Source organism: Nicotiana tabacum, chromosome 2 (genome assembly GCF_000715075.1).
Source record: "Nicotiana tabacum cultivar K326 chromosome 2, ASM71507v2, whole genome shotgun sequence".
NCBI classification, from domain to species: Eukaryota; Viridiplantae; Streptophyta; class Magnoliopsida; order Solanales; family Solanaceae; genus Nicotiana; species Nicotiana tabacum.
In genome coordinates this window covers 44,109,630-44,181,718 of record NC_134081.1, presented here as the reverse complement: position 1 = coordinate 44,181,718, position 72,089 = coordinate 44,109,630, and the positions used below count along the sequence as shown (strand labels likewise).

The following is a 72,089-nucleotide window of genomic DNA, read 5'->3' as shown; positions in this document are numbered from 1 at the left end:
GTGGCGAGTAAGGCCCCATAAATTTTACCTAAAATCCGGGGTTTCATTGTGATTCGGACTTTTTAGGTTGAACAGTGCGTTGGGGAGTTGAAGATAATTTTTGGAAGTGCAGGGCATTTTTGCGGTCCATTCTACAGTCCAAGAACTGATTTGCGGACCGTAGATTGAAGCAGAAACTTGGGCAAATTTTTGGACCCTCATGGGGTCCATTATGCGGCCGTATGATCATTTTGCGAGCCGCATAACCCATCGCAGACCCAGCACAAAATATTTCCGGAGGGAAGTTCTACGGCGCATTATGCGACCACAAAATTGGTTTGCGAACCGCAGACCGGTCGCAGAGTGAGGCAGAAGTGCCCAGTTCTGGAGGGCCATTATGCGGTTCATTTTGCGGACCGCAGAAGCATTATGCGTTCGCATATGAGACCGCAGATTTGCATTAGGGATTCATTTTTTAAAATTTTTGAACCCGACCCCATTCTTATAAAACAGTCTTAGGGATCATTTTAGAAGGTTCAAACTTATATTTTAGAGAGAGGTAGGAAAATTTTAGAGAGAGAAATAGGAAACCTAGCATTCTAATCATCCAATCTTGCACAAACCTTCAAGAATCAAGGAAGCCAATCACTAGATTATCATCTATCCGGGTAAGTCCTACTCCTAAGCTTTCATGCAAGAGGTTATGAATTCCAGTGTATTGTGAGGTTGGAAATAGGCCATGCATATGACAATAGGTTGTAGTATGTGGGGTTAATGAACCGTTTTGGGTAGTTCTTGTTGAAATTGGTTGAGGGAGGAAGGGATTACCATTGTAGAACTTTGTAGTCTATTTTACATACTAGGTGTTTGACAAAATTCCTAAGAGAGTTACACCATGAGAATCCTTCTATTTATTATCCGATTTTCGCTATCTTCCTATAGATTGTTATTGCTAGAAGTGTTGGGACGTTGTATTAACTTAAGAAAAGCTGAAACAAGGTATGTTGGCTAAACTTCTCTTTCAAAATCGGATTCCATAATGTCCCCGTAAGTTTCAAGTGTGGTTGGACCAAGCTCTTAGTTCCCATGTTTCGAGTTATTCCTTATATATTTTACTATTCCGAGTAAGCTTGTATTGAAAGATATGTACTAGAAATGTGTACCGAATGCTCCTATCATATTGTTCTCTCCTTCGGGAATGTATTCAAATATGACCAATGTGTCGGAATATTATGATTTCAATCATGTTTTATTGCAAGTTATTATGCCAAGTTGTGGAAGAAAACTCAATGTGCTAAGACTCTTATTGTTCATATACATATCAAATCTCGATTTCCAGTATCCTTATTGTTGATAAACTATGACTAAGTTCGGAAGTGAAAGAAGTAAGAGTGAGGTATAAAATGTGGCCATGGTTCTTGTAACTAGAGCACTTGAATTGAATTCGTGTTTCAATCGTAAATTACCATACTCTCTTTTATAAGCAATTCCAATGTGACTCGAGTTCTTACCTACTCACAAGCTGAAATTGTGTATTGCCCTTTTGGGAAAAGGTATTTCAAAAATAAATGGTGTATTGCTCGTTTATGATTTTAATATGTGTTTCTATTGCTGGTCAGTTTGCCCCATTCTTTGGGAAGAAACCTATTGGGTCTAAAGTTTCCATTACTAATGAACCTAAAGCTGTGATTTCCGAAATATTCTATTTGTTGATATTTATGATGTTGATCCATGAAAGTAAAGAAATGAAAATGTGGAATATGAAATACGGCCAACGTGCCATGAATGAAGAATCATAAGTATGGCCAAGAGAGCCAAGGAAATAACGATGTTGTGAATGGTTGAAAGTACTAATGAAGATATTTATAGTATGAAAGATAATGAGGTGAATATAACATATGTTTGTACTATTAATTCCCTTGTGTGCAAAACAAAATATTTTTGGGAGTATCTTTAGCAAATAGAGGAAGGGTGGGTCGTAAGGCCCACAATCAAAACTACACGTGCCAGTGTAGGAGTGGATTGCAATTATTCCACTTATTTGGGATGATATTGAAATATTGATGTGATTGTGATTATTCCCCTTAATTGGGATGAGATTGTTGATAGCCCTGGATTTAATGTCGACTCTCATGGAATATGTGGGGAGACGACCTAGCCGGTCGGGTGGTGATCGAATGCCATGTTGCGCACATGGTGGTACTACTCTTGGTAACAACATTTTTTTGCATCACAATGTCAAACCACATTGTTCGTGGGGAGAAGGCCTAGCCGATCGAACGTGATTGGACTCCGTGCTAAAAACATGGTGGTATATCGATGATAATGATCTCCCAACCAAAAATATATATTATTTTCGTATTTTGAAAATTGTTATGTTTAACTGGGCATTTGGATATTGTTGATTATGACTTGTTGCTTCTATGGTTTTCCCTTTCTTATATTGGCATTCTATTTTGAAAGAGGATATTTAGCTATACATACTAGCACCATTCCATATGTACTAACGTCCCTTTTGCTGAGGGCGCTGCATCTTCAATGGATGCAAGTGGTTTGTCAGCGGGCAATTTTGATCCTCATTAGCAGTTATTCTCTATTCAGCAGATTTTGGTGAGCCCTACTATGTTCCGGGCTTCATGTCATTTGACGTTGTACTTTATGTTTTGAGATATAGCTGGGGCCTTGTCGCTGGCACTTCCATACTACTCTTATGTTGTACTTAGAGGCTCCGTAGACAAGTTGTGGGTGGTGTATGATGTTGGGAATTAAACTAGTAAGTGTTGGTATTTGGTAAAACATGTTTTTAATCATATCTATAAACTTGTAATATTTTAGAAATCATAAATGAATATCCTTTAGTAATGGAAAAGATTGTGGAACACTTGACTATTCTCATGTCTATCACTTGTACAGGTTCTTATATTGTTAATGGGCAAGGTTGGGTAGAAGGCATCTAGAAGGCTTGCTTAACCGGGGTATCTCGGTTGAGTGCCAGTCGTGCTCCCTGAGGTTGGGACATGACACTGCGGTACGGACTTTTTGGGTTGAACAGTGAGTTGGAGAGTTGAAGAAATTTTTTGGCAGTGCAGGGCATTTTTGCAGTCCATTCTGTGATCGCATAATTGATTTGTGTATCACAGATATGCTGCAGAACGAAGCAGAAACTTGAGCTAATTTTGAGTACCATTATGTGGACCATTATGCGGCCGCAGAACCGTTTTGCGGGTCGCAGATCCCATCGCAGAACCAGCATGAGAAATTTCAAAAGGAGGTTCTACGGTCCACTATGCGACCGCAGAATTGGTCTGCGGACCGCAGACCTATCGCAGAATGAAATAGGAAAGCCTAGTTCTGGAAGGCCATTATGCGTTCCATTTTGCGAACCACGGAAGTGTTATGCGGTCGCATATGCGACCGCAGATCTGTATCGTGGCTTCATTTTTCCAATTTTATAACCCGACCCCTATTTTGTTTATCTAGCCTAAGGGTTCATTTTTGGGAGATTACTGACATTTTAGAGAGAAGATAGAGCTATTCTAGAGAGAGGAAAGGAAGGACAAAGGATTTCACTACTCTACTTTGATCAAACCTAGGAATTCCATCAAAATGAACTTGCTAGGGCTTCAAAAAAAGGTAAGAATTTCTTCCCCCAATTCTTCAATTTCGGGTTTCGGTTGACTATGGGTGATGAGGGTAGATTTATCACATACATGAGCTAACAAAGACTATGGGGAAGTTGTTGAACCATCTTGGGTGGTTTTGTTCTTGAGTTAATTGAGGGAAGGTTGGGTCATTAGTGTAGCATCTCTTGCCAATCATGCTCGTAATTCTCCCCTCTTTTATAGATTAACATCGTTAGAAGTGTCAGGACGTTATTGTTACACAAAGGAAAGCTCTTTCGAGATATGAAGGCTAAACTCTTCTTCTAGTATCGGAATTCCCGAATCCTTGTAAAACTCCATCATGTGTAGTCGAACTTGAAACACTGTTGAGGTGGGATGTTCAAGCTAGTAAATTTATTCTCAATTTGCATAACATGTTCGAACCCTCATGTGTTAAAGATCTCTATTGTGACCTAATTATGTTATACCCCTTTTGGGAAGAAAACCTTGTATGAAATCAATGTGATCAAATACTTATTTCTTATACGATGAAATCTTATGAACTCATATCTTTGTTAAGGCCAAACGTGCCAAAGAGATTGATTTGAAAGGAAATCTGTTGTACAAATTGTTATCGTTTTGAGAATCCAAGTTATGGTTACACCTCCACCCGCATACATTGGGTGAGGCGGCAGGGCCGCTTTGTGTAGAGTTGTAGTATTGTGGTTACACCTCCACCCGCATACATTGGGGTGAGGCAGTAGGGCCGTTTTGTGTAGAGTTGTGGTATTGTAGTTATACCTCCACCCGCATACATTGGGTGAGGCGGCAGGGCTGCTTTGTGTCAAGATGTGGTATTGTGATTACACCCCCACCCGCATACATTGGGGTGAGGCGGCATGGCCGCTTTGTGTAAAGGTGGTTGCAGAGGATACCCGACTTGAAATTTATAAATGTTATTAGAAGTTCTTAATAAATATGTTTTGACTTTAACGACTATCTAAGCCATATTATTGTTACCATGATTCATCATATTCATGTTTTATTTCCAAGTCCTTGAATAGATGTTTTGGTTTTCATACTAGTACTATGCGACATGTACTAACGTCCTTTTTTCCGGGGGCGCTGCATCTTTAATGGATGCAGGTGGTTCCACAGCGGGAGGCATTGACCAGTGATAGCGTTACACTCTTTTCCTAGCTGACTTGGTGAGCCCCACTTCATTTCGGGGTCATGCATCTTTTGTTCCGTGTGTATTATGTTTTGAGGTATAGCCGGAGCCTTGTTGCCGGCACTATCATTGTACTCTTTTGTATCTATTAGAGGCTCCGTAAACATAGAGTGGGTTGTGTATTTGTGTTGGGAAAGTCAAGCTAGTAATGTCGTATGTGTATTACATGTTGCGCTTCGAACTATGAAAGTGTTTATATTTTGAGACTTAAAAATAGAGTAACTAATAGTAATGTAGTTAGGTTTGATTATGAAGTCCTCTCAGTGTTTAATTAATGGAATATATAACATCTTTATTCACGAGTGAGTTTGGTTAGAAAGAAATCTAACAGGCTTGCTCGGTCGGGTTATCTCGGTTGAGCGCCGGTCGTGCTCCCCGAGGTCGGGGCATGGCAGAATAGCCCTATCATGTCTCAAATAGATAAGCACATAGCCTAGACATGATTCCTAGCATAAATAATAGGTCATGTAGTCATACAAGTAGGGAACAACATAGAAATGATGGGTCATAATAGCAAAACAAGGCACATAATAGACTAAGGTCTATCTAGATTATGAATAAATCTGGTGTACGCACATACGCCCATCACCTAGCACGTGCGTCACCCCCAAATATCATAGCCAATGGGGAAATTGCCCTCAAACCAAGTTTAGACAACTTACTTACCTCAAAGTGCATGAATCAATACTCCAAAAAGCCCTTCAAACGCGAATCGACCTCCAAACGACTCGGAAATAGTAAAAAAACAGCTCAATAAGGTCAAACACAGTTATAGAAATAGGTTCCAAGTAATAAAGCTCAAATTTAATCAAATTGCAAAACGGCAACCCATGATCGCCTCCCAAATTCTGATAAGAGTCACAAATCTTAATTACCCATTCGAACACGAGTCCAAATATACAAGTTTCATCCAAATTCGACTCCGAATCAGGGTTAAAATCTCCATTTTTCACTCTTCAAAACCATAGTCAAAATCGTCAAATTTCACCTTAAAACCCCAAAATCTATGTGTAGTAATCCATGGATAAAAAAGTTATAATGTTAAAATCAAGTAGAAATCACTTACCTTCTTTCTTTGTCTAAAAATCCCCTTCAAAAATCGTCTCTCTCCAAGTCTAGGGCTCAAAATATAAAATAATGGGTCTAAGTCCCGAAATATAACTCTTTAAAAATCTGCCTAGTGATAGCCTTCGCGAATGTGGCATATGCCTCGCGTTTGTGTAGCACAAACCAGCTCTAGCCTAAATTAACCCTTCGCGAACGCGGTGCCGTGCCCATGAATGCGACGAATAAATCTCCACTGGCCTACACGAACGTGGTATCCCCTCGAGAACGCGAAGTCCATGTACCTGACCAACCCAATCTGCCTTCCTTCAATGCGAACATGATGCCCTGGTCGCGAAGGCCAATCTAGCTTACCCATCGCAAGCTTGACCCCTGTGTTGCGAATGTGAAGAACAAAAATGCACCAACCCTAAACAAGCCTCCACGATCGCGAGACCAGCTCCGCGATCGCGAAGCGCACTAGACATCAGCAATCTTCAGCTATCCAACTAAGCTCAAATGATCTTAAACGCTCCCGAGGCCCCCAGGATACCGTCCAAACATACCAGCCAGTCCCAAAACATAACACAAATCTACTTGAGGTCTCAAATCACACATAGTAACATCCAAATTGCGAATCACACCTCAATTCAAGCTTAATGAACTAATCAATTTTCAACTTTCAAAACTCATGTCGAACCACGTCTATCTAACTCGGAATAACCCCAAATTTTTCAAACAAGTTCCAAATTACATAACAAACCTATTCCAACCCCCGGAACAACAATTCGACCCCGATAGCCTCAAAGTCAATTCCCGATCAAACCTATGAACTTTCCAAACCTTCAAATTTCCAACCTTTGTCAATTATAGCCAAATCAACCTAAGAACATCTAAATCCAATTCTTAACAAATGGCTAAGTCCAAAAATACCATACGAACCTATTGAAACCATCAAATCATCAATCCGAGGTCGTTAACATAAAAGTCAAACCTTGGTCAACTCTTATAAGTTAAACTTCCAACCATGGAACTAAGTGTTCCAATTCACTCCAAAACCTTTCTGAAACCAAACCAACTATCCCTGCAAGTCACATAATGATAAATACACATGCGCGGAGTATCAAATAGCGGGACGAGACTCAAATTCATAAAATGATCGGCCGGATCGTTACACTAGTAGCTCCTGTGATGACAACAAATTCTCAAATTCTTCCAGGGATGGTTATTGTACCCATCCTTAAAACGATGTAACACAGGGAATATATTCTGGTTTCAATAATTCTTCTTATTATTGCTTTAGAAATAGCCTCCTTCGGGTTTAATATAGAAATTTTAGAGCATTGATCTTTAATCTTCAAAACATACTCGGTGATAGAGAGATTACCTTGAGTGGTATTAGCCAATTCATTCTCCAATATCTGTGGCCGAGCTTCATCCTTCTTGTTGAACAACGGATCGAAGATCCTCTACATTCCATGAATTGATTTACATCTTATAATATAATCAAATAAACTGGGGGAGATAGACTTTTTTAATATGTACTCCTCCTTGGCATTAATCTGCTTCCACTTCTTACGCGTGTGCATCACCAAGAGGACTTGTGTTACTCTCATTAACAACTTTTCACAAATCCTCACTAATAAGGTATAACTCTATACAAGTCTTCCATACCCTATAGTTGGAATGGTTTAATAATTCCTGTTAAATTCAAGCCATAGGTTCTCTATTAGTGAGCTTACTGACGATGAGAAAGAGGAGATGCAATTCAAGAGAGAAGGCAGAGAAGAATTGTAGAGAAATGAAATCAAATCATCGATTAACTGCCTTGCTTACAAAAATGAGTTGTTCACTGTGTATTTATCCTAACACTTATGAAATCTACTAACAGGCTAGTTGAAAAAAATGAATAACTAACTTTCTAACTAACTATATTCTAGAAGAGTACAAGTTAAATACAGAAATATACAACTATCTGTAGCTCTTAATTTCAACTCCCCCCCCCCAAGTTGAGCATGAAAAAATGTCTTTCATTCCCAACCTAAAGATTAATGTTGTATGTTGCTGATGTCCAAGAACCTTTTGTCATCATATCTGCTGGTTGTTCTTCACTACAATGTGGAAAGTCTTTATCAATCATTCTTAAATTTTTTTCTCTAATAAAATGATAATCTATCTCTGTGTTTTGTCCTCTCATGATACATAGGATTAGCAACAATTTATAGTGCACCCTTATTATCACAGAATAATTTCATGGGTAATTTCAAGTCTACATTTAACTCTTTCAGTAAACCACTCAACCAGACAAGTTCAACCACTGTGAGTGTCATGCTTCTATACTCAGCCCCAGTTGAACTTCTTGAGATTGTGTTCTGTTTCTTTACTTTCCAAGATATAGTTGAAGATCCAAGCCTAATGAAGTATCCAGTAATAGATCTCCTTGACATAGGACATGAGGCCCAATCTGAAACACTAAATGCTTCTATCTCTTCACTGTTGTTACTGGACATTAACAACCCCAGTCCCGGTTACCTTTTAATATACTTCACTAAGTGTAGTGATGCTTCATAGTGATATTTCTTAAGGGAATGCATAAATTATCTTAGATATTGCACTGCATATGAGATGTCGGGTCTTGTTATTGTAAGGTACAAAAGCTTTCCAATAAGCCTCTGGTAACTCCCCCTCTCCTCAAGTAAATCATCTCCAATGTTTGTACTGGTGCATATATCAAACTCTATGCTTGTTAACTTCACGTTCTGCTCCATTAGTGTCTCTTTAGGTTTAGAACATGCTAACCCTTCCTGAGATATCATTTCCAATGCATATTTTCTTTGAGACATTAAAATCCCTTCTTTTGACCTGGCAAACTCTATTCCCAAAAACTACCATATTTCTCCAAGCTCCTTCATCTTGAAGTGCTTGTGCAAAGCTTTCTGAGCAAGCTGTATTTCCTACAAATCATTTCATGTAACAAGAAGATCATCTACATAGACAAGTATTAGCACAAACTTGCCTACCACAGACTTGGTAAACAGTGAATAGTCATGTTTACTTTGGTGAAAACCAGATACGGACTAGGCTTGAGACAGTTTTACTATATGCTTGTTTTAGACCATAAAGGGATTTGAGTGGCCTACATGCTTTATGATCCCCCTGGCTACTAAATCCCTGGGCAAAGTCATGTAGACTTGCTCATCAAGATCACCATTTAAAAAGCATTTTGGACATCCATTTGAAAAATAGGCCAGTGTTTGAGAGCTGCAGTGGCTAAGACAGCCCTCACAGTGGTTAGCTTAGCCACAAAGAAGATGGTATCATGTAAATCTAACCCTTCCTACTATGTGAAGCCTTTAGCAACTAGCCTGACATTAAACCTCTCTATAATACCATATGCATTGTACTTTATTTTGTACAACCATTTTCACCCAATGGGTGTCTTACCAACAGGTAAATCAACCACAGTCCAAGTGTTATTCTATTCTAGAGACTCAATCTCAAGCTTCATGGCCTAAACCCATCTCTCATCTTGGTTAGCTTGAGAGAAATAAGAGGGTTCAGTGTCTCCAAAAAAGAGGTAAGAAAGGATTGGAAAGTAACAGAAAGGTGAGAGTAAGACACAAACTGTTGAATTGGATAAAGAGAATAAGTGGTGGAAGGCAAGGGAGGATGGACATAATCAGTCAACCAAATATGAGGTTTACTTGTTCTACCTGACTTTCTATGGTGAGGTATGTAAGGTGGTGCCGGTAAATCAAGATTAGAAGGAGAAGTATGATTAGTAGAGGAACCATATAGTGATATGCCCGGTGAACTACGCTCTTCAGGAGGAAATGAACTGGCAGTGGATGAGGGAATGGCATGCTCTGTGGATGGAGAAGGTGTTGGATATAAAGAAGAAGAAGAAGAAGAAGTTGGCATGTAAGCTGGCATATCAGTGCTAGGGAGGTCAGAGAGTGGAAGAGATGTATCAAGAGAAGATGAAGGAATGCAAGTGAGTGAATCAGGGTGAGATAGTAAGAACTGTCCTTTTGGAAACTTAAAAGTGAAGATATTTTCCTTGAAAACAACATCTCTACTGATAAAGAAATTTCTAGACTCAAGATCATAGAGTTTATATCCTTTCTGAGTGGAAGAGTATCCTAAGAGGACAACAGGTACAGATTTTGGTGAAAATTTATCATGAAGATCAGGTTTTTTGGCACAACAGAGACAACCTATTATCCTCATATGATCAAGTTTGGGAGAAGAACCATGAAATAGTTCATAGGGAGATTTCATATGTAAAACATTACTAGGCGATCTATTAATGATATAGGTAGTTGGTAAAATATAGTCACCCCAGAGTTTCAATGGGAGTGCAGCCTGAAATCTCATGACTCTACCTACTTCAAGGAGGTGTCTATGCTTCCTTTCTACAATCCCATTTTGTTGAGGGGTGTAGAAACAACTGCTTTGATGGATAATTCATTTGGCTTTAAGCAGAGTAGAATAAAGAGAATTAAAAAATTCATAGCCATTGCGGGATCTAAAAGTCTTGATAGTTGAAGAAAACTTATTTTCTACTAAGTGAAGGAAATTGGACATAACTACATACACATCACTTTTCAGTCTCAAGAGAAAAGTCCAAGTCATCCTTGAAAAATTATCAACAAGAGTAAGAAAGTATCTATAGCCGTTGTAGGTACATACTCTATAAGAACCCCATACATCCATGTGAACAAGTTCAAATGTACAACTTGATTTTGAAGTACTAGTAGGAAAAGGTAATGTAGTTTGCTTTGCTAGTGGACAAACATAACAGTTACAAGTATCTGAACAAGATAACAATGTCTTTATTGTAGGGATTTTCATAGAACTGAATGAGGAGAATGGTCAAGTCTTTGATACCACAAAAGACTTGAGGAAGGCTAGGTAGAAGTAGTCATACATGTGGAGACAAGAAGAGCAACAGGCTTTGAAGGATTGGGGATATAGAGTCCATCCTTAAGGTTATCAATCCCCCTCACCTTTCCACTAAAGAGGTCCTGAAAGAGACAAAAATATAATAAAAAGAGACTATACACTTTAATTCTCTTGTATATCTGGACACAAATAATAAATTATACTGGAATTTAGGCACATAAAGCACATCATGTAGTGTTTGAGTACTGGATAAAGCATAAGACCCTCTGTTTGTAATAATAGTACTATCTCTATTTGGTAAATATACTAAAGTAGACTTGAAGGGAGGTATAGGCTTAGGACAGGACAACAGATCTAAGGAGGAAGCAATATGATTGGAGGCTCCAGTATCAATAATCCACTTAACTTGGTCAGTAATTGAATTACCTGCCATGTTAGCTACTTCTGTTGGTCCTTTCTCCTTTCTCATTCTGAGAATCTGTTGATATTGCTAAGGTGTGAATATTGGAGCTGTTTCATTAACCATACCATTTGTCATCACATTTCCAGCATTTCCTGTGTACTAAATTTCTTCCATAACACTCACATTATGTGCCACTGATGTGTGATTGTCATAACCACCTATCCTTTTGTTGTTGAATTTAAATCCTGGTGGATAGCCCACCAATTTATATCATGTGTCCCTTTGGTGTCCTTTCAATTTGCAGTAATCACATTGCAGATTTGCATTCTTCCTGTACTTTACACTCGAGCTATTTGCTTAAACAAAAGAGCTACTCTCAGTGTTCATAGGTCCACTTCCCAAAACTCCAGTTTATGCACCATAACCATTATTTAACATCTTGATTTCCTCTTGAATTATCATCGAGTAGGCTTGGTCCAGAGAAGGCGTTGGTTGCATCATCAATATTTGGCTTTTTTGTGGTGCATAGGTATCATTTAGACCTATTAAGAACTTCATAAGTTTCTGTTGACGGAGAAACTCAACAAAACGTTTGAACTTTTCACATTCACAAGGTTGAGGAATTATCGACTCAAATTCATCCCAAAGGTCATTCAAATTAGAAAAGTATACTGATACACTTGAAATCCCTTGCATCAAACAACTGATTTCCCTGTTCATATAAGTCACATTTACCTTATCAAAAGTGTAACACCCCGAAAAATTTTGAAGTACTTAAGTGGTAAGCCCGATAAATTTTGCAAAGAAAATAATGTTTCATGGTGTCGGACTAGGCTTACGTGTTTGAGGATTTTAGAAAGCTCAGACTTTTTGGGTTGAGCAATGCACCGGAAAGTAAAAAAAAATTGGCGGAAAAGTGTATTTCTGCGATCCATTATGCGACCGCAGAATCACTCTACGGACCGCATAATGGCCGCAGAGTGAGGCAGCTAATTGGGCTAATTGGAAGCAATTATGCGGTCGACTATGCGACCGCATAACTGTTATACGGTGCATTATACGACCGCATAACGGTTATGCGAACCGCATAGTGACCACATACACAGTTGTTCTTTTGGCTATTTTGTAACCAATTATGCAATCGATATGTGGTCCGCATATCGGTTATGCGATCGCATACCTTGTTCCGGAGCTCCATTTTTGGGTTTTTAAAACCCGACCCTATTTCGTTAAATACACTCTTTGGGCCATTTTTGAGACATAATCTGATATTTTAGAGTGAGAGAGAGTGCCCTAGAGTGAGAAGGTGTTCTTCAATATTTTTTCTTCAACTCTTGCTCAAGTTTTGGAAGATTAAGAAGGGAAACTTTGTATGTCTTCATCCTAGAGGTAAGATTCTACACCCTAAACCCTAATTTCGAAATTTTCTGAAAATGGGTAACTAGCAAGATAAATTTCTGGGCATGAGAGTTATTTATTTTACATGCATGTGTTATCAAAGGGTGTAGGAAGATTGCTGAGCTAAAAATGGTAAAGATTGGGTTGTGGGATGATGAAATCCTTCATAAAAAGGACATTGAAACCTTTTGCACACCTAGTGTTTGATAAAATGCTCAAGTGAGCTAGAACCATGATCATCTTCCTAATTTTAATTCAATTTATTATATTTCTAAAATAGATTGAAGTTGCTAAGAATTCCGGAATATTTTTGAGTGTAAGGAAGCTCAAGTGAGGTATGTTGGCTAAACTATTCTCTTATAATTGAATCCCATGATATTCATGTAAATTATGTAAGTCCCGAGTGATTCATTATGAAACTGGCTCTTCCGAGTAAGATTGGGTTGAAAGAAATATGTTCAACAAGCATCCCAGATGCTTTATTCATGTTATGTTACCAATTGAGGATGTGTTAAAATATGGGCTGTGCATTAATAATGTTTCGACTTTAAGTCAAGTTCAAATGAAGGTTATTATGCCAAGTTTTGTGAAATATCTCTATGTGCCTTAGACTCTAAATTGCTCACATGTGTACTACGTATCTTGATTTGAATTGTAATTGTTGTTGATGATGATAATGATATTTGAGATTGATAAGGTTAGCATGAAATACTGAATATGGCTAACGTGCCAAGAATGATCTTATAATTATGGCCACTAGTGCCAATAAAATGAAAAGATGTGAAAGTATTATGAAATGCGATGATTGATATAAAAAGGTTGATGTCTCAAATAAGACGGCCTAGCCGATCGGGTCGTGATCGGATACCATACCGTACACATGGTGGTGATTGTGCTGGAAATTATAATTGAAATGGTAATTGTGGTTGATGTCCCTAATGGATAGCCTAGCCGATCGGGTCGTGATCGGACTCCGTATTAAAGACAGTGGTATTGATATTGAGAGAAATTGCGGTTGATGCCTCTAATGAGATGGCCTAGCCGATCGGGCGTAATCAGACTCCGTGCTGAGAGTACGGTGGTACTGGTTTTGTGAATAATGGTATTGTGGACAATGGTATATCGATACTAAAAATCTCCCAATGTGAGATATGAAAATTAATTTGAACATTGTCTTGATCCTAAATTGAGGTTTGATGTTGATTAAGTCTTTCATTGATATTATGATAATCTTATTTGTATTATTTGTCATTCTATTGAGAGGGTATTTAGTTATACATACTAGTGCTATTCGACAGTACTAACGTCCCTTTTGCTGGGGGCGCTGCATCTTTCAATGAATGCAGGTGGTTCCACTGCAGGAGATATTAGTCAGTGATAGCAGTGCACCTTCTTCCCAGCTGACTTGGTGAGCCCCACTTCATTTCGGGGTCATGAATCTTTTGTACTTTGTGTATTCTATTTGAGGTATAGTCAGGGCCTTGTTGCCGGCATCATCATTGTACTCTTCTTTATTTATAGAGGCTCCGTAGACATAGTGTGAGTTGTGTATTGGTGCTGGGGAAAGACAAACTATGTTATGTTGTGGATGTATTACTTATACATTTGAGACTTTAAAAATAATGAAACTATTGGAAATGAATTGGTATTGTAGACATGAACACATTTTCGTCTAATTAATGATAATATGTATTATCTTTATTCATGGATGAGTTTGGGTAGAATGAAATCTAACATGCTTGCTCAGTCGGGTTCACTCGGTTGAGCGCCAGTCGCGTTCCTCGGTTTTGGGGCGTGACAAAAAGAATCCTTAAGTGCCTTCTAAACTTTCTATGCATTTGAGGAATAGACAATTCCGTTTCTAATCTCCTTTGCCACTGAGCTCTGGATCCAAGACTGGACTATTGAATTACAATGATCCCATTGGCGCAATTGAAAGACATTTTTTTCATATTACTCTCTCGCACAAGTTCCATCAACAAATTCTACTTTATTCTTCACTAGGACATATATTTCCATAGATCATCTATAGTTTAAGTAGTTCTCAGCTCCAATCAACAATTGAGGAATGAGTGGCAATCCTAGTTCATCCGAGGGATGAACATACAACAGATCATTGCAATTTATCTGTTGAGTGTTTGCATGCGAAATTCCAGCTGTGATTTGAGGTGAATCGATCGTCATTTGTGCAGAAAACTAACGATTTTGATGAATTAGGAAAATTCAACCAGAAAGAAATCGAAGACCCAAAATTAGGTAGAAGAGGGAAGAAATGAAAGTACTCAATCAATCTAGAAGCTCGCTACTTGAATCGCAAAGAACCATGGCTCTGATACCATGTTAAATTCCAGCCCTAGGTTCCGTCATTAGTGAGCTTACTGAAGATAAGAAAGAGGAGAAGCAATTATAGAGAGAAGGCAGAGAAGAATTGTAGAGAGATGAAATCAAATCATCGATTAATTGTCTTGCTTGCAAAATGAAGTTGTACACTGTGTATTTATCCTAACACTTAACAGATCTACTAACCGACTAACAGAAAAAATGAATAACTAACTTTCTAACTAACTACCTTCTAGAAGAGTACAAGTTAAATACAGAAATGTACAACTATTTGTAGCTCTTAATTTCAACAATTCCATCCCCAGTCCATTAGCATAACCACCCAAATCCATTCAAACAAATCAATTGAGTTAACTAATAATCCGCCCTTGTAAATATATCCAGAAGTCAACCTATGGCTCTAATATCATGTAGAAAATAAAAAAAATATTATTTGAAGACCTTTTGCTAGCCCAAGATCAATAACAAAAATTGAAGATTCATCTAAAGAAGAGGAAGTTACGATAGGAGAAGAAAGATTTTGGAAAGGAGAACTTTGTTATTGAAGAAGACTTCTTGAATTGGCTTGGTTACAAATGGTCAAGACTTTCCCTATTTATACTTGTCAAAGAATGGTTTTATACATTATTCTAGAACCATATACAAAAAATATCTAGTAACTTTATCTACCAACAAAGCTCTAGAATATCTAGATAGGTATTTTAAGATAAGAATTTAAAATATTACGCTAGGTAATTTTATTTTTTACTTCATTCTCACCACTATGACATAATCTCATTCATCGCTACAATAATTCCTTCAGAAACAACACGCGACACCTAGACGCAAAATAACTACCTTATTTTGAATAGAGCAAAGACATGCTAGTTTACTACAGTGTTTCAAAAGGCTTTTTTAGGACTCGTCCCGAGGGGGGCACTTGAAAAATGTCCTGAGACTTATGTGTGGAGCTTGGTTTTGTAAGGCTTACACTCTAACCACCCAACTATGCCCCCTGGACACGCCTAACGCTTAATGGTAAGCTCGCTCAACAGTTCTTTGCAAATCATGTGTCAAATTCCTTAATTCAGTTAACAATAGTGTTGCATATCTAATTAACAATTGAGAATATTGTGAGGGTGAATATCATTTGAATATTTCTTCTAAAAATAAATAGTCGAAATCTATATCTTCACTTGCTACTAGTCTTCATGCCTTAGTTCTATGTCTCTCAAAATTATCTAAATTTTATTATTTTGCTGAATTATTTGAAAGTATTTTTTATTTATTCATGAAAGAGAGACCTTTAAATTGTAACTATGTGGTAATTGTTGAGTACTATGTAAAGGATATATATATATATATATATATATATATATATATATATATAAATTATTTGACAATTGTGTATACTTCAAAAGTTTTTCTCATAATAACTTTATTATATTAAAATACATGCTAGATACTTTATTTTCTATAAGTTTCTTTGATCCTTTTAAATTTTCTTAAGCTTTTAATATATTTTTTTACTTTTTTGAGTTATTTATCTTATCAATTAATAAATTAAAAAATTTAAAGACATGTGAGGCTTACGCCCCATATCTCAGGGCTTACGCCTCGCCTCATATTAAGTAAAACGCTCCAACTCATGCACCACCCTTTTAAAACACTAGTTCACCGTGATGGTTTTATAAGCAAAAAGATGGAGTTGACGCAACAACAAACGTCAGCCCAAATTGGTTGACATGAATTACATCTACGCGAAGGAACCCCAAAAAAGGCCATTTCCAATTCCAATGAATCACATTTGCAGTACCACTTACAGACACTAGATCAGCAATCACACACTCTAAACTAATCAAAAACATTAGCTGTTTCGAGCAGCATAGATGGGAATTATACAAACCAAAAGGGGACCCAAGATACTGCGTCGTACTCCAACACTATAGCACAGTTAAGACACATTTCTCCCAAGTATGAAGTGGAGTTTCTTGACAAAAATGCACTTAATCATTGGCAGAGGTGTCGTTCGGTTCCAAAAGTTAACGGCTTTTCCGGGAACTATAAGAAGACGATTTTAAGGGAAGTTTCTTCTGCTTGGGGCCCTTATCCTTGCCTCTAAATATATCATTGTCAGAATCATCATCACTGTTATGATCATGCTTCTTGGTATGTTTCTTACTGGCCTCCCCACATAATAAAATTCTCTTTTCTTCTCTAGGTTGTGCAATGTTAGACAGCTTCTTAGGCCTCCAAATGAAAAGAGATCTGAAATACAAAGATAATCAATAGTACATATTAAAATGCTTACTAGAATGAGAAACCAACAGAGGTATATATCACAAGGCAGGCCAAACACACAATCCCTCATATTCCCTTACAAATAGCTAGTGAAATCTTAATCCAAATCAAAGTAAACTACGAAAACCGCAGTTAGATTGTTGAAGGGGCTCCTTTTCAAATAACTGACAATGGGATGTTGTCTATTGACAATAGAGCATGCAACACTGGAAGGATCAATGTGATTGATGGGAAAAGTAAGTGTTAGAAACCTTAAACTACGATGTTGGGTGCAAAGTATAATAACAAGATGTGAGAATCTGAAAAGATATTCGGCAACAAATCAACCTTGAATCATGTTCTGCATTAACATGCTTCAAACAGTAGGAAGATTTCAATCAGAGAAAGGGTCAATTTATTGTTGTTTAACAGAGAACAGTCATAATATAATTCTATATAAGCAAAGTGGCATCCATATGCCACAAACAACCAAAATAGTACGTTCACCACTTGTCGGTTATCACCGCATAAGACACATAAATATGATCATTGTTCAAACCTTGAACTACCAGATGCCAGAATATCTTCACGTGGATGTAGCTTGTTCACCGGACTAATAGTTGTTATGTTTGGGTCCATGACCTCGGCAACCAACTGCCCAGTACTGATGTTGATGAAGTCAATGGGATGCAAAGCAGCTCCATCATAATTTTCACTAATGTAACGCCCGATGACAACAAGAGACTCTGATGAGTCCTGCACAAAGTAATATTCATTGATATAGACCTGCTCCACTTTTTCTACTTTGAAATCAATCACGAGTTAAATGGTGAATTCTTCAATTAACAAATTAGTTCTGCACATGCTTGCCTTTGGATCCCATTCTGCTCGGAATGCTGTAAGATATCGGTTAAAATCGTGACTGTGAACAATTTCTCGGCTTGGATAATCAAGGTTGCCAAAAATTGAATCCCACACACGGATCCGATTATCCAGCGAAGTAGTAAGTATTTTGCTGCCACTTTGTGGAGAAAAATATGCAGAACTAACAACACGTTTATGTTCAAGATTATAAAGAGAAGACCCAGCTTCCAAGCGGCGCATATCCCATATTCGAGCCTGTGGCAACAAAATATTTCACTTGATAAAAATTACCACCACTGATTTAACGCATATAAAGAAGGAATAGAGGTATTTTCTGCAACGAGCTCTTATGCTATTTACATGAATCAAAGTGAAATCAAGAGCCAGATCATATAGACTGATCAAGTAAATGGAACTTACAAAGTGATCATTCCCACAGCTCAGAAGTAGATCTGGTTGAAGAGGATTGCAGTTTAGACCAACAACTTTAGTTCCTTTCTTGTGAATCAAAGTAGGTTTGCTTATTATGTTATTGCTCCGCATATCAGCCCTGTACATGTGCACCAAATAAAAACAAATGCAACCAAATACAAAACCATAGGGGGATCAAACACATAAAAAGATGGTGTGGGTAGTGGAATACAGTCAACAGCAAAGTCTATTCTTGCTTTGACAAGCAATGTTGTAGGAAATGGAACAGAAGTTCCATCAATTAGAATCTTTCTTCCAAACTACCAACTCTCCTCAAACATTTCTACTTTTGATACTCTAGGCTGAAATTTTACTTAGTCTTCCAGTAAAAGTTTTCAAAGTTCAATTGCAAACAGTATGCAACTGAAAGATAACAAAATTACTTTTGCCAAAGGGCTTGGAATTAAAAGATGAACCACACTGTGCAGATATTCCATGTAGAGGATTCAACACTCAAAAGAATTCTATACATACGAATTCAGCTTAAAACTTGGCGTGTCTTATAGCAATCATTTATCTGTAGTTGTTGGTCATTTTAAATACTACTTAATTATTCTATAATATTCACATGAAGTCATGAACTGAAAGGACATGACTCTTGATAGGATGGTGTGGAGGTCGAGGATTAAGGTAGAAGGTTAATAGGTAGTCGAGTGTCTCCCTTTGTCTTCCTCAGTTCGTAGCATTAGTGTTAGTTTGTTATACATTTATTCTTAGATTGCTATTACTACCGTTTATTTGCTACCTTGGTTTCAGTCGTCTTTTTATCTTATTGTTGTTTATACTTGTTTTCATTGCTTCTTTTTATCTTTTCTTTAGCCGAGGGTCTTCCGGAAACAGTATCTCTGCCTTCCAGGGTAGGAGTAAGGCTGCGTACATCTCATCCGTCCTAGACCCCACTTGTGGGAATTCACTGGGTTTGTTGTTGTTGTCACATGAACTGAAAATAACTCAGTTCAGAAAGCAACATTCAGGAAAAATAAGTGTGGCATTATCATCTTTACCCATAAGAAAACGTAATCTTTTATCCAGTTCCCGTTCATCCCCAGAAACAACCCCCCCCCCCCCCCCAAAAAAAAAAAATCCTTTCCGCCTCAAATATAGTAAAAGAATCAAGATTAGCATAATTTTTAAGGCTACAGCCCAAATGATAATCAGACTGCACAAAAGTCTGCTTGAATTACTGTGACAGCTAACCTAATGAAAATTATTTTTTCAAAGGACGAGTAAACAATCCTTAATAATTTCCAGCTGCCCAGAAAATTAGGTTAAAATTTTCTGTTAGTGATATATGAGACGTCCATTAACCTAATGCACATGACAAAGTATCATCAAACCAGTCATTTTAACAGATAAGAAGAGAGAATTTCATATCTACAGAACTTTTTAGAGAAAGAAATTCGTATCTTCAATACTGCATAAACATTGACCTCCCCAAAAAGTTCAAAAGACACTTACATGTACAGATATCCAAAATTATCAGCAACAAGGACAACACTTTTATCTGAGTTAACATCCAACCCATAAAGCATCCTCCAACGGCTTGGTCCCTACAGAAAAATCATCTGTAACTTAAACTCCAATAGAACCATATAACCACTTCATGATAACCTACTTGTTGGCGTCATGTATTTCACTCTCCTTTTCTTTGCTATCCCCAACTGAAAGCAATAGATTCAGTGATGTAATTAGTGAGAACCTAGAACATCATCGATATCATTTTTAGAAACAATCGGTGCATCAAGATGTCGTTTACTTTGACCCACAGTCAGGGAACACACTTAATCTCATGTATTCACGGATTCAAACAAAGTATTCAACTAAACTACAGGTGAAAACTCAAGCTGATTTAAACAACAAACCTAACTGGAAACCAAAGAGGAAGACCGAACTTGAGAGTAAAAATGAATCAAATATGTAAATGTGATAGGTTTCTGTATATCAGCAAGGCTGAAATTTCCTGAAATGATCGGTGTCCTTGTAGCTGAAAAGTATCTACACGCCCTAAAAGGGGACAAGGTAGTTCAAAATGTGCCATAGGCTCGTCCAAGCACAATATCAGAAATAAAAGATAATCAATTCACACAACAGCTTCTATTCGGAAAATCACCTCCCACCCATTTGGATTAAGGTTCATTAGTGACAAGGAAATCCCAGTCTCCAGGTCAGTGCAACTTATTGTCCCATCTGATGAAGCAGCATATATTGAACCGCCATTTGTCGGGTTGAACCTACACGAGTTAAACATAACTCATTTATTGATTGAGGACATAGTAATGCAGGTGAAATCTATAAGTAGCTGCAAACATTAAAGACTATCAAAAGATGCAACAACAAGAGAGATAAATACTCACTTCATGTTGTTAAGTATACAATTGTGTATGTTCCCATATATTGTCTTTTCATGTACTTTACCAAAATCCCAGATACCAAGTTGGCCTTTCTGTAAAATAAAGTAATATTGCATTAACCTCCAGAAATTTATGTGACCCTTGCAACAGTGACCTCAATTCATAGTCACACTTTACAGCTATATCGCAGAAAGAACCCGCACCTTATCACCAGATAAAAGAATATTGTTGTTTGTAGGATGAAACTCCAAGCATGCGACTCGCCTACTGTGGTACCTGATAACTGCACAGTGGACTTGATCTGGGATCACATAAGCTGGCTTGATCTATTAAAGAAACCAAATAAGCAAAATATGAAACAGCTTTACTGAAGATACAGATTGTGGACATCTACTACTTGAAGAGAAAATGTTGCACAATAGTAAACAAGAATGTGATTCTTTAAGCTTACAAGGAGTGACAATGAAAAATTACCCTATAACCATAGACCAAGGTAGAAAATAAATTTCGTGTGTGAAAAATAATAACCATTAACACATTGCAAAATAGGAAGTCTAAAGTTAAAAGTTTGTAAGTGTCTATTTTTTGGAACAGACTAAAAAGGAAAGATTGCAACAAAAAACGGCACAGAAAGAGTATAAACGAATAGAACCATGTGCCAAATGAGACAAAAGTACATCACCGGCAACTAGAATATCAATATATAACCCCAAAACGGAAGCAGAAACCTTCTAGTCAAACTGTAAAGCTTACTCACAAACTACTATTATCCATGATTCTCTGAATAATGCCAATAAAGTATGAACATTCATGTCTAATGACAAACAACAATACCTCTAACGTTAATTAGATACTACAGGAGATTAGTTTTGAGACACAACATCCAAGAAGAAATTATATGTCAGGATAGCATCTCCAATAACTATGGAAATCTTTTGCACAGTAAGAGAAAGCTTACTGGAGGAAGCCGTGGTTGAAGCTGGCGCTGGAAAACAAATTCCAAAGAAGTAGTTGTGTTCTTGCGTGGCGCTGGGACTATTCCATATTCGGTAGCTACTCGGTGAGGGCAAGTCATTGTGGTGTGCCCTTCAACCCCGACCAAAAAAATAATAATAAATAAACAAAACAAAATTTAAGATGTTCGTGTAAAGTATAAAAAGAATCATGAAATAGACAACTATTATATTCAGGAGATACAGGGCATGCAACGGAATAAATAAGAAAAAATATATTAACATAAGACGAGCAGAAACAGTGATAATATTTTACCAGAACTAACTAGAAAAAGTTGCAAAGAGAAAAATACAAGCTACCTAAATACTTGTATACAGAGTCTTAACTAAAAGCTTCAGAAATTACCAGGCATTTTGCAGAGAAAACATGGTTTCATTGGGCAATCAATGTAAGTGGCACCCCTAAACCCTGCTTCATGACCCGTTTTCTTGCAAACCTGGGAAAAAAATGGATGAAAATTCCCACTATTCCGCACCCCGAAGAGCATAAATTTGAAAAAGAAGAAAAGGGGGTCGGCATATACTTTGCAAACTTTCTTGAGAGTAATAGTGATGGGTGTTTTCCCTTTCTTCTTCAACTCCGAAGCCTCTGCTTCTATTGTCTCTTCAGGTACAACCACATTAGCTTCTTCTTGTTCTTCTTCTTCTTCAACAGCCTCATCCTCTGACGAGCTTTCCTCGGACTCGGTGTCTCTTTCGATCACCACTTTCGGAAACGAACTTCTTCTGGTTTGTGGAGGCATTTTGGATACAGTCACACTTAGGAGTAGAGATACTGATTTGAATTTGGGGGTGGCAGAAAATAGGAATTGAAAGCCCGCGGTTAACTGCACCGACTTTACAAAGGGGGAAATTCGAAGAATTCAATTACCTAGGTCAGTCGAGGAGTTTTCCGTCTTTTTTCCGACGTTAGTGTTTCTCTCTATTGGCGGGAGGCTACGTGGTCTGTTCTTAGCCGTTAAGGGATATCCTTGTACCCCGGAAAAAAACAAAAAGATGGATCCGTATTTTGTTTGGTGTCATTAGTGGTAACCGTTTGCAGTGAATGATTATTTCTTTAACGAAATTTTACCATTTATATCAAACGTATACGCTTTATTTATTATAAATTAAAATTATTTTAAAATATTATTTTCTATAACTACCTTTTATATTTTATAGCAAAATAAGTATTTTATGGTATATACTATCGTTGAGGCATGAAATACGTTATTTATGTTTTTCCTCTCTCTTATGACATATCTACTTTTAAGGGATTGACGTTACTGTATTCATAAATACATGACGCGAATACATGTGAATACATGCGCGTATAGCTGTATTCATGAATACAGCAGCGCAAATACATGTGAATACATGCGCGTAAAGCTGGACTGCCCTGATTTTATACACTTTTTGCTGTTGTATTCATGAATACATGGCGCGAATACATGTGAATACATGCGCGTACAGCTGGACAACCCTGATTTTACGCGACATTTAAGAGATTATCGTTACTGTATTCATGAATACATTGCGCCTTTTATACAGCTGAACTGCCTTGATTTTAGGTGCATTTTGCTATTGTATTCATGAATACATGGCGCGAATACATGTGAATACATGCGCGTACAACTGGACTGCCCTGATTTTAGGCGCCTTTTGCTGCTGTATTCATGAATACATGGCGCGAATACATGTGAATACACTACTGTAACAACTAAATATTAGCTATAGGAAGTAATTATACATATGGTAACTATAGGGAGTTAATAGCCACTAAACAATAGTGGTTTCTGAAAATTTCTCTTTCTTTAACAAAACTAGACGCAGTAAGCCCGTGCTGAGGCTGGGCCCAAATTCAAGGCCAAAAAGTAATACATATGATTAAAAAGAAAAAGTTGCATTATGTTTTTAAGTTTTCACCAAATATCTTATTTCTCCTGATAAAAAATAATCGTGTGTATTCAAATTATAGCCAAGATAAATTTCAAATCCACCAACACGTTTTCAGTCTTGTATTCAAAGTGAATCCTGAATTGATGCACCATGTATCATATTTAAGAGATTTGCTTAGAACTCGTATCAACACAACAAAGAACCAAATCTAATTCCCTTATTTTCGAACTCACATGGCTTTAGTTTGTTGATTGCTACTTTTAAAATGCAATGTTCTATTTTTATTTAGAGGTAAGATTAACATGGACATCTAGCGGACATAATCAATATAAATCTGGAGGTTCATATTTTTACTTAAAGATAACAATATCCCATATATTTATGATCAAAATATCTTATTGATGTTGTATAAATCTTCGCTTTTGGACATTTATTCCTTTGATGCATAGTGTAGGATAGACAAATGTGTCAGTTTTAGTTTAAATTCCAAAAATTCAAAATCTAATGATAATGATAATAATTATATATTTTTTTAAAAGAACTTCTCATAATTTCCCCACGACAAGTCATAAAATATATATATATATATATATATATATATATATATATATATATATATATATATATATATCAAATAATATTAATTAAACAATACATTTTTCTTTGAAAAGTTCAATTTTGATATATAAAAATTAAATCGGAATGATTTTTGAAACAGAATAAAAAGAGCACAAAGTTATGTTTTTGAAAAAAGAACCTGACCAAAATATTCTATACAAAACCAAAAAACTATTTAAAAGACCAAAAAACCTAACCAAGAATTTTTTTTCTTTAAAAATATGTTTAAAAGAAACAAAACCAAAATCAAATTGAAATTAGGCAAAGAAGACCAAGGAGACACACGTTTGATGATACCCCTTGGAATAACATTACTTAAGTTCCTACAATCTTCTTAGCCAAAAAATAAAACTATAAATGTCCACACACCAAAATAGAGTTTAAAAATAATAGGCTTAACATGTTTTACTCTTATTAATATTTGAACTTTTTTACTTTTAAAGGATGCGTTTATGCTAATGTAGCGATAAAATTATGAAGACTGATGAATAGGAGTTTGGATGCTTACATGTTTTTCTTGAATTTATAAAGATAAAAGATACATATAAGCTATAGTACTTCAACAATTCTAATTATAGAACTAAATATTTTGGTTAAGATGCAATAAGAAAGCCCAAAAAGTTAGTTTTATTTACGAAATGTCCGAAGACATCTACCGTAATAAAAGGTTAATGTAAGATGAGAAGGGATAGTACAAAAATAAGTGTACTATCTCCTATAAGAAACCCATAAAATTACAAAATAGGACTTAAAAGTAATATCATTAATTCAACACCCATAAAATTAATAAGGTAAAAAATAGCAACTTTAAGGGCAATAGTTTTGAAAACTTGAATGCGAGGACGACAAAATCTTTGGGTAGTCCCTTATTAATAATAGTAATTTGAATATAGCTTAGGGGTATAATTTCTTGACGTGCTCCCTCTTCATTCCGTTAGTAACTACTAATTTGCGAGTCCTAATACAACTCTGACAGTACTTTATATTGTCAGCTCCTCTTCTTTTGAACAAGTCCTTATTATTTAACTGATGACTAGTCTTAGATATATTATGTATTAGTGAAAATAAATTTTTGTTTATATTAACATAAATAATATTTAAAAGATGTATTTATGTTATAAAATAAAAATAAAATTAAAAGTTTATAAAAGCTAATGCTAATCGTGAATCATATTTAGTGTTGGGTCCACTTTAATGTCTTTATCTAGTTTGTTCTAGTAATTGTTTTATTGCAAAAACAAAAATTGTAACTGTAGTATTTAATTGAAATGTGAAAAGATCTTTCAATTGCATTATCTTATCACAACCTCAAAACCACTAACCGTTTGTGATGGCGCCTAACCCAGTAGCTAGGCAAGACAAACATAACGATAACGAAGTATAATTACTGAATTTAACAAAATAGTACAAGTCTAAGACCAATTAACATAAACAACAGTGTCGATACAAAACATCTCTTCCATAACTGGTAAATAAAGAGTCGTGAGCTCTAAAACGAAAATACAAGCCTGAAAAGCTAAATAGCAATGCTGTCTAAAATAAAGACAACAATATAAGAGAAAAGAGACGCCAAGACTACGATCGAAATGCAGCTCTACCTCGTCTCTCAGGTAACTCAGCAAGCAAAACTCTGCTACTGGTGACTGGGTTTAACACCTGGATCTACACAATTAAGTGCAGAGTGTAGTATGAGTACAACCGACCACATGTACTCAACAAGTATTATAACTAACCTCGGCGAGGTAATAGAAGCAAGAATTATAAGTGATACTTGCTAATCACATGTACTGTTTATGAATTCAACAAGTACAGAACAATAATACGAGTAGGTTATAAATCTTCGAAAGAACCATCTTGGTGCACATAATCTCTTAACATCCTCTGCTCAATCAACAATCCGACATATAAAGGAGATATGCAAATAAATCAGGCAAACAACCAAACAAATTGCTAGTAAAGATGAAATGCAATAACAAAATCAAACATTAGCCAACTTTTCCTCTGAATTTTCACAACCATACCAAACCACTGATCAGTTTTCCTCAATAACCGCGTGTACACCATCAAGAAGGAACATGAGAGGGTGACTCTAGGGGATGGATCCATATCCACACGTTGCACAGGCAATTTACGTGCTACACGGACAACTCACGTGCTAATAATATCAACTACACGGACAAATCGCATATTGCACGGACAAATCACGTGCCAATAATATCAATCGCACAGACAACTCATGTGCCAATAATTACAACCCGTCCGGCATGGTCATAGGCTATCAGTCCAGATCATATCACACAGAAAGCAGATATACAAGAATACATGTACATGATCGATGAATATCAAATTTCATACTCCTGAACTAGCATAAATGATATTCTAAGGTGTATGCATATGCAAAGTGTGTTATCATAGCTCAATCCGACAAATACATCACGAACGTAGCATTTTTCAGGTTCAACCAGGAGAGTAACCTCAACGTAACCTCAAATATGGTACAAATAGCTCACAAAAGGGGTACAAATAGAAGGAACATCATAGCATGACGCTTAGCAATCAAATCAAGGCATATCATAGCCTAAGCACTACCCCGAGCATGAATAATACCCCAGTGCACACACATGGGCTCAATCCCCACACATGTGCGCTACCCATAGCACGTAGCTATCACAAATAACTCAGGCAACTAGTGCCTCAACCAACTTTAGGTAAGATACTTACCTCAAGCAAGCTAAATCAGTACTCTAGGAAGCCCTTCGCGCGTGAATCAACCTCCGTACGGCTCAAATCTAGCCAAAATGACTTTATATCATCAATAAAAGTCATAGGAAATAATTTCAAATGATACAGTTACGATCTCTAACCAAAATTAGAAAGTCAACTTAAAATGTAAACGCCGGGCCCGCACCCCAAAATCTAACCAAACTCACAAATTCTGAACACACATTCCGATATGAGTTCAAATATATGTGTTTCATCCAATTCCAACCACAAATCAAATTATCAAATCTCACTCTCCAATAACATAGTCCAAAACCCACCAAATCACACCTTAAATTTCTTATAAATTAGGTGTAATAATCAATAACTAACACCAAAGTTAAATAAAGATCACTTACCCCTTCAATTGTGATGAAAAGCACTATAAAAATTGCCCTAGACCGAGCTTTACAACTCCAAAAATTAGAGAAATAACCAAACCCTTCAAATATAAAGACTATCTAGAAAAATCGCAGCTGCAGTCCATGTAGTCGCACTTGCGACGCTGCATCTATGAAAAAACCATCGCAGATGTAGACACAACTAATCCCCCGACCATCTGCTTCTGCGAATCATTCCTTCACACTTGCGAGAGCGCTTCTGCAAATAACTGGCCGCACCCCCGGCTGCACACCTGCGCCTCATGGTCCGCATCTGCGAACTTCCTCTACCAGCCTCCCCATTCGTATCTACGCTCAAACGACATATCTACGGACAACCCCCCCCCCCCCCCATATGCAAAAATACCAAAAACCTGAACCTTCTACAATATAACCAAGTCCAAAAATGGCCCGAACTTAATCTGAAACACCCCCGGGGTGCCCCGGTCCGCGTCCAATCATACCAACCAATCAAAATATATAATGGACCTACTCGAGGCCTCAAAATATACCAAACAACATCAAAAATACGACTCACACCTCAATTCAAGCCTAAAGAACTAATCCAAATTTTCAAATTCAAAACTAACGCCGAACAAGCCTAAACAACTCTGAATAACCTCAAATTTTGTACGCAAATCAAAAATGATATAGCAGACCTATTCTAACTCCCAGATCCAATACCTGAATCCGATACACATAAAGTCAACTCACTGTCAAACCAATCAACCTTCAACTTTTGCCAAAAAGTACCAAACCAAGTTGCAGACCTCCAAATCCAAATCCGGCATACACCTAAGTCCAAAATCACCATATGAAGCTATTAAAACCATTAAAACTCCATTCCGGAGTCATCTACACAAAATTTAAACTCCGATCAACTCTTACAATTTAAGCTTCCAACCTTTGGACGAAGTGTCCTAATTCACTCCAAATCTTCCCCGGAACCAAACCAACCATCCCGGCAAGTCACGTAACCACAAATACACATATGTAAAATAGAAAATAGGGAAAACAAGTCTAAAATACTCAAAACGACCGGCCGAGTCATTTCCATTCTCCCCTCCTAAATAAATGTTTGTCCTCAAACGAGTCTAGAATCATACATGGAGTCTAAAAAAGGTAAGGATATCCGCTCCGCATCTCCTGCTCGGTCTCCCAGGTAGCCTCCTTGACCGACAAACCTCTCCAATGAACTTTCACCGATGCTATATTCTTCAACCTCAAATTTTACCTGCCGATCCAAAATGGCCACCAGCTCCACATCATGTTACACCATGTGCTTTCGTACGTAAGAGTACGTCGTAAGTCAATTGATGTAAGCTCAGAAATAGGATCATCTTTAAAAATACATAAAGTAAGTTAATCATGTTACCATGAAGGTTACAAATATTTAAGATCATGAACAACAAGTACCAAGAGGGATGGAAGGTTTAGAAGTTAAACGAATTGAAGAAAATAAGTTTCGTCGAAAGTCAATTAGTTGGGAATGTTATAACATGTACTTTTGGGGTGATACTAGGGTGCTTAACAAGATAATAAGTTTATGTTATGATTTATTTTAGTCGTATGATAGTCGTGTGTTTCGTTTTGGAGTCAAGCAAGTCGTGGAACAAAAGTTGGCAAAGGTCATCACAAGTTACATTCATAATATGCTGAACATTAGGTCAAATGTAGCTGAGGTTTTCTCCCAATATACCGCGAATTAAGGGATGATACACATACTAAATTGAATCTCTACAAGTCTAGTTTCTAACTCATTAAACAGTTTGTCGATACAACGTTGGAGTAGAGAGATATTAGCGTTTTGGCGAGACTGCGTAAGCAGCTCCCTTGGGACCCACTTAGGCGGTGGGTGATTCTCCAACCTTTAAAGATCGGGTCAAGGCTCATTTGGGGTCATGTTTCGACCCAACCAGACCCTATACTCTCCCAAAACACTCTCAAAGAAGTTTCCATGATTCTAGAGTGAAAACCAAAGATAAAAATATGAATCCAACACTAGAGATCCTGTGGTGCTTGTTAGATCGTAGCCCTTCATCTTGTGGCTGTTTTGGAGGATTCTTCAAGTGAAGTAACCTCAGGTTTCGTATTGTTCTTGTTGATTAAGTTAATGATCAGTCCCTACTTCATATATATTATATTTTCATGGCGAACTACAAGTGTTTACACACCAACTTGAACACCAAAAGTTGATTCAATAAGAGAATGTAACACCTATAGTGTTGTAGTGTCATTGAGGATAGTTGTGGGCTATGCTTGGCTAATATTTAATGTTTTTTCTACTGGTTAAGGTGAGTATAATATCCTACTACATGTGCTTGAAGTTGTTTGTGTGCTGGTTGCATTATTTGAGCAAAATACTACAAGAGGAGACTTGAAATAGTTTGAGATGCTATTATTTTTAATAGACTGTTTTGGAAAGGTTATTTCCATGAACTATTAATGGTTGGAAACCCTTGAAAATGACTCTCTTATGATTTTGTTATTATATAATATTGTCTACATGTCGAACTTGTTGTTGGTACTGTGAGTATGAAGAGAAAGGGCAACATAAAAATAGAAAGTTGTACTTCTTGTTGTTGTTAGATTGTTGGGCTGATTGGGGGTGAATTAGGAGATGAATAGGATGTTATAAGTCCTCCCATTGTACGTAATATCATTCTGGCTATGTTTTTAAGTTAATAAATGAATGACTTTGGGGTTAAAGGGTTCAAAAGAGATTCAATCCGAGCTTGTCGTTTCTCGTGTTAAATAGTAGTTTCGTTGGTGATGTTTATGCACTTGTTGTTGTGTAGCTTGATTTGTGTTATGGTGCTGAAAGTATATAGGTGAAGGTTGTATGGGTTCGTGTTGGTTGATGGACTTAGTAAAGTAAGGTTACATGGGAGATGCTGCCCGAATTTACATAAACGAGCTACTAGTTTAAGTTGCGGACTTAGCCTTTACTCAACATTGATTTTGAATCTCCTTATGCTATGGTAGATTTGAGTTGAGTTGTTTGAAGAATTTCTTAGAAGGTATTAAGGACTCAACAGAGTTAAAGTATGTTAAGGCTATCTCTTCTTTCCTTTTGGCATGATCCATATGATACAAATGAAACACGCAAACGCGGAACTTTCACAAATGACTCTATTCTTAGAAGTACTAGGGGTGCCTATATTCTTGATTCCCCATGAGTCCTATTATTATATCGTCTGTTCATGGTTCTGAGAAAATACGTAAGTTGATAAAGTTTATTTCATGATATTAACCGAAGGCATATTGATCTTATGACATCCTGAGGTATCTTATTGACTTACTTCTTATGCATTGCATTCATTTATACATGTACATTGACCCATGACTAGATGGCATCATATACGCGTATATTATATGTATATGGGGTATGGTGAAGGGTTATGGCATTATATATGCACAACCACCTGATCAGCTGGTATACGTTGATGATTCCGCCCATAGAGGTCGAGATGATATGATGGGATGCCGTCAGAGGCTTGATGATATTATGTACGCATATACCTATGAATGATATGACATTTATACGCATATGAATGACATTATAAATATTTCATGATTCACAAAGCTATTCAGACTTACAGGTTGAGTCATTTACTCAATGTTTCTTTCATGTCTTTTATATACTGCTTTTCATGCCTTACATACTTGGTACTTTATTTGTACTGACGTCCCTTTTTCCTAGGGACGTTGCGTTTTATGCCTACATGCCCTGATAGATAGATTGATAGTCCTCATAGTAGGCTATCAGTTCAGTGGAAGGTGTTGGTGCACTCCACTTGCTCCGGAGTTACCTATTTGGTCAGTATATTTTGGACATGTATAGATTGGTTCGGAAGAGCCCTGTCCTGACCTTTATGACATTTATGTACTCCTATGGGCTTGTAGATAGATGTCATGTATATGGATACTTGTATGGCCTTGTCGGCCTATGCTTTGAGTTTACAAATGACCATGTCAGCCTTATAGGCCCGTATGTCACATGTATAAGTTTGTATGTCAAGTTGGGTCATCTTATGTCGAGTATTCCCTTAACTTTTATTCTGGTTATCTCATGAGGTTCTTTCCGGCTCATTTATCCATTATAGTATGATAAGAAAGGTACGTTACGCTGGTACTCGGTTAAGTAAGGCATCGGGTGCACGTCGCGGCCCGTCGGTTTGGGTCGTGATACATCATAAGTAAATCCCCGTCAAACTGCACTGTGCTGAAGTTTAATACATGTGACAGATCCCTATAATACTTTCGGAGCATAGAGACATAAAACACTGGGTGAAATCCCGATAGACTAAGTGGCAAGGGAAGTCTGTAGGCCACCTCTCCCACTCTCTCAAGCACCTCAAAAGGTTCAATATACCTAGGGCTCATCTTTCCCTTCTTCCCGAACCTCATCACACCCTTTATAGGCAAAACTGTGAGTAGAACCTTCTCACCCACCATATATACAGTATCACGAGCCTTCCTGTCAACATAACTCTTTTTCCTAGACTGCACTATATGAAGTCACCCTTGAATCAACTTCACCTTCTACAAAGCATCGGGGACCAAATCAATGCCCAACAACCTAGCCTCATACAATGACTCAGTCGGTCATTTCATGTATTGAAGCCCCGTTCCCCTATTTATTGCCTCTTCTATGTTCATTTATAGTTATGTAATTTTTCAGGGTGGTTGGATTAGTTTCGGAAAAGTTTTGGAGTGAATTGGGACACTTAGTCCTAAGGTTGAAGGCTTAAGTTAAAAGAGTTGATCGGAGTTTGATTTTTGTGTAGACGACCCCGGAATGGAGTTCTGATGGTTCCAACAGCTTCGTATTTGTGATTCTGAACTTAGGCGCATGTCAGTATTTTGATTTGGAGGTTCATAGGTTGTTTTAGCTTGAATTGGAGAAAGTTGGAAAAATAAAGGTTTGGAAGGTTGAGAGGTTTGACCAAGAGTTGACTTTGTTGACACCAGGTTTGAATTTTGGTTCTGGGAGTTGGAATAGGTATGTTGTGTTATTTGGGGCTTGCCTGCAAAATTTGAGGTCATTCGGAGTTGATTTGATATGGTTCGGCATTAGTTTTAGAAGTTCGAAGTTCATTAGGCTTGAATTGGAGTGCGATTTATGATTTTGATGTTGTTTGATGATGTACCGACCCGGCCTGTCATTTTGAGAGTATTAGCCCCGAACCCCTAATTATTTCTCCCTCTATTTCATTCTTGGGTTACGTGACTTGTCAGGAGGATTTGTTTTTTGGTTTCGGAGTGGAATGGGACACATAGTCCCTAAATTGGGAGTTTAAGTTCTAGGAATTGACCGTAGCTTGAATTGTGTGAAGACGACTCTGGAATGGAGTTTCGACAGTTCCAATAGTTCTATCCTGGTGATTTTGGTCTTAGGAGCGTGTTCAAATGTTGAATTGGAGGAACGTAGATCATTTTAGCATCAATTGGCGAAAGTTGGAGAATTTGGATGACTTTTGGGAAGTTTGACCGGGAGTGGACATTTTGATATCGGGTCAGATTCTGATTTCGGAAGTTGGAGTAGGTCTGTTATGTCAATTATGATTTGCATGCAAAATTTGAGGTCAATCAGACTTGATTTGATAGATTTCGGCATCAGATGTAGAAGTTTGAAGTTTTTAAGTTCATTAGGCTTGAATCGATATGCAATTCATATTTTTAGCGTTGTTTGATGTGATTTAAAGGCTTGACTAAGTTTTTATGGTGTTTTACGACTCTTTGGTATGTTTGGTTGAGGTCCCGGGACCTCGGGAGAGTTTCAGATGGTTAACGGATCGAAATCGGACTTAGAACAAAGCTGGGATTTTCTGCCTTCTAGTGCAATCGCACCTGCAGAACTATTTTCGCAGGTGCAGCTGGTAAGGCGCAGAAGCGGATTTGGGCTTGGCCTGGTGCTGCATCGTAGGTGCATGAAGCTTTCCGCATCTGCGAGCCCGCAGGTCCAAGCCAGGCGCCGCAGATGCGGAGTGAAGGGGGCAGCTGGTTCCGCAGAAGCGGTAGTGGCGACCGCAAACGCGAAGCCGCAAAAGCGGACCTCTTGTCCGCAAAAGTGTAAGAAGCAGCAGAAGCGGGGAGGACCTCGCGCAGATGCGGTTAAGTTTCCGCAGAAGCGGAACTGCTGGGCAGAACACTTAAATATAAGGGTACGCGATTTTGCTTCATTTTAAACATTTTGAGCTCGGGTCTTGGCGATGTTTGAGAGAAATTTCGAGGGATTTCTTCAGGTAAGTCTCTTGTACTCATTTTTGATCAATAATCTTGTTTTCCCATTGATTTTCCCACCTAGTTTATGCGTATTTAAGGTGAAATTTGGGACTTTGAGGCTAGGGATTTGGGGAGTTTAGTTTGGAGATTTGAGTGGCAACTTGGTGTCGGATTTTGGTAAAATTGGTATGGTTGGACTCGTGGTCGAGTGGGTGTTCCTATTTTGTAACTTTTACTCGATTCCGAGACGTGGGCTCGGGTCGACTTTTTGGGCCGAGTTTTCATTTCTTTGCTAAAGTTGTAGTTTCATTATTTAAATTAGTTCCTTGTAGTTGTATTTATAGTATGTAATTGCTTTTGGCTAGATTTGGGCCGTTCGGAGTCGGAAAGTCTAGGGAAAGGCATTCTTATCGACTGATTGAGCGAGATTTGAGGTAAGTGACTTGTCTAACCTTGTGTGGGGGAAACTACCCTTAGGATTTGGTATTGTTGTAATAATTTGTGATATGTGAGTGACGTGTACGCGAGGTGACGAGTGCGTACATGGGCTAAATGTGGAAATTCTGGTTCTTGCTAAGTAGTCTTCTTTTAAATTCCGTAACTGAGTTGCCTTAGCATGTGTAGCTGTCATGTTTAGCCTAGTATCGCATGTTTACATGTCTTAACTTTTACTTGAAATTTATGTAACATGCTTAGTTAAATTACTTGCCTCCGTGATCTTGTATTCAGTATTTAGCTGTATGATTCCTTGCTGTAAAGTAGTTGTTCCATAGGTTATGAGTTGTGTGTTTACTTTTGAGACTACGAGGCGGTACCTCGGGAGCTCCCCCTGTCCCGTATTTACTTTTGGGACTACGAGGCGGTACCTCAGGAGATCCTCTGTTGCATATTTACTTTTTTGACTACGAGGCGGTACCTCGGGAGATCCCCATGTTATGTATTTACATTTGGGACTACGAGGCGATACCTCGGGATATTCCCCTGTTGTGTATTTACATTTGGGACTACGAGGGGATACTTCGGGAGCACCCCTGTTGTTTTCCTCTATTTGTTGTGCCGTTACCTTTCTAAAATTTCTCGTTGTTCATTTCTCAGTCACTTCATTGTATTATTATATTTTCTGCCTCATCTCCTTTTATTCCATTAGGGCCCCGACCTGACCTCGTCACTACTCTACCGAGGTTAGGCTTGACACTTACTGGGTACCATTGTGGTGTACTCATACTACACTTCTGCATATCTTTTTGTGCAGATCCAGGTTCTTCCTACCAGGCCAGATACCAGTGAGCTGGATCGTGCGTGGAGACTTCAAACTCGGAGTCCCCCTCTATCCTTACTATATTGTTTTTCTTATTCTCTTCAAACTCTGATGTATAGAGACATTTAGTATTTTCTCTTAAAAGCTTGTGACTTATTTATATCAGGTTTTGGGAGTTGTAAATTAATTGAATCGCAGTTTGTATTTATATTTCATATGTTGAGATTTGAGTTCAGTTTTATATTCGGTTATTTCGCAAATTGTTAATCTTACCTAGTCTTAATGACTAGGTGCCATCATGATACCCTACAGAGGGAAATTGGGTCGTGACAAGTTGGTATCAAAGCTCTAGGTTCGTAGGTGTTATGAGTCACAAGCAGGTTTAGTAGAGTCTTGCGGATCGGTATAGAGACGTCTGTACTTATCTTCGGGAGGCTATAAAACTATTAGGAAAAACTTCACTTCTTTGATTCCTTATCGTGCGATATTTTGACTTCGGATTCTAAATTTATGTATTTCTATTCTCTCACAGATGGTGAGGAAACGTACAGCTGGATCAGATGACCAGACACCCGCGCCCCCTGATAGAGCCGCGAGAGGTCGAGGAGGGGCCGGGGTAGAGGCCGAGGACGTCCACGTGGTGCAGCTAGAGCACCCGCACGAGCTGCTACAGAGGAGCCACTAGTAGCTCCAGTTGAAGGGCAGACACCTGAGATGCCTGTTACTGCACCAGCCCTCCAAGAGACTCTAGCCCAGGTTCTGAGCATGTTCAGTACCTTGGCTCAGGCAGGATTGATACCACTTGCTCCTGCCACATCTCATGCTAGGGGAGGAGCACAGACTCCTGTTGCCAGTACCCCAGAGTAGCGGGTCCAGGTCGACCAGGTTCTAGAGGTCGTACCAATGTAGCCGGTAGCTCCAGTTCAACCCGAGGTTAGGGAAGCAGTTTCTGAGGTGGAGCAGCTCAGGCCCGAGAGGTACAAGAAGTACCACCCTCCTACTTTCAATGGCTTGGTGTCAGAGGATGCCCAAGGCTTTCTTGAGGAGTGCCACTATATTCCTCGTACCATGGGTGTTGCAGAGACTAGTAGGGTTTCTTTCCCTATATTCCAACATAAAGGAGCGGCTTATCAATTGTGGCGAGCTTACGAGTTGGGTAGTCCGGCTGAGGTTGCTTCACCCACTTGGACTCAGTTCTTAGATATGTTCTTGAGGGAGTATGTTCCCCAGAGTCCGAGAGATGCATGGCGCACTGAGTTTGAGTAGTTGCGCTAGGGTTTTATGACCGTGTCAGAGTATGCGGTCCGATTCAGTGATTTGGCCAGGCATGCACCAGCCTTGGTTGCTACTGTTCACGAGCGGCTTCGTCGATTTATTGAGGGGCTTAACCCCAACATCAGATTTAGCATGGCCCGAGAGTTGGAGATGGATATTGCGTACCAGCAGGTAGTGGGGATTGCTAGGAGGTTGGAGGGTATGCTGACCCGAGAGAGAGAGGAGAGATAGGCCAAGAGGTTTCGAGAGTCTGGCACTTATAGTGGTACTCGTGCCCCAGCTATAGCTCGTCAGGGCAGGGGTTATATGGGTCGCCCTGTTCATTCAGCACTTCCAGCCGCCAGCGGTGCTCCGGCCACTCCTAGGCCCCAGGATCCTATTATGCACCACCAGTGTCTAGTGTACCTCCTGTACGGGGTGCTTTCAGCGGTTAGTCCAGCCGATCAGGCCTGAGCCAGTCGCAACAGCCACGTCTTTCGAGAGCTTATTTTGAGTGTGGTGACACTCATCATGTGGTGAGGGATTGCCCTAGACTCAGGAGGGGTGCACCTCCACAGATTTCTCAGGCACCGCGTGCTCTACCGGGTCCTCAGGCTATATTAGAGCACCAACTACCACTCCACCTGCACCGCCAACTAGAGGTGGAGGTCGAGCAAGTAGAGGTCACCCTAGAGGGGGAGGCCAGGCCAGATATTATGCCCTTCCTACTAGTATGGAGGCCGTTGCATCAGATTCTATCATCACAGATATTGTTCCGGTCTGTCATAGAGATGTATCAGGCTTATTTGATCCAGGATCCACTTATTCCTATGTATCATCTTATTTTGCTCCGTATTAGGGTGTATCCCGTGATTATCTAAGTTCACCTGTCTATGTGTCTACACCTGTGGGTGATTATATTGTTGCTGACCATGTGTATCGGTCGTGTTTGATTGTTCTTAGTGGTTTTGAGACCAGAGCTGATTTATTATTTCTCAGTATGGTGGATTTCGATGTTATTTTGGGCAGGGATTGGTTGTCGCCCTATCATGCTATCCTTGATTGTCACACCAAGATGGTGATGTTGGCTATGCCAGGTCTAACACGGCTAGAGTGGAGAGGTACCTTAGATCATGTTCCTAGCAGGGTTGTCTCATTTTTTAAGGCTCAGCGAATGGTTGAGAAGGGGTGTGATGCATATCTGGCCTATGTGAGGGATGTTAGTATTGATACTCCTATCGTTGAGTATGTTCCGATAGTGATGGATAATTCAGATGTATTCCTGGCGGATCTTTCGGGCATGCCACCCGACAGGTATATTGACTTTGGCATTGATTTGTTACCAGGCACTTAGCCCATTTCTATTCTACCTTATCGGATGGCCCCAACAGAGTTAAAAGAGGATTGAGCAGCTGGTAAACTTTGCTCTTCGCGATCGCGAAGGACTTTACGCAATCACGAAAGGTAAACACCTGGGCAGAATGTTTAAATTCCATTTCGAGTGTTAGAGTTATTATATGACATTTTGATTTAGATAGCTCAGTTTTGGGCGATTTTGGAGGGGATTTTTAAGATTCAGATCGGGTTAAGTGTTTTTGACTCGGATTTGTTATTATTTCATGATTCCATCTTCTTTTTTAGCATTTAATTGGTGAATTAAAGTGAAAAAATGGGGGATATTAGTAAAAACTTTCTAAAGTGAAAATTGAGAATTTTAAGGTTGAATCGAAGTCAGAATTGGATGAAATTGATATGGTTGAACTTGTAATTGAATGGGTGTTCGGTTTTGTGAGTTTGATCGGGTTTCGAGGTGCGAGCCATGGGTTGACTTTTTGGTTTGACTTTTTAATTTTGTCAAAGATCGAAACTTTATTGTTTGAAGTTGTTTCCTACGGTATTATTTGATGATATTAAGTTGTTTGTGACTAGATTCGAGTCTTTCAGAGGCTGATTCATGTGAGAAGGGCTTGTTGGAGTATATATTTGCGTATTTTGAGGTAAGTAGCATTTCTAAACTTGGAATTAAGGGTATTTATCCTTGGGAACCATGTTATTTGTGATGTGTGGAGGTGACGCACATTCTAGGTGACGGGCGTGTGGGTTTGCACCGAGGTAATCATTATCCGGGTTGACTTTTGTATTGTGTTGCTATCATGAATTATTTAATCCGTTTTTTTCCTACTTGTTAGATTAATTGAGCCATGATTCATGTTAGAAATAATATTTATGCTATGTGGTTATTCGATTAAGACCTGATGAGGCTATTTCTCTTATTTTGGGTCATATGATTTAACTGTAATTATACAAGTCAGTCATGATTCTTCATTTGCATATCATATCTCAGTCTCTGCTCTTCATTCATTGTTACATCGCATGTTATCATTATTTTTCCCATATGTGGTGTTGTTGGGTTGAGTGAGTATGAGATTATGAGCCTTTGAGACTTAAGAGGTTGATGACTGAGGTGGGCCTTAGAGCCGTGTTGAGAGTGTCATTGTGGTTTTGATTATTCTTAGTGGTTTTGAGAGCATAGCTGATTTATTATTGCTCAGTATGGTGGATTTCGATGTTATTTTTGGCATGGACTGGTTTTCTCCCTATCATGCTATCCTTGATTGTCACGTCAAGATGGTGACATTGTCTATGCCAGGTCTACCACGGCTAGAGTGAAGAGGTACCTTAGATCATGTTCCTAGCAGTGTTGTCTCATTTCTTAAGGCTCATGGAATGGTTGAGAAGGGGTGTGATGCGTATCTGGCCTATGTGAGGGATGTTAGTGTTGATACTTCTACCGTCGAGTCCATTCCGATAGTGAGGGACTATTCAGATATATTCCCGGTGGATCTTCCAAGCATGCCGCCCGACAGGGATATTGACTTTGGCATTGATTTGTTACCGGGCACTCAGCCCATTTCTATTCCACCTTATCGTATGGCCCCAGTAGAGTTGAAAGAATTAAAGGAAGAGTTGCAAGAGTTGTCTGATAAGGGCTTCATTCGGCCCAGTGTGTCGCGTTGGGTTGCTCCTGTCTTGTTTGTAAAGAAGAAGGATGGTTGTATTCAAATGTGTATTGATTATCGCCAGTTGAACAAGGTTACAATGAAGAACATGTATCCATCGCCACGTATTGCTGACCTATTTGATCAGCTTCAGTATGCTAGAGTGTTCTCTAAGACCGACTTGCGTTCAGGCTATCATCAGTTGTAGATTCGGGAGCCAAATATCCCGAAGACTGCTTTCAGGACTCGGTATGGTCATTACAAGTTCCTTGTGATGTCTTTTGGGCTGACCAATGCCCCAGCAATATTCATGCACTTGATGAACATTGTATTTCAGCCCTATCTTGACTCTTTCGTCATTGTATTTATTGACGACATTCTGGTGTACTCCCAGAGTCGGGAGGATCATAAGCAACACCTGAGGACTGTGCTTCAAACCTTGAGAGGAAAGAAGTTGTATGCAAAATTTTTGAAGTGTGAATTCTGGCTAGATTCAGTGGCATTTTTGGGTCATGTGGTATCGAGTGAAGGGATCAAGTTAGATCCGAAGAAGATTGAAGCAGTGCAGAGTCAGCCCAGACCGTCCTCAGCTATAGAGATATGGAGTTTTCTTGGCTTGGCAGGGTATTACCGTCGATTTATAGAGGGTTTCTCATCTGTTACAGCACCTATGGCCAGATTGACCCAGAAGGGTGCTCCGTTCAGGTGGACAAAGGAGTGTGAGGAGAGCTTTCAAAAGCTCAAGACTGCTTTGACTACAACCCTGACGTTAGTGTTGCCTACTGGATCGGGGGTCCTACACGGTGTATTGTGATGCGTCGAGCATTGGTCTCGGCACGGTGTTGATGCAGGACGATAAGGTGATTGCCTACGCGTCTAGACAGCTGAAGGTGCACGAGAAGAACTATCCTATCCATAACTTCGAGTTAGCAGCTATTGTTCATGCCTTAATGATCTGGCGGCACTATTTGTATGGTGTCCCTTGTGAGGTCTTCACCGGTCACCAGAGTCTACAAGATCTGTTTAAATAGAAAGATCTTAACTTACGGAATCAGAGATGGTTGGAGATGCATAAGGATTACGACATCACCATTCTCTATCATCTCGAGAAGGCCAATGTGGTGGCCGATGCCTTGAGTTGCAAGGCAGAGAGTTTGGGCAGTTTAGCATATCTACCAGTAGTAGAGAGGCCTTTAGCCTTTGATGTTCAGGCCTTGGCCAACCAGTTCGTTATATTGGATGTTTCCGAGCCTAGCCGAGTTTTGGCTTGTGTGGTTTCTCGGTCTTCTCTTTATGATCGTATCAGAGAGTGTCAGTATGATGATCCCCATCTACTTGTCCTTAAGGATACAGTTCAGCACGGTGATGCCAAAGAAGTCACTATTGGAGACGACGGTGTATTACGGATATAAGGCAGGCTATGTGTGCCTAATGTAGATGGTTTGCGTGAGTTGATTCTCCAGAAGGCTCATAGTTTGCAGTACTCCATTCATCCAGGTGCCGTGCAGATGTATCAAGATTTGAGGCAGCACTATTAGTGGAGGCAAATAAAGAAGGACATAGTGGAATATATAGCTCGGTGCTTAAATTGTCAGCATGTGAAGTATGAGCATCAGCGACCGGGTGGATTACTTCAGAAACTAGAGATTCCAGAGTGGAAATGGGAGCGGATCACTATAGATTTCGTTGTTGGGCTCCCACAGACTCAGAGGAAGTTCGTTGCAGTTTGGGTGATTGTGGATAGATTGACCAAGTCAGCTCATTTCATTCATGTAGTTACTACTTAATCCTCGGAGCAGCTGGCTCAGGTTTACATTCGCGAGATTGTCAAGCTTCATGGCATACAGGTATCTATTATCTCTGACCGGGGTACGCAATTTACATCACGGTTCTAGAGAGTCGTACAACATGAGTTGGGTACTCAGGTGGAGTTAAGTGCATCCTTTATCCCTCAAACGGATGGACAGGTCGAGCGCACTATTCAGATATTGGAGGATATGATTCGTGCGTGTGTGATGGATTCTTGGGGTGCTTGGGATCAGTTCTTTCCACTGGAGGAGTTTTCCTACAACAACACTTATCAGTTGAGCATTCAGATGGCACCGTATGAGGCTTTGTATGGTAGAAAGTGCCGGTCTCCAGTGGGTTGGTTTGAGCCGGGCGAGGCTAGGCTATTGGGTACAGACTTGGTTGAGGATGCCTTGGAAAAGGTTAAATTGATTCAGGATCGACTTCATACAGCCCCATCCAAGCAGAAGAGTTATGCGGATTGGAAGGTTCACAACATTGCATGCATGGTTGGGGAGCGAGTCTTGCTCCGGGTTTCGCCCATGAAGGGTGTTATGAGGTTCGGAAAGAAGGGCAAGTTGAGCCCTAGGTATATCAGGCCTTTTGAGATTCTTGAGAGGGTTGGAGAGGTGGCTTACAGAATTGCACTGCCACCTAATTTCTCTGCAGTTCATCCCGTATTCCATGTTTCCATGCTCCAGAAGTATCACGGCGATCCGTCTCATGTGTTAGACTTCAGCTCAGTCCAGTTGGACAAGGATCTATCATATGCTGAGGAGCCGGTGGACATTTTGGATAAGCATGTTTGAAAGTTGAGGTCAAAGAACATCGCTTCTGTGAGGGTTCAGTGGAGGGGTCATCCGGTCGAGGAGGCGACTTGGGAGACCGAGCAATATATGCGCATCCGTTATCCTAGTCTTTTCACCACTCTATTCTCGTTCGAGGACGAATGTTTATTTTAAGATGGGGAGGATGTAACGACCTGGCCCATTATTTTAAGAGTATTAGCCCCGAACCCCTAATTATTGCTCCCTCTATTTCATTCTTGGGTTACATTACTTACCGGGAGGATTTGTTTTTTGGTTTCAGAGTGGAATGGGACATATAGTCCCTAAATTGGGAGTTTAAGTTCTAGGAATTAACCATAGCTTGAATTATGTGAAGACGACTTCAGAATAGAGTTTTGACGGTTTCAATAGCCCCGTATGATAATTTTGGTCTTAGGATCATGTTCAGATGTTGAATTGGAGGTTCGTAGGTCATTTTAGCGTCAATTGGCGAAAGTTAGAGAATTTGGATGATTTTTGGGAAGTTTGACCTGGAGTGGACTTTTTGATATTGGGGCCGAATTCTGATTCCAGAAGTTAGAGTAGGTCCATAATACCAATTATGACTTTCGTGCAAAATTTGAGGTCAATCGGACTTGATTTGATAAGTTTCGGCGTCAGATGTAGAAGTTTGAAGTTTTAAAGTTCATTAGGCTTGAATCGATGTGCAATTCATATTTTTAGCGTTATTTGATGTGATTTTAAAGGCTCAACTAAGTTCGTATGATGTTTTAGGACTTGTCGGTATGTTTGGTTGAGGTCCCGGGGGCCTCAGGTGAGTTTCGGATAGTTAACGGATCGAAATCGGACTTAGAATAAAGCTGGGTTTTTCTGCCTTCTGGTGCAATCGCACATGCGAAACTATTCTCGCAGGTGCGCTGCCGCAGGTGCGGCTGGCAAGGCACATAAGCGGATTTGGGCTTGGCCTGGGGCTGTGTCGCAGGTGCGAGCCAGGCACCGCAGACCTCGGAGTCCCCCACTATCCTTACTATGTTGTTTTCCTACTAGGCCAGATACCAGTGAGCTGGATCGTACGTGGAGAGTATATCTGCCAGTGTCCGCAGACCTTAGAATCCCTCTCTATCCTTACTATGTTGTTTTCCTTATTCTCTTTAGACTCTGATGTATAGAGACACTTAATATTTTCTCTTAGAAGCTTGTGACTTGTTTCTACCGGGTTTTGGGAGTTGTAAATCAATTGAATCGCAGTTCGTATTTATTTTTCATGTGTTGAGATTTGAGTTCAGTTTTATATTCAGTTATTCCGCAAATTTTTAGGCTTACCTAGTCTTAAAGACTAGGTGTCATCACGATACCCTACGGAGGGAAATTGGGGTAGTGACAGATGAGATTTGAGGCTTCGAGTAAGTTTGTATCGTATTTTAGGACTTGTGGGTTTGTATGGATAGGGTCCCGCGTGTCCCGGGGGTATTTCAGATGGTTGTCGGACCATGTTTTTGACTTGAGGAACTGGTGAATCTGTGCTTCTAGTTTCCTTCTTCGCTATCACGAAGAGTGGGTCGCGATCACGATCGTGTAAAGTTATTGTTAGCAGGTGGGTCTTTGTTCTTCGCGTTCACGAAAAGGAGGATACGTTCACGAAGCCTTGGAGTGTTTGTTCCTCACGAACGCAAGTGAGGAGACGTGTTCGCGTAGAAGGAAAGGAGGGCCTGGGGATTTCACGCATTTGTTCTTTGCAATCGCGTGGCCAGGTCCGCGATCGCGTAGCTTTGGGGTGTTGTGCATCGTGTACGTGACGAAGATATCACGTTCGCGAAAGAGGATTGAGCAGCTGGTGAACTTTGCTCTTCACGATCGCGAAGGACTTTACGCAATCGCGAAAGGTAAACACCTGGGTAGAATATTTAAATTCCATTTCGAGTGTTAGAGTTATTATATGACATTTTGATTTAGAGAGCTTAGTTTTGGGCGATTTTGGAGGGGATTTTTAAGATTCGAATCGGGTTAAGTGTTTTTGACTCGGATTTGTTATTATTTCATGATTTCATCTTCGTTTTTAGCATTTAATTGGTGAATTAAAGTGAAAAATAGGGGATTTTAGTAACAACTTTCTAAAGTAAAAATTGAGGATTTGAAGGTTGAATCGAAGTCGGAATTGGATGAAATTAATACGGCTGAACTTGTAATTGAATGGGTGTTCGGTTTTGTGAGTTTGACCGGATTTCTAGGTGCGGGCCCGAGGTTGACTTTTTGGTTTGACTTTTTGATTTTGATAAAGATCGAAACTTTATTGTTTGAAGTTGTTTCCTATAGTATTATTTGATGATATTAAGTTGTTTGTGACTAGATTCGTGTCTTTCGGAGGCTGATTCGCGTGGGAAGGGCTTGTTGGAGTATAGATTTGCGTTTTTTGAGGTAAGTAGCGTTTCTAAACTTGGAATTGAGGGTATTTATCCCTGGGAACTATGTTATTTGTGATGTGTGGAGGTGACGCACATTCTAGGTGACAGGCGTGTAGGTGTGCACCGGGTTAATCATGATCCGGGTTGACTTTTGTATTGTGTTGCTATCATGTCTTATTTAATCCATGTTTTTCCTACTTGTTAGATTAATTGGTCCATGATTCATGTTAGAAATAATATTTATGCTATGTGGTTATTCAATTAAGACCTAATGAGGCTATTTCTCTTGTTTTGGGTTATATGATTTAATTATAATTATACAGTCAGTCCTGATTCTTTATTTGCATATCGTATCTCAGTCTCTACTCTTCATTCATTGTTACATCGCATGTTATCATTATTTTCCCCATATGTGGTGTTGTTGGGTTGAGTGAGTATGAGATTGTGAGCCGTGTTGATTTTTCCCATAAGAGGTTGATGACTGAGGTGGCCTTAGAGCCGTATTATTATTATTATTATTATTATTATTATTATTATTATTATTATTATTATTATTATTATTATTATTATTATTATTATTATTATTATTATTATTATTATTATTATTATTATTATTATTATTATTATTATTATTATTATTATTATTATTATTATTATTATTATTATTATTATTATTATTATTATTATTATTATTATTATTATTATTATTATTATTATTATTATTATTATTATTATTATTATTATTATTATTATTATTATTATTATTATTATTATTATTATTATTATTATTATTATTATATATATATACATATATATATATATATACACACACACACACACACACACACACACACGTGTGCTTTGATGAGGGGCATTGATGCCAGGCACCCTTACAGTGCTGAGTGATTTTGTGTATGTGTGTGTGATGAGGTGGGCATTTGAGACAGACAACTGGAGAGTGATGTGAGTGAGAGTACTTGGGGATACTACCGTCAAACCATTCATTTGACATTCATACTTGACATGTAGCTTTAGAGATGTATCATTCCTCATGCTAACTGTAACTGACATGTTGGGATTTAATTGTTATACTTGAAAGTATGTCTAAATTCCTATAATATGGACGAGCAAATTTTGATAATTACTTTGAGTTAGTTATTGCAATTTTCATCATTATATCCGTGTTGTCGTTTATATTGGTTTTGATTGTCTTCTTCTGATATCGTCACTGCTTTCAGCCCAAAGTTAGTTCTGTTACTTATTGAGTACATGGGGTCGGTTGTACTCATACTAAACTCTGCACTTCATGTGCAGATCCAGGTACATCTGGACGCGGTGATTGCCAGAGTCGTGCTAGTACCTGTGCTTGGAGATTTCGAGGTAGCTGCTATGACAACCGCATACCTTGATTCTCTTTCCTTCATTTTCCTTATTACTATTCTCTTGTCCAGACAATTGTACTAAGGATTTGGTTTATAATTTGATACTCAGTAGTGCTCATGTACTTGTTGACACCAGAATTTGGGGATGGTTGTATCAATATTATTACTTTTTTCATTAGATAATTATGATATTTCTAATGTTAAGTTTATTAAACCATGTTTATCCAAATCCTTAGTTATTATGTGAACTGCTGGCTGGTCTAGCACGTGGCATTAGGTGCCGTCGCAGTTCCGGTAGGAGTTGGGTTGTGACACCTCCATAGGTTCAAACCAACCAACAGAAGAACGACACCGCCTCCCATATAAGGCCTCATAAGGAGCCATCTCAATACTCATCTGATAGATGTTGTAGTAGGTGAATTTTGCTAGTGATATAAACTGATCCCATGAACCTCCGAAATCAATGGCACAGGCACGTAACGTGTCCTCCAAAATCTGCATAGTGCACTTGGACTGTCCGTCCGTCTGGGGATGAAATGCCATACTCAGCCCGACCTGGGTTCCCAACTCTCGCTGCACTTCTCTCCAAAAATGTGATGTGAACTGAGTGCCTTAATCCTAGATAATAGACACGGGCACTTCATGAAGGCAAACAATTTGCCGAATAAAAATCCAAGCCAGCTGCTCTGAAGAATAGGTTGTCATGACTAGAATGAAGTGTGCAGACTTGGTCCGTCTGTCCATAATGACCCACACTCCATCGAATCTCCTCAATGTCCGTAGAAGCCAAACTATAAAATCTATAGTGATAAGCTCCCACTTCCACTCTGGAATATCAAGCCTCTGAAGCAAATCATCGGGTCGCTAATGCTCGTACTTCACCTGCTAACAGTTCAAACACCGAGCAACATACTCAACAATATCCTTCTTCATCCTCCGCCACCAATAGTGCTGCCTCAAATCATGGTACATCTTCGTGGCCCCCAGATAAATGAAATACCACAAACTATGGGCCTCTTCAAGAATTAACTCTCGCAACCTATCCACATTTGAATCACAGATCTGACCTTGTAGCCTCAATACCCCATCATCACCAATAGTAGCTGTTGCACCCTATTTTGTACGAGTCAAAGCAACTTATAGTACTCTACAAGGTTATTTAAGGTTTAGAGTTTCCACCTAGTATTTAAGGTACACTAGAACACCTATACTACACTATGTAATGTACACAATAATTATGGTCTATGAAACCGTTGAGATTCTAGGTAAGGGTTCAATTTATCTCAAGGGGAAGGTGTTTCACGACCCTATATTCCCATATTAGGATGTCGTGATGGCACCTAGTTTCTAAGACTAGGTAAGCCTAACATATATTTAAATTAGCAGAAATAACAAGAGAAAATGACATTGTATAGCTGCTCTCAAAATAATAGCCGAAAAATATATATGTCACGATCCCAAATTTCCACCTTTGAATGTCATGATGGAACCTAGTCTCCAAGACTAGGTAAGCTTAATATACATTAAAAATTAGCAGAAATAACAACTTAAATACCAAATTAAACTATTAAACTATCATAATAAAACCAAAACGATACAACTATCAAATATCTCCCAAAACCAATAGAGCTGAGTCATAAGCTATAACAGAAGTACACGTAGAATCTCTAAATACTATACTGTTTTGAAATGAAAATCAACAGTAATACAGCCAAAAGCAGAAGGTGACTCTGAGGGCTGTGAGCGTAGCATGAGTACACCACAATGGTACCCAGTAAGTATGAGTACACCACAACGGTACCCAGTAAGTATCAAGCATAACCTAGGTAGAGTAGTGATGAGGCCATGTCAATATACCTACTAGACAAAAGAAACCTGAATAGAATATAACATAATCTAATAACGGAAGATAAAGGCATTTAAAGGACAATAAAGAAATTTATCAATACAGGGCTAACAACGGGAATAAAGCAACAAATGGAAACAAGATGTGATAAGACAAAAAGTAACCAATTACAATCAAAACACTAATGGAAAGAAATAGGGAAACAAGAACGACAGTTGTTCAAATCATCAAGCCTTTCCAACTTAGAATGTACAACAAAAATGATACCGAGGTACCACGCCTCATATTCACATTTCACAGTCACAATCACAATCTCCCTTATATCATCGTGTGAGCCTTGCATTTATTTTAAAAAATATTTTTCCCAAAATAGCTACACGCGCTTTAGCCCTCTTATCTCACCGTGTGGCTTCAAGAAATTCCCTTACTAGCAACATGCATATAATCCTACCTTATCTCGCCGCATGCACATCAACCCCTATCCTTATACCGCCGCATGTGCATCAATATCACAACATAATAGTAACCTTGCACCACACGTGCCCATATGCCACAACATTGCCAAAAATCAACAATACCGATATTACCACAATACATAACCCACGGCTCAACCACAATATGTACAAGAATATCCATAATAACAAAATGAATAAAAAACTACTCAACAAAGAAAGATATCTTGATAACTAACAACTTCAATCTCAATGTATTATTGGCTTTCACAACTACAACTTAAATAGCGCATAAAGAAGGTATTTCCAAGAAACGACAACTTTCACTCCAAGTTCATAACATAAGCTTAATAATGAAAGAGATGGCATGGAATAGAAACTATGTCTAAATGCATGAGAATAACTTAACAAAGGAAAGAATAGCATATAAAAACAACTACAATAAGTCCATATAAGAGTAACTTTGATAATGGGAACTAGAACATGTAATAATAACTTCAATTAATGCATGTAAGAATGAAATTGACAACAAAAGATAGAACAATTAATATTAACTTCAATTAAGTTCTTATAAGTATCCTAGAAGTCTAAAGCAGTCAAATAACACATATAAGCCCGTGTACACACTCGTCACCTCGTGTACACGTCTTTCACATGCTTCAATTAGCACAATCAACCCAAATCCTAAGGGACAGTCCCCCCACAAAGTTAGACAAGATACTTACCTCAACTAGGTCAAATCAACAATAAAAAATAGCTTTTCCCTTAAATTTCGCCTCCGCACGGCTCAAATCTAACCAAAAACGACTTAATATCATCAAACAATGCAAGAGAAGCCAATTATAATTAATAAAGCTACGATCTTTATACAATTCCCCAAAAGTCAACCTCGGGCTTGCCCGGTCAGAAATCGAGGCCAAGGGTAGATCTTGACTACCCATAACCCCATGAGTCCATATATGTGTTTTGTTTTAAAATCAGAGTCCAATCCAACTCTCAAATCCCAAATTTTTATTTTTCAAAACTTACACAAAAATTCCCAAATTTCTCTTTGATTCTCATAAATTTGATGTTAAATATCATATATAATCATGAAATATAGTTGAAAAGTGATTAAAACTACTTACCCAATGATTGTTGGTGAAAATCCCCGCTCCAAATCGCCTCCTACTGAGTCCAGGGTGCTAAAATGAGAGAAATGAGATGAAATCCAGTCTTTCCAGCCCTTTGTTCAGTTGTAGATGTCGTAATTGTGACACTGGGTTCGTAATTGCAAACCCTCGCAATTGTTAAGAAAGCCTCGCAATTGCGGCTCCTCACAGTCTAAGGGGAAGTAGCAAATGAGACACTGGCTTCGCAATTGCGAAGCCTGCTCCCATCGCAAATGCGACCAAATTGTCGTAATTGCGAAATTATCCAGACTAGCCTATACTTCGCAATTACGAGTGAGGCATCGCAATGCGATACCTGCTTCCCTACTGATCACTTTGCAATTGCGAGGCTGGTGCTAGCAATTGCGATAACTGTTGAACCAGCACACCAGCAACCCAAAAATGAGTTCAATCCAATCCGAAACGCGTTCGAAACTCAGCCGAGCCCTCGGGGCTCCAAACCAAAACACCCGTACAAGTGTAAAAATATCATATGAACTCGCTCACGATCAAAATACCAAAATAACATCTAGAAACATGAATCAAACATCAAAACATATAAATTTCAAAAGAAAACTCAAGAACTTCTAGAATTGCAACATAGCGTCGAAATCCTATCAAACCAACTCCAAACGACACCAAATTTTGCGGTCAAGTTCCAAATAGAAAAATGGACCTTTTCCAAGTCCCACAACCATATTCCAAACCTGATAGCCATAAAGTCAACCTATGATAAACTTAGGGAAACTTCTAAACCTCAAATTGCTAACTTTCAGCAAAACAAGCCAAATTAACCTAGGGACCTCCGAATTCAATTTTGGGCATGCACCCAAGTCCAAATCACAATACAAACCTATCAGAGCCATCAATACACCGCTCCAGGGTCGTTTTTACAAAAGTCAAACTTCGGTCAATACTTCCAACTTAGGCTTCTAAATCAAGAACCAAAGGGTCCAAATCAACCCAAAATCTTCTCCGAACGAAACTAACCAACCCCGCAAGTTATGAAACCACAAATACATATCTGTGAAGCATCCAAAGGGGAAAAAGAGCTCAAATACGCAAATGACCGATCAGGTCATTACATTCTCCCCCTCTTAAAATAAACGTTCGTCCTCGAAAATGCATAGACACATACTTGATGTGCCAAAAAGGTGAGGATAACGACTGCGCTTGTCGTGCTCGGTATCCCATGTCGCCTCCTCGACCGAATGACCCCTCCATTGAACCTTAAGTTAAGTAATGTTCTTTGACCTCAACTTCCGGACCTGACTATCCAAGATAGCCACCAGCTCCTTTTTATAAGTGAAATGATTGTGAAATTAGACTGAGATGAAATCTAATATACGTGATGGATCACCATAATACTTCCGGAGCATAAAAATATAGAACACCGAGTGAACTACCGATAAGATGGGTGGTAATGCAAGTCTGTAGGCCACCTCGCAAACTCTCTCAAGGATCTCAAAAGGACCAATATACCTAGGGTTCAATTTTTCCTTCTTCTCGAACCTCATCACACCATTCATAGGTGAAACCCAAAGCAAAACTCTCTCTCCCACCAAAAATACTACATCACGAGCCCTCCGATCAGCATAACTCTTCTGTCTAGACTATGTTGTACGAAGCCGATCCTAAGTTAACTTGACTTTCTCCAAGGCATCCCGAACCAAATCAGTGCCCAACAACCTAGCCTCTCCCGGCTCAAACCAACCAATTGGAGAACGATACCGTCTCCCATATAAGGCCTCATAAGGAGCCATCTGAATACTCGATTAGTAGCTGTTGTTGTAAGTGAACTCTACAAGCGGTAGAAAACGGATCCCATGAACCCCCAAAATCCATAATACATACACGTAGCATATCCTCTAAGATCTGAATGGCGCGCTTTGACTGCCCATCCGTCTGAGGGTGAAATATTATACTCATGTAACACCCCAAAGGTTTTAGACTAATACTTGCATTCTCAATTAACCATCTTTATAATGAGGATAGATTTTACTTCACACTTCCTAAATGTGAATTTGACGATGTATGAAAATTGCCTACTTTAGATTGTGTTAATATGTACAAAGAAGCTTCATGGTGTTGCAATGTTAAGCACTTAATATCATTTTGATAAATTATTATGAAATACATTAGATATTTAATGTTTTGGGCAGCCACCCTTTTATATCTATCCAAAGAAGAAAATGTTTGGGCAGCTACCTTTTGTTTCATCTTTATCCAAGGTGATATATATATCATCCTTGTGAGATATCCTTAATCACATCCTCTAATTTCGTTTTCTCCAGCAAAATAAAACCCCAAAACTCCTCTTCTCTCATTAAATTATCCCACCAAATAACCAAAAAGACTTGTCTTGGTTGAGCCACAAGCTACTTCTCACCTTTGAGGTAAGTTTACCAAACCAATTTTTTAACCAGAATACTGTTAGTAGTTTTAACATATCTCTTTGTATAAAACTCTTTTTTAAGTGAACCAAGCTTTTCGGAAAAGATATTTCATATCTCTATAACTTTTGTTAAATCTCCAAAACCTAATTTTGCCTGTATTTACTCGGAAAGAGGTGATGAAGTACAGGGCGGGTGCTGCCCAGATTTTCTCTTTTATAAACCCTCCATGTACCACTGTTAGTATTTTTGCGCATGCCTTTTCATACGAAACGGATATGGGGGTGATTCAAGACTTCTTGGAACTCCAAGACATATATCTACATATTTGATTAAGACTAAAAATTCTTGTTTTCCCTTTTACATCTTCAAAACGGAGCCACAACACAAGATAGTGGTACTGTCCAAAATTTCTATTTTAAATATTTAGGGTAGTTTTCACCGATATCATGTTTAGTTCGACATGTTGAAATCACTAAACATATATAGATATTTGATTACGTATTTAAGGTATATATATACCCTTGTAAAATTTAAAGGAAAGTGTTTAAGGAAGTGGACGAATTTAGTTGGTTTATGGCGTAGACAATTCGAACGTCCTCAAATTTGTAGTAGAACTATTTTGTGGTAAAACACCAAGCTTTGTGTATAAACTTGATCTTCAAGTTTGTGTACTTGCTGGATATTTGGAAATAACTTGAAATTTTACTTCATTTCTCTTTACTTTATATCGTTGTATTGGTATTATCTCAATATTGCAAGATATTAACTAAATTGCCCATTCGTACTAATTGCTTGATCATTTTGCATTCTTGTTGGGACTTTTTCCTTCTTGTGGCAGTGACTTTGTCACTCATCTCAGCATGCCTCTTGATTTGGATCTTTTTCCATCTTGACTTTGGATTTGTGGTTTGTCTTAAATTATGGAACTTGTCTGTGTTAAGTACGAACTAGAAAATTATTTTTAATATGGTTCTTGATTCTCTTGATTATCGGGTTTCTACCCTACTTTATTTGGGGATTCGTTCCATCTTGATATCTGATTATGCTTAGTATGATGGCATGAAGTACATATTGGGCAAAAATGGATATTTGGCAAACTCTCTTGGATTTATAGTATGCGCTTTCTTGAAACTTGAATCTTGATCATTGTTATTGATATTTGGAAATACTTCAAGGTTTTAATATTCTATACTTTTGATATGTTTATTTACTTGCTTTAAATTTATGTTTCATTTGAGCTACCTATGACTGAAAAGGGGAATAGGAGAATTTAATGGCCCCAAGCCTAAAGTTTATACGCCACTAAGCTTTTTGCTTAACGATAGTTGTTTTCTATCGTAGATAATGTACGGGATACGATTTGAAGAGGGTCATATGAAGTAGTCTTTTTGGGAGCTTTTATGGAGATCACATTTGCATATGCTTCTAGGTTTTGTATAGTTTTGGGACTTGTACATGATCTATATGTCACACTTATGTATGTAATCTTGGAGGCTTGTTGGATCTTATGGCCATAAGCTTGTAACTTGAATTTGGTGACTTGTTTTGCTGCTTTAGGGTGTGTTAATGACCCAAGTCTTATAATATACTAAATTTACACTTTGTCTTGTAAATATTTACAAAGGAGAAGACTAGCTTTCCTTTTGTACTTGATATTTTGAAATTCATGTACAATACGAACCTGCTGTGATGTTGAACAAAACATATAATTTTGTTAGGAAGTTGTTTTAACGTGTTGATTATTCAAGAAGGATAGTATCACATTATCTTTATACTTTGACATTGTATTTCATTTAAGAAATTTTATGAAGTGTGTTTTCACAAAACAAATATGTCACTTGAAACCTTTATCGCATGGGCCTATTTCCGTGACTAAATTATTATGAATGTCTTTTTATATTAATATCTTCCGAAAGTTGTAAGCAGTAAATTAGCTTTATTTCGTAAGTAGTACCCTCCCAAAGAGGTTGCTACAAGATTTGGTATCAGAGCTTTAGGTTTGTGATTCTAGGACTATTGTTGTGACTTGTTAGTGTACTTGTTTCTTTTTAACATGCTTTTTTGCGTGTATTGTGCAAATGCATCATGTACATATCCATAATGAAATGTGATCTCCCATATGTAGTAATTATGTTATGGCCTCTTCTTCTAATAGACCTATGGAAGCCATTCATGTGGGTTCGGTTAGCTCTTATGCCCAACCTCACTTACAGGAAGGGGTTGGAGAATAATTTTCCGATCTTAATTTTTCTAGTACAAGTAGAGCTGAAGTGGAAAATAATCAGGGTGCAAGAGTTGGGCCACATCCTCATATGAGTCATAATACTCCTATTGTTGATCCTCGTTTTCGGCAAATGACTGATTTCTTTCGTCATTTGGCGGAACAATGTTTGACCATAATGAAATTTACATTGAGAAAATGAAAAAAATGGGTGGAGTTGAGTTTGAAGGCACTGTTGATCCTACTGATGCTGAACGATGGCTTGAGCACATAGAGAGAGTATTTGAGAAATTAGAGTGTTCAGAAGGTGACAAATTTAAGTATACCACCTCACTGTTACAAAGGGATGCTTTTGACTTGTGGGTAAGTGTAACAACTACTAAATCAAAACCTCCGGTGCTTACTTGGGATGATTTTGTCATAGAATTCGGCATGAATTATGTCCCACCTGCTTATTGTAATGCGAAAAAAGGAGTTTTTGAATTTAAAACAAAGGGGTATATGTCTATTACTGAATATCAATAAAAGTTTCTCAGGATTTCTCATTATGCTAAAGGTATTATCAATGATGAAAAAGATAAGTGCATGTGATTCGAAGGTGGTTTGAATGATTCTATCCGAAAGTCTGTGGCAGTCCTGCAACATGAATTGTTTTCCAAACTAGTTACAGCTGCTCTTACTTGGGAACTAATTGACAAGGAAAAAGCTAGTAGAAATGAAAACAGGTTCTGAAAAGCTAATTCAGATTATGGCGGTCCCTCCAAAAGAGGAATGTTTGACTATTCAAAGGTTGGTAGTGTTTCCAGGTCAGCTCAACATAATCAAAATAGATCTAATATTTCTACTGGTAGCACTCCAAATTATGGCCAAGGCAAGACTCGTATACCCACGTGTGCACAATGTGGGAAGAATCATTATGGTACTTGTAGGAAAGCTTCCGGTGCTTGTTTTAATTGTGGGAGCTTTGATCACAAAGTGATGGATTGTCCTAATCCCAACCCTATTTCTTCTCCGCTGTCACAACCCAAAATCTCAACCCGTCGTGATGGAATCTAACATATGGGCTAGGCAAGCCGAATCATAACAATAAAGAACCAGAACAACGTAAATCATAGAAATAGCATAAGTCAGAAACCTCAATGTAACAAAATACTGCCAATACAAGGTAAATCCCCTAGAAACTGATAAACAGAGAGTCATGAGCTCTACATAGGAATACAAGTCTGAAATCTAAATAGTAATACTGTCTGAGCTGAAACAACAGTACATCAGAAAAGACAAGTCAAAACTGCGGCCAAGATAGAAGCTCTACCTCGCCTCTCGAAGCTGGGTCAAATAAGTAAATATATCGCTAATAACTGGTCCCCACACCTAGATATGAACAATTAAGTATAGAGTGTAGAATGAATACAATCAACTTAATGTACTCCATAAGTATCATAACTAACCTCGACGAGGTAAAATAAACGAGGACTATAAATGATACTAGCTATAACCTGTACAGTTTCTTCATTTTTAACAAGTACATAACAGTGATGAAATCAAGTCATAAAGCATGAAGAATCATCTGTGTGTGAATGTGTACAGTTATTCAAATACCCTGCTCAGCCAATGTTCAACATATAAAGATTATATGCAGATAAGTCAGATAATAATCCATGGAAATTTGCAAGTAGAAATGAGTGCAATTCCAAACAACACTGGCCAGACTTTCCTCAATATCCGCGTGTATACCATTAAGAGAGAAACATGAGAGGGGTCACTAGGTCACTAGGGGGATTGATCCGTATCCACACGCTGAACGCACAACTTATGTGCTCCATGCACAACTCATGTGCTAATAATATAAACCGCACTGACAATTCACGTGCTGCACGGACAACTCACGTGCTAATAATATCAATATATGGATCCGCACGGACAACTCACGTGCTACACAGATAACTCACGTGCCAATAATATCAACCGCAAGGACAACTCACGTGCCAACAATCACAATCCGCCCAGCGCGATCACAGGCTACCAGTCCAGCTCATAACACAAAGAAAGAAAATATACGAGAATACATGTACATGATCAATGATTACCAATTTCATACTCCTGCACTAGTATATCCAGTACGCTATAGTGTAGGCATGTGTAATGTGTGCTATCACAGCTGAAATAAATAATTTCATCATGGAATAGTAGTTTATCATTTCCAACCGGGAAAATAACCTCAATGAAACCTCAACGTGGTACAAATAGCTCACAGAGGGGTACACATAGGAGAAACATCTCAGTGGAAGCTTAACAATCAATTCAAGGCATGACATAGCCTAAACACTACCCCGAGCATGTAAATAGTACCCTGGTGCACGCATATGGGCTTAACCCCACACATATGCGCCACCCATAGCATGTAGCTATCACAAATAATTCCGGCAACTAGTGCTTCAACTAGTTTAGATAAGATACTTACCTCAAGCAAATCAAATCACTCCGCTAACAAGCCCTTCCCGCGCGTCAATCTCCGGAACACTTGAATCTAGCCAAAAAAATATAATACTATCAATACAAGCTATAGGAATTGATTCCAAAAGATAAAGCTAAGATCTTTAACTCAAGTCAACCCAAAGGTCAACCATGGGCCCGCACCTCAAATTCTAACAAAATTAACAAATTCCGGACACCCATTCAATTACAAGTCCAACCATACCATAATCATCCAATTCCAACCACAAATCGCCCTTCAAATCCTTAAATTTAGCTCTCCAATAACATAGTCCAAAAATCCCTAAATTCTGAGTAGATTCATGAAATTAGGTGTAATAATCAATGGGTATTCAACGTTCATGGATAAAAGTGATTAAAAGTCACTTACCTCTTCAATCTAGGTGGAAACCTCTCCAACAATTGCCTATTTCGAACATCAAAATCCCAAAAATAAGAAAAACAACTAAACCCTTCGATTTTAAACACTGCCCAGCAATCTCGCTTCTACAGACAAAATCAGCGCACCTGCACTTCCATTTTGCGGAAAAAGCTTTGGTTCTGCGAAGTCCACTTAAACTCCGACATTCCACTTTTATGGCTTAAGTTCCGCTTCTGCGGAAGGTCCTCTGCACTTGCAAATGTGCTTCTGCGCTCCTACGTCCGCTTCTACGGACTCCCAATCCCAGTTCACACTCCGCTTATGCGAAAACCAATACGCATCTGCGGGCTTGCAGATGCGGCATATTCTTCGCACCCGCAATCCACCAGTAGCCCATATAAACACGCACCTGCGACCCCAAAGGCCACTTCTGCGGCTATGCACCTGTGGCCAAAACCATGCAGGTGCGGTTACACCAGACCCGAAGCGCCAGAAATTCCTTAATTCCAAATCTCCATCCGATTTCAATGTGAATCTCACTCGAGGCCCTCGGGACCCTGTCCAAACATACCAACAAGTATTAAAACATAATACGAACTCGCTCGAAGCCTCAAATAATAACAAACAACATCAAACTCACGAATTACACCACAATTCAAGGCTAATGAATCTAATGAACTTCCAACTTCTAAAACCAATGCCGAATCATATCAAATCACTCTGATTGTCCTCAAATTTTGCACATAAGTCATAAATGACATAACAGATCTATTCCAACTTCCAAAACCAAAATCCAAATCAGATACCCGCATTGTCAACTCTCGGTCAAACCTCTCAACCTTTCAAACCTTCAACCTTTCAATTTTTGCCAAAATGCACCAAATCAACCTATGGACCTCCAAATCCAAATCTGGATATACGTCTAAGTCCAAAATCACCATACAAAACTATTGAAACTATCAAAACTCCATTCTGGAGTCGTTTACACAAAAGTCAACATCCGGTCAACTCTTTCAACTTAAGCATCCAACCTTGGGACTAAGTGTCCCAATTTACTCTGAATCATCCCTGAAGCCAAACCAACCACCCCGACAAGTCACGTAACCACAAGAGAACATATAGAATAAGCAATAAATAGGGTAATACAACTATGATACACAAAACGACTAACTGGATCGTCACATTCTCCCCCTCTTAGACAAACATTCATCCTCGAATGGGTCTAGAATCATACCTGGAGCCTTAAATATATGTTGGTGACTGCTCCGCATCTCCCGCTCATCATCCTAAGTAGCCTCCTCGACTGGCTGGCCTCTTCACTGAACTTTCACTGAAGCTATATTCTTTGATCTCAACTTCGTAACCTGTCAATCCAAATGGCCACCAGCTACACATCATAAGTCTAGTCCCCATCTAATTGAACCGTGCTGAAATCCAAAACATATGAAGGATCACCCTAATACTTCTGGAGCATAGAGACATGAAACACTGGATGAACACCCGATAGACTAGGTGGCAATGCAAGCTTGTAAGCCACCTCTCAAATCCTCTCAAGTACCTCAAAAAGACCAATATACCGAGGGTTCAACTTGCCCTTCTTGCCGAACCTCATCACACCTTTCATGGGTGAAGCTCTGAGAAAAACCTTCTCACCCACCATATATGCAACATTACGAACCTTTCTATCAGTATAACTCTTCTGCCTGGACTGTCCTGTAGAAAGCCGATCCTCAATCAACTTGATTCTCTCCAAGGCATCCCGAACCAGATCTGTATCCAACAACCTAGCTTCCCCCAACTCAAACCAACCAACTAGAGGTTGGCACCGCCTCCCATATAAAGCCTCATAAGGAGCCATCTGAATACTCGATTGGTAACTGTTGTTGTAGGCAAACTCTGCAGGCGGTAGAAACTGATCCCAAGAACCACAAAATCCATAACCCAAACGCATAGGATATCCTCCAAGATCTGAATGGTGCTCTCGGACTGTCTGTCTGTCGAGGTGTGGAATGCTATACTCAACTCAACCCGTGTACCCAACTCTCACTACACTGCTCTCCAAAACTGCAATGTGAATTGCGTGCCTCGATCAGAGATAATAGACACCGGTATACTATGAAGGCGAACAATCTCACAGATATATATCTGAGCCAGCCGCTCTGAAGAACAGGTAGTCACAATCGGAATAAAATGTGCAGACTTAGTTAACCGGTCCACAGTACCCAAACTACATCAAATTTCTTCAATGTCCGTGGGAGCCCAACAATAAAATCCATGGTAACACGCTCCCATTTCCACTCGGGAATCTCAAGTCTCTGAAGCAAACCGCTCGGCCTCTGATGCTTGTACTTCATCTGCTGACAGTTCAAGCACCGAGACACAAACTCTACTATATTTTTCTTCATCCTCCTCGACCAATAGTGCTACCTCAAATCTTGATACATCTTAGTGGCACCCGGATGAATGGAATACCACGAACTGTGGTCCTACTCAAGAATCAACTCACGTAACCCATCCGCATTGGACATACAAATCCGACCTAACATCCGCAACACACCATCATCTCTAATAGAAACCTCTTTGCCATCACCGCGCTGCACCGTGTCCTTAAGGACAAGCAAATGGTGGTCGTCATATTGACACTCTCTAATGCTCTCATACAAAGAAGTCCAAGAAACTACACAAGCAAGAACATGACTAGGCTCCGAAATATCTAACCTCATGAACTGATTGGCCAAAGCCTGAACATCCAATGCTAGCAGCCTCTCACCAACTAAAATATATGCAAGTCTACCCATACTCTCAGCCTTTCTACTTAAGGCATCGGCCACCACATTGGCCTTCATGTGATGATACAAAATGGTGATATCATAATCTTTTAAAGCTCTAACCCCTCCGCTACCTCAAATTTAGATCCTTCTACTTAAACAAGTACTGTAGACTCCGATGATTTGTAAATACATCACATGACATGCTGTATAAATAATGCCTCCAAATCTTCAATGCATGGACAATGGCTGCCAACTCTAGATTATGAACATGTTAGTTCTTCTCATGGGGCTTCAGCTGGGGCGAAGCATAAGCAATCACCCTACCCTCCTGCATTAAGACACACCTAATACCAATCCGAGAAGCATTACAATAAACCGTATATGAACCCGATACTGAAGGTAAAACTAGAACTGGAGCTATGGTCAAGGCGGTCTTGAGCTTCTGAAAGCTCTCCTCACTCTCATCAGACCACCTAAATAGGGCACCCTTCTGGGTCAATATACTCAAAGGTGTAACAATGGATGAGAACCCCTCCACAAAACGGTGATAATACCCGTCCAAACCAAGAAACATCCGAAACTCAGTAGTTGAAGATAATCTGGGCCAACTCTGAACTGCCTCAATCTTCTTCAACACCTTGATCCCCTCACTAGACACCACGTGCCCCAAAATGCCACAAAATCAAGCAAAAACTCACACTTGGAGAATTTAGCATATAGGTTCTTCTACGTCAACGTCTGGAGTACAATCCTCATATGCTATTCATGATCCTCCTGGTTGCGTTAGTACACCAGTATATCATCAGTGAATACTATGGCAAAAGAATCAAGATATGAATGGAATACACTGTTCATCAGGTGCATGAAGGTTGTTGGGGCGTTGGTCAGCCCAAAAGACATCATAGAAACTCCTAGTGATCATAGCGGGTCCTGAATGCCGTCTTCAAAATATCAGAATCCTGAATCTTCAAATGGTGATATCCAGACCTCAAATCACTCCAGCTCTCTGAAGTTGGTCAAATAGATCATCAACGCGTGGTAAATAATACTTGTTCTTAATTGTAACTTTGTTCCACTACCTGTAATCAATACACATCCGCATAGTACCATCCTTCTTCTTCTTCACAAATTGAACCGGTGCACCCCAAGGAGACACACTAGGCCTAAAATCCCTTATCAAGTAGCTCCTGAAGTTGTTCTTTCAATTCTTTCAACTCTGTTGTGCCATACGATACGGAGGAATAGAGATGGGTTGAGTGTCCAGCACCAGGTCAATACAAAAATCAATGTCCCTATTGGGTGGCATGCCTGACAGGTCTACAGGAAACATATCTGGAAAGTCTCTCATTATCGGAACTGACTCAACGGTAGGAGCATTAGTACTAATATCCCTTCCCAACCATCCACTAGTCCTTCAAATATGAAATCACTCTACTGGGAACATAGTCTAGAGAACCTCTCCACTCTACCCTAGGCAATCCCGGCATCGCCAACTTCACGGTCTTATCGTGATAGTCCAGAATAGTGTGACATGGTGACAACTAGTCCATGCATAAAATCACGTCAAAATCAACCATACTAAGTAGTAAAATATCAACTCTCATCTCTAATCCCCCAATAGTCACCACACACTACCGATACACACAGTCCATAATAATGGAATCGCTCACCGGTGTAAATACACGAACAGACATAACTAAGGAATCACGGGGCATATATAAATAACAAGCAAAGTACGATGCTACCTATGAATAAGTTGAACCAGGAACAAATAATTCCAAAGCATCCCTGTGGCATACCGAAACAATACATGTGACCATGGCATCAGAGGCAACTGCCTCTGGCCTAGATGGAAATGCATAGCAACGGGCCTGACCACCTCGTAATCGACCTCCCCCTCTAGGGCAGCCTCGAGATGACTAAGCCTCACCCCAAGCTAGCTGCACGGGTGGTGTGGCTGCTAGTGCTGGAGTCATAGGATGAGAACTTTGCTGTGGAACCCTACATAATAGTCTAGGGATTTCCCTATTGAGTTAACTCAAATCCCAACACTCAAAACAACCCCTTATCTGACGGAGCTACTAACCCTGATGATATAAATAGCTGCCTGAGGAACCCTATGCAGATAAAGCGTGGTAAGAACTCTATGTCAGCAATGCACTGGATGCTGACTGAGCTAGGCGTCCACTGTAGGAACTTTGGCTAACTAAAGAACCACGAGGAATATGGCGAGCTACCTGAAGAGGTTTAGAAGAACGACCTCTGCTATAGTAGGACTGGCCTTCAGATGAGGCACTACTGAAACCACCTGAACTACAAGGTCTCTTAGACTTGCGCTCCTCATGCTCCTACTTGCGAACCAGCTCTAAGCATCTAGCAATATCAACCACCTCATTGAACCTCGCACTTGTCGCAACATCCTGATCCATAGTGAAGCGTAATCCATAGTTGAGGTCATCATTGAACCTCCTAATCTTCTCCCTCTCAGTGGTAACCAAGCATACCGCGAGACGAGCCAACTCTGAAAACCTCATCTCATACTGAGTCACAGTCATATCCTCCTGGCGTAGCTTCTCAAACTGCCTACGCAACTCCTCTCTATGAGTCTATGGAATAAAATTCTCTAAGAAGAGAATTGAGAACTCATGCCATGTAAGTGGCGCTGCATCGGCTAGCCTGCTCAACTCATAAGCCTGCCACCATCAGTAAGCTACCCTTGTCAGCTGAAAAGTAGGGAATTAAACCCCACTGGTGTCCAAAATACCCGCTGTGCGAAGAATCTGCTGACACCAGTGTATGAAATCCTGAGCATCCTCTAACTCTACTCCACTGAACTCTGGAGGCTTAAGTATCCCAAACCACTCCAATCTTTTCTGCTCCTCATCACTTATATGGGGACCAACCTCGGCCCTATCGGCAGCAACCTGCTGAACTGGCAATACACCCGGTGTCTGGTGACCCTGAGCTAGCTGCTTTGGAGTATGGGGGGCAGGAGTCTGGGCACCTCTTCTGGCTTGTGAAGTGGCTGCTGCAGCTGGAAATGAAACAGCCTAAGCCAGGCACGTGCACATAGTCAAAATCTAGGCTAAGGCATCCTAAAGGCCTAGAATCACAATGGGCAATACTGGTGCTTGAGCTGGTCCCACCGGCTCAACCACATCTAGTACCTGCTCCTAAGCTGGAGCAACTGGTGGCTCCACAGGTGCTGCTCTGGCCGTAGTACGAGCCATGCCTCGACCTCCACTGTGGCCTTGGCCTCTCACGGCCCTAGCTAGTGGTTGTTGCTCCTAAACGCACAAACAAGTATACGTGGTCGTACAAGTAATAAACTGATAAATCGAGTGTCGAACCCACATAGATTTGTGTTAACTACCCACTAGTTTCACCAAAATTGTTATTCAGTCGAGTCAATCAGAGTTCAAAATTGTGATTATACTAAGCAATGATTCTAACAAGTAACTAATTAATCAAACAACAAAATAGTTGTTGTGTATTCAGTAGTGATGGATATTCCAGGGTTGTGATCGATTCACCAATCCTATTGTGTTCTAATTAACTCTCCCTTTCATACAATTCACTCATGGTTGCAGATTAATAGAATCATTGCTCTCGTAGTATTCTCCCAAATTACTACTCACCTATTCAAAATAGATTAACTTCCTATGGAATCAATCTATTAAGAATGCATTAAGATTATGATATTTAATTAAGCATGATGACTAGGTATATTCCTATCCTAACCACAAATCCTCCCCCCACTCAGAGTTAAGATCATGCCCTCTCCAATTCTTCTCTAATCTAGACGTAGCTTTCCCAAGCATAGCATAGATTAAAATAGAACCTAACTGTTGGCCAGACAATTAAGCAATTAATCACAAAATTGAAGAAACAACCATATATTAGAAAATTATAATCAAGGTTAAGTCAACGTCAAAAAATAACATTCATGGCTAAATTACAACCCCAGGACTATGGGTTTTAGCCACTCATGATAAGATCAAACCAAATTCACAAGTGTTGAATAATTGAGAATACTAAGAAAAGATGAAGAAAACTGAGATATCCTTGATCCCGGATGTTCCTCGTGTGTATTCTCCCCTCAAAGTGGCATCTCCTCCCACAAGGCTTAGTATTGCTTTTATACGAGTTGGAGTTCTTGGGCCGCAATAACCTTGTCTCTGGGGAACTAGGAGAACTTTACCATCACCAGTGCCTAGGTTAGCGTGGGACGGTAGCCCTGGCGCTGGGATGTTTTAGCATTCTGCCTTCTACGCCACAGGTAGCACCACACGCTAGCATAGGCGCTACTCTGTGGCATTTTTCCCATTTCGCTCCTTTTGGCGTCCAATCTCGCACCTTCGTCCTATATTCTCTCTGGATGATTCCTACACATAAAAATACCACGAATTAACATAAATGATTACATTTCACATCTGAAATATATGAAACATAAGTAAAATGCAAGGCGATATGCATATAAATATACATACTTTAAGCTAAATATCAACACCCCACACTTAGACTCTTGCTCGCCCTCGAGCAATGGGACTATCAACCACACCCCAACAACGTACACATCTCAATTAGGGAGGAAGAATTCAATTTTTAATCGTACACTCTACCCTTGACTATGATCGATACCGGCAATCAAGCATGAGCATACAAATTTCACATTCTCCATGTTTTAAACATACCCAGGTATAAACATTTCAATTCAATCAATTCAAAAAACTTATCCATAACCGCCCTACCTCAAGAGCCGATTCGTTACCACTAAGCACCCTCAACTCGCGCACTCACCCAACAAGAGAAATTCACAACATCACCAATTCATCATGAGATCATGTTCCCTCACCAACAAACAAAAGAGTGAATATAGAATAGTCCACACATTCAAGTATGACTTTGAATATAATTTAAGGACATCACACAATTTGAAAAAAAAATCACTCACTCTCACAAAGAATTCATGTGCATCCCGTGGTCGTACCATAAGCTTGCCCGTAGTATACATCTCTACTAATCTAAGCTAGCTAAATCTAGGATCAATTAGGACTTTATGGGTTGTAATGTAGGCTAAGGGAAGGGTAGGATACATTTAGTAATAGTTACTAACCCTCCTAAGCACTTTAATACACTATACTCAAAAATCGAACACATATTCTTCTCAACCAATTCACTTGCCACAAACCATACACAACATAGCCCTTTTTCCAATTAAGCACTTCTATATTCCCACTAGCACGAATTAGTAAGATTAGGAGGTGTATTTTTCTACATTATTTGTATTTTTTTTCTTTTCTTGAATTGTTTTCTCTTTTTTCTACTACACACACTCAATACATTAAGGGGCATCGGCTAGTGGCCTTTTTTCACAACTTTAGTGCACCTTAAGGGACCTTCCATGGTTCCACTCGAAAGCTACTTCCCAATCTCTCACCTTACTTCTTTTAGCGACTAAGTGCCTTCGAAGGTAAAGGTTTAACAAGCTCAAATTAAGAACAAAATAGGGATACAACTTGTAATGTGCGTGCCAAGGAAAAGGTCTATAGGCTCAAAGGGGCTAGCAATGGGGAAATTTTATTTTAAGTAACAAGCACATCTATGATCATGCAAAGAAATGCCCCTGCCATCTCCTAGACTAGCACACTTTAATGATTTCGCTTCGGTTAATACACAGGGCAAGTTCTAGACTACACATGATAGAACAGAATATCATAAATGCTCTCACACACATTGCACATGACTCAATCCAGACGGTTATGTTCAACTCTCAAGTCAAGCAAGTACATATAGTTGAGAAACTTTAAGCAACATTGCACTAGGTGACATACAAGTCAAACAATTGAGAGAAGGTGTCACAAAGTAGGCTATTTATTTTACTCAAGCATCACAATTCAAATCAAATGTATGGGAGGACAGAGCGCATGCCATTGCCTAATGTCCCAATACCAAGCATGTCTATAGGTACCTCAGAGAAACTCATTTTTCTTCCTATCCTACTCCTATAAAAAATAAATTACCCGGTTCAAGCTACACCCTTGGAAAAAAACCCGACACCCAAAATAAAACTAAGGGATACTACCTAACTATCCTAAATAAGAAAAAGAAAATCTTTTGGTGTTTTTAATCGGACTTTAATCTCTCAAGAAAATTGTCCAAAAGATCCATCGTTGGGAAATGACCGAGTTTTTTCTAATTTGTTTTTTCTATTTTTGTATTATTTTCTATAACTAGACTATGTATACTACGGGTTGCTAAAAGAAAAACTAATAAAAAGAAACAGATTTATACAATTTACATCACAGAAAGTAGGTCCCCCACCCTGCTAGTCGGAACCAAGCGGGTCATACTCGGATCTTTCATACTCAGAATGTCCCCCAGTCGCAACTCTAGACTCATCATCATTATCCGTTACCAGGGGCATCAAAGCCATTGGCCCCATGACATCAACATCAAGATCATCCTCATCGCCGGAGCCTTTGAGGGTGTTCTCATCCTCTGACGGGTGAACTGGACTGCCAGGTGCAATTCCCAACATCTCTTTTGAAGAAGTGGACATATAATTGTGTAGATGTAGACGCTCCTCATTCGACATGCCTAACCTACTCATTATCACATTCAGGGAGCTATAGAGATACCTATTGAAGTTTTTGTCCCTCTCGTTCCGCGCCGCCTGGCTCAGCTTAGACGTAGACTCCAACAAGGATGTAATGTCCATCAACCCCTTAGGAGCCTCCACAACCTCATCATAACTGGGGTATTCGGGTACCTCTCGGGAAAGCATGTACTATGTTAACAAGTTGCCAAAGAAAAATCTTTTGATTTTCCACCCAAATCGTGTGCGGGCCATCTCTCCTAACATGATCTCGCCCATATTGATGGGTCTCCCACTCAACAGAACGAAATATCAAACACACTCGAGCCCGAGTGCATTCACTGTTGTGCTCAACTAGAATCAGTATGGCCTGCAAGAAGTTTTGCCATACCTTGGCAGTCTTGTTGAAGTCGATGCGGATCATCTCAAGATGGGTGTCACCTTTAGTTCTTGTACACTGCATTGGAATCGGCGCCACATAGAGTGTGACATATAGCCTAGTAGCTTGGGCAATTGACAAACTTTTGCAGCCTTCACGGGTTAGGGCAGTCAACTCCCAAGAATTTACATAAGAAGTCCCTATCCAGCGGCACTTCTTTTCCTCGGACCCACGGCATGAACAGGTCCCCAGTCCAATTTGCATAGATTCCCTCACCATGATCTAATTTGCATATCCCTGGCACTCTAGGAACTTATCCATCTTCATTTCTCTCAGCCGGCCTGGCACGTCTAGGAAGTTCTTCTCTAGAGTTTTCACATTGATTCCCATTTTCAAGATGTACCGCCCATACGACTCAAAGCTATGATACCACTTGATGGCATCCTCCCGAGCTAGATCTATATGGGGCCTTGGACCAAATGGTGCTCTCCTCGATCCGTCGGCAACATGTTTCCCCTTAGCTTGCCGAGATGACCCTTCCCCTTCCTCGCGCTATTTAGGAGTGTGAGCAGTGGTTGAGGACTTCCCACTCATTTGCCCTTGTTTGCACCATCACGAGCCATATCAACCTATATCACAATAATCATGAATGTGAGAATGAATCAAGAAATCTGCCTAAGGTTATCGTGAGAGTCAAAGATGACCCCACACTTGAAACCGTAGGCTCTATGTAATATACTCAGAATATTGGTTTAAAGTGCACAAGTATTGCACAATACGACGATGGGTACTCAAGACTTACCCATGCCACATAATCATAATTCACTAACTAAGCCACACGAATCAAGTAGTGGAACATGGCAAAGTGACTTAGCCTTAGTGTAATTATGTAACACATGGTCCTCAATCTCTACAACTAATACACTACACTAGCTAGTTCTAACAAAGTGATACAACATACATAATATAAGATACATGGTGTGGGTGGAATGGTTATAGCATGTGAACATTAAAGACAAGCTTCGGGTTATGTAAACCCACCCCCAAACACCCCACACTTGGCCCGATATCAAATTCACCAGTGCGCAATTTACTCTTTGAAGCATTTTATCAAACACATGGTGGGCATTAAGTGTGTGCAACTCAATTCAACAATGGTGGAACATGGTGGCCCTCTGTCACGCCCCAGCCTCGGGGAGCGCGATCGGAGCTCAACTGAGTGAACCCGGCCGAGCAAGCCTGCTAGATACTTTCTACCCCAAACTCACTCATGGAAAAAGAGGTGACATATATTCATTAATTAGACAATAGGGAGATCATGAATACAATACCAAAACCTTTCTATTAGTTACTTCACTTTTAAGTGTCAAAATACACATTCTTATAGTTGAGTGGAACAAGTGATCAAAACACAACATAACTTGTTTGACTTTTCTAGCACCCATGTACAACCCACATAGTGTCTACGGAGCCTCTATAAGATACAAAAGAGTGTTATTATAGTGCCGGTAACAAGGCCCCGGCTATACCTCAAAATGTGATAATAATATGAACAAAAGATACAATACATGACCCCGGGATGAAGTGGGGCTCACTAAGTCTGATGGGAAGAGGATGTACCACTATCGCTGATCAACACTGCTTGCTGTAGAATCACCTGCATACATTTAAAGATGCAGCGCCCCCGGCAATAGGGATGTTAGTAGCATCGAATAGTACTAGTACGTAAAACTAAACACCATCTCAATAGAATGAATAATAATACAAGGGGAACAATCAAGAATTCAATAAGAGCTTCAAATAATACTAAAACATCAAGTTAGCGATCACATAAGTTTTCAAGTCAATTTCCATGTTATTAGGTTGGGTGATCTTTAGTGCTGATATACCATAATTCACAATACCATCGTATTCTTACACAGAGCCCTATCACGACCCGATCGGCTAGGTTATCTCATTTGAGACATCAACCATAACCACAATTTCATTATACTTTCCAGTACAGTCACCACCATGAGTGCGGCATGGCGTCCGATCACGGCCCGATCGGCTAGGCCGTCTCACCCGAGATATTACCTTTTTCAGTCGATCATCTCACATCATACTTCTTTCACATCCTTTGAATTCATTGGCACTAGTGGCTACAATTATAAGGTCATTCTTGGCACTTGTCCGTATTTCATAATTCCAGTTTTCCCTTTTCACATTCGAACATCATTATTATTATCAACAACAATAAGGCTTCCCATTCAAGACATTAAATTCACATATGAGCAATTTGAGAATCTTAGGCACTTAGAGGCTTTTCATACAATTTGACATAACAACCTTTATATAGACCTAGACTTGAAGTCTTTAACATTTTTAACACAAATTCCATATTTTGAACACATCCTAAATTATAAGGTGATATGATGAAGCATTTACAATACATATTGAGCATATATCCTTCAACACAAGCACATTTGGAATAGCCAATTCTATTATGATCAATTTGGGACTTACACCAATTACATGAACACTGTGAGATTCGATTCTAAGAAGAAAGGGGTTTAGCCAACATACCTCAATGGAGCTTCTTTAAACTCTAAAATATTCTGAAATTCTTAGCACTTCGATCTATTTTAGAAATATAACAAGTTGGACTAAAATTAGGAAGATGGTCATAATTCTAGCTCATTTGAGCACATTATCAAAAACAAGGTGGGCATTAATGTTTTTAAGGCCCTTTTGTGAAAGATTTCATCATTCCCCAACCCATTCTCTACTAATTTTAGCTCACAACCTCCCCATATTCTTTGATAACACATGCATTCAAGATAACAACCCCCACACCCAAGAATTTTCTTTCTAATTATCCCCCCTTTTAGAAGATTTTCGAAATTAAGAGCTAGGGCATAGATTCTTACCTTTAGGATGAAGACTTTCTTGATAATCTTCAAGGATTGAGCAAGAATTATTGGATATTATGTTGAAGGTTACTTCCCCACTATAAGAACTCTTTCTCACTCTAAAAATATCAGAAATGTTCTAAAAAATGGACTATGGCATATGTTTTATCAAAGTAGGGTCGGGTTTAAAAATTCAAAAATGAAGCTCCGGAACAGGGTATGCGGTCGCATATGCGACCACAGAATGGATATGCGGTCCGCATATCGGCCGCATAATTTGGTTCCAAAATTTGGAAAACCTCTGCCTGGGTTTGCGGTTGTTATGCATCCCGTAGACCTGTTCTGCGGTCGCTTAATGCGCCGCAGAACCTCCTCCACAAAAATCCTAAGGCTGATTATGCGATCAAAGTGTGGCCCGCGAAATAGTTATGCGGTCACATAATTACCGCAAAGTTGACATCAAAATGGCCCAAGTAGCTGCTTCACTCTGCGGCCATTCTACTATTATTAACCTCTACGCCTACCTCGGCATCACAGAACCCTGGTTTTTAGGAAAACTTTTACGGGGCCTTACACCCTCCCAAATTTTAATGAAGTAGAGGGAATTGTAGTTTACTACTACGTATACAACACAACAACCAATTTTTGACAACTATTTTCATTACACAATAGGCCACCCACCATAGAAAAAAGTTTTAAAAAACCACTAATGGGGGAATTGGGTTGGGGGATGAGAGTTTAACCTACAAAATAGAAAAATAATGGAGAAAAGGGAACATACCCGGGGGACTGAAGATGAAATCAAGAGAAAATTTGAAAACTTGAGGGGGGGGGGAGAGTAGTGGGTAGAGAAAGAATTTGAGAGAGAGAGGTACAAGTGAGGGGGGGGGGGAGGTAGAGTTATTTTAATTAGTAGGGGAATGGTTATAGGTCATGGGAGATAGGTTAAAGGATGAGTGGAGGAGATTAGTGGGTCAGGATTTATGGGTGTGGGTTAACAAAAGCAATAAAACAAAAAAATGAGAAAGAAAAAACAATTACTTACCTACCCCCCAGTCCAGTGCGTCGCTCTAGACCTGGCACTGGGGGAGAAAAGTTTTTATTTTCTGTGCCATAGGTAGCGCTAGGTGCTGGTATGGGCACTACTTCTCCGCAATTGTGTTTTTTTTAAAAGAAATCCCCAAATCCCCTGAGAACTTAATATATCCATTTTACATATCCCACACCATTATACTTATGATTTCTATGCCTACAAAGAAAACAAAAACTCTAGTCTACTCTAACTAAAAATTTGAAAAGCTAAGCTATGAAAGTAATAAACATTGGGTTGCCTCCCAACAAGCGCCTAATTTAACATCGCGACATGACGCAGGGCTTCACTTACTCATCAGCGAGTATAACTTTCTACTTCTGACGATCAATGACACCTCCCCAATAGTGCTTGACTCTTTGCCCATTCACTAAAAATTTCTTTCAGCATTTAAAGCGCGCAACTCAATTGCACCACAAGGAGTGACTCTCACCACCTCAAATGTACCTGACCACCTCGATTTTAACTTCTCAGGAAACAGATTAAGCCTAGAATTGAGCAATAGTACCTTTTGGCCCGGTTCAAAGTGATGTGGCTTGATACGCTTGTCATGCCATCTCTTTGTTTTCTCCTTGTAAAGCTTAGAATTTTCATAAGAGTGTAGCCTGAACTCATCTAACTCATTCAACTGCAAGAGCCTCTTCTCACCCGCGACTTCAAAGTCCATATTCAACTTTTTAATTGCCTAATACGCCTTGTGTTCATGTTCAACCGGAAAGTGACATGCCTTCCCATAAATAAGTTTATAAGGGGACGTCCCAATTAGTGTTTTGTATGCAGTTCTATATGCCCACAAGGCATCATCTAACTTTGCAGCCCAACCCTTCTTATTAACACTCAGTGTCTTCTCTAATATCTGCTTTATTTCTTTGTTGGACACCTAAGCTTGTCTACTTGTTTGTGGATGATATGAGATAGTGTCATGCCCCAACCTCGGGGAGCGCGATCGTTGCTCAACAGAGTTATCCCAGTTGAGCAAGCCTGCACAGTGCCCTCTACCTAACTCACCATGAATAAAGAGAATAATACGTTTCATTAATTGGACGATAAGATGATACGATTACTATATTTTTAGTTCAACCTTACCGAAACAAGATACAACCCACACTATGTCTACGGAGCCTCTAATAGAAACAAAAGAGTGCTAAGAAAGTGCCAGCAACAAGGCCCCCGACTATACCTCAAAATGCTATGTACAAAGGACAAGAGATACATGACCCCGAAATGAAGTGAGGCTCACCAAGTCAGCTGAGAAGAGGGCGTGCTGCTGCCACCGATCAGCACCACCTACTATGGAACCACCTGCATCCATTAAAGATGCAGCGCCCCCGAAAAAAGGGATGTTAGTACATATAGACTAGTACTGGTATGTAAAACTAAACACCCTCTCATTAGAACGAATAACAGTAAACGGAGAAGGAACATGAAATCACTAAGAGATTCAACAGCATCAAGGTGTCAAGTTAGGGGAAAGGTAAATTTCATGAAAGTTTTAATCTTTTTAAGTTGGTAGATCTTTAGCACCGATACACCACCGTACTTTTGGCATGGGGTCTAATCTCAGCCCGATCGGCTAAGCCGTCTCACCCTGAGATGTCCACTCACAATACCACCATGTGCACGGCATGGCGTCCAATCTCAGCATGACCGACTAAGCCGTCTCACCACAATGTCGTGTGGGTCTACATCATATCACATCTCACTAGAAATAATCTCATCCCATACAAGGGGAAACATCTCAACACATCATTATCATCCCATATAAGGGGAAAGAACCTCATCACATTACAACAGGGACTTACCCCTCAATCACTCCTACACTAGCACGTGTAGTTTCTGGGTTAG

The 72,089-nt window shown here is 39.3% G+C and overlaps 1 protein-coding gene across 1 annotated transcript; it reads right to left on the bottom strand.

The window, feature by feature from the left end:
* Positions 1-16,640: 16,640 nt before the first annotated feature.
* On the bottom strand, positions 16,641-22,744 carry LOC107759199 (protein DAMAGED DNA-BINDING 2). Its single transcript, XM_016577081.2, has 11 exons — positions 22,385-22,744; positions 22,207-22,297; positions 21,806-21,933; positions 21,051-21,173; positions 20,851-20,939; positions 20,607-20,727; positions 19,955-20,046; positions 18,446-18,575; positions 18,032-18,280; positions 17,721-17,917; positions 16,641-17,149 (listed from the first exon to the last, which is right to left on the bottom strand). Exons 1-11 carry the CDS (start codon positions 22,601-22,603, stop codon positions 16,924-16,926), a joined length of 1,665 nt encoding a protein of 554 aa, XP_016432567.1. The 5' UTR covers positions 22,604-22,744; the 3' UTR covers positions 16,641-16,923.
* Positions 22,745-72,089: the final 49,345 nt, after the last annotated feature.

What these genes read in the sequence shown, in the direction of transcription:
- LOC107759199 (XM_016577081.2), bottom strand. Translation starts at nt 22,603, where the DNA reads ATGCCTCCACAAACCAGAAGAAGTTCGTTTCCGAAAGTGGTGATCGAA. An exon ending in TTTTCTCTGCAAAATGCCTG is followed by an intron (nt 21,934 to 22,206) that starts GTAATTTCTGAA and finishes TCGGGGTTGAAG; the next exon opens with GGCACACCACAATGACTTGC. An exon ending in GCTGTGGGAATGATCACTTT is followed by an intron (nt 18,281 to 18,445) that starts GTAAGTTCCATT and finishes TTGTTGCCACAG; the next exon opens with GCTCGAATATGGGATATGCG.